The sequence below is a fragment of the Zea mays genome, chromosome 5 (assembly GCF_902167145.1).
Source record: "Zea mays cultivar B73 chromosome 5, Zm-B73-REFERENCE-NAM-5.0, whole genome shotgun sequence".
Lineage (NCBI taxonomy): Eukaryota > Viridiplantae > Streptophyta > Magnoliopsida > Poales > Poaceae > Zea > Zea mays.
Window position 1 is genome coordinate 72,760,991 of NC_050100.1, and position 70,319 is coordinate 72,831,309.

General features: G+C 44.2%; 6 protein-coding genes, 1 long non-coding RNA gene and 1 pseudogene across 10 annotated transcripts; 6 read left to right on the forward strand and 2 right to left on the reverse strand.

Moving 5' to 3' along the window:
* Positions 1-7,443: 7,443 nt before the first annotated feature.
* LOC103628268 (probable ubiquitin-conjugating enzyme E2 25) lies at positions 7,444-12,438 on the forward strand. Its single transcript, XM_020537679.2, has 2 exons — positions 7,444-11,855; positions 11,936-12,438. Exons 1-2 carry the CDS (start codon positions 11,529-11,531, stop codon positions 12,215-12,217), a joined length of 609 nt encoding a protein of 202 aa, XP_020393268.1. The 5' UTR covers positions 7,444-11,528; the 3' UTR covers positions 12,218-12,438.
* On the forward strand, positions 7,601-8,257 carry LOC109939501 (mitogen-activated protein kinase kinase 4-like; annotated as a pseudogene).
* Positions 12,439-13,442: 1,004 nt separating the features above from the next.
* Positions 13,443-15,362, forward strand: LOC111589271 (uncharacterized). Its single transcript, XR_002748269.2, has 3 exons — positions 13,443-13,939; positions 14,226-14,268; positions 14,894-15,362. It is a non-coding gene; the product is annotated as an uncharacterized lncRNA (long non-coding RNA).
* A 1,783-nt stretch (positions 15,363-17,145) lies between these two features.
* Positions 17,146-17,862, forward strand: LOC103626541 (uncharacterized). The gene has a single exon (XM_008646955.2). It carries the CDS (start codon positions 17,146-17,148, stop codon positions 17,656-17,658), a length of 513 nt encoding a protein of 170 aa, XP_008645177.1. The 3' UTR covers positions 17,659-17,862.
* A 415-nt stretch (positions 17,863-18,277) lies between these two features.
* On the forward strand, positions 18,278-24,742 carry LOC100285552 (ethanolaminephosphotransferase). The gene is made up of 18 exons (NM_001158443.2): positions 18,278-18,871; positions 19,435-19,444; positions 19,527-19,577; positions 19,731-19,808; positions 20,041-20,116; positions 20,199-20,221; positions 20,302-20,402; positions 20,983-21,077; positions 21,243-21,311; positions 21,499-21,568; positions 22,382-22,445; positions 22,526-22,566; positions 22,715-22,799; positions 23,057-23,119; positions 23,212-23,270; positions 23,358-23,410; positions 24,229-24,301; positions 24,379-24,742. The coding sequence occupies exons 1-18, from the start codon at positions 18,735-18,737 to the stop codon at positions 24,398-24,400; spliced, it is 1,170 nt and encodes a 389-aa protein (NP_001151915.1). The 5' UTR covers positions 18,278-18,734; the 3' UTR covers positions 24,401-24,742.
* Positions 24,743-24,753: 11 nt separating this feature from the next.
* LOC100194308 (pentatricopeptide repeat smr4) lies at positions 24,754-26,566 on the reverse strand. Its single transcript, NM_001139346.1, has 2 exons — positions 26,233-26,566; positions 24,754-26,112 (listed from the first exon to the last, which is right to left on the reverse strand). The coding sequence occupies exons 1-2, from the start codon at positions 26,500-26,502 to the stop codon at positions 24,928-24,930; spliced, it is 1,455 nt and encodes a 484-aa protein (NP_001132818.1). The 5' UTR covers positions 26,503-26,566; the 3' UTR covers positions 24,754-24,927.
* An 82-nt stretch (positions 26,567-26,648) lies between these two features.
* On the forward strand, positions 26,649-28,224 carry LOC103628269 (uncharacterized; the record flags this gene model as incomplete). The annotated part of the gene is made up of 2 exons (XM_035959075.1): positions 26,649-27,720; positions 28,054-28,224. Coding segments are annotated over 2 exons (1,224 nt in total), but the record flags the coding sequence as incomplete, so codon positions are not given.
* LOC103626542 (serine/threonine-protein kinase STY46) lies at positions 27,988-40,173 on the reverse strand. Of its 4 annotated transcripts, none has more exons than NM_001398826.1 (16): positions 39,785-40,173; positions 34,170-34,284; positions 33,619-33,707; positions 33,105-33,224; positions 32,426-32,480; positions 31,843-31,953; positions 31,657-31,707; positions 30,801-30,988; positions 30,614-30,721; positions 30,360-30,433; positions 30,087-30,262; positions 29,685-29,780; positions 29,518-29,598; positions 29,344-29,397; positions 28,571-28,705; positions 27,988-28,411 (listed from the first exon to the last, which is right to left on the reverse strand). In NM_001398826.1, exons 1-16 carry the CDS (start codon positions 39,871-39,873, stop codon positions 28,340-28,342), a joined length of 1,614 nt encoding a protein of 537 aa, NP_001385755.1. In that variant the 5' UTR covers positions 39,874-40,173; the 3' UTR covers positions 27,988-28,339. The 4 variants fall into 4 exon arrangements, 3 of the variants coding, with proteins under 3 accessions (NP_001385755.1, NP_001385754.1, XP_008645180.1); NM_001398825.1 differs by lacking the exon at positions 39,785-40,173 and adding an exon at positions 34,388-34,889; XM_008646958.4 differs by lacking the exon at positions 39,785-40,173 and adding an exon at positions 34,388-34,886 and having other exon boundaries at positions 30,801-30,976.
* Positions 40,174-70,319: the final 30,146 nt, after the last annotated feature.

The following is a 70,319-nucleotide window of genomic DNA, read 5'->3' on the forward strand; positions in this document are numbered from 1 at the left end:
ATATTGTTCACAGACTTTAGTTTGACATAAAAACAGACTAATGTAGTTAGCCTAAGGCTGGTCTAGTGACGACGTTAACCGGGGGTGAGAAGGGTTCTAGGGCGGTAGCGAGCGATGGAGCAGCCCTAGGCAATGACAGCATCGCACAACAAGAGTGTGCCTACCGTCTCGCTCTATCCCGCACTAGATAGCAGGTTGAGGCAGTAGAGAGGCGAGAGGCGGGCGATAGTGGGGCGATGCGTTGGAGTGGGTGAGGGCGGGCGGGAGGAGTGAGGCGAGAGCGACTTGACGACATGTGATTGGTCCATGCGAACCATAAATTTTATTCTCGGACCATTTATAAATACTCTCACTTAGTTGGGATCATTTCATACGCAATTTTCATCTCATGCAATTTTTCTAATCATCATGTAATTTTATTTTACTTATTATGTAATATATAATGTTTAATGCAGTAAAAAACTATGTTGTGTATTTTTAGGCGTCGAAATAAAATCAGTACGGATAATCGATTTTGAAATAAAAGTTGGTGTGGCTATGGACTGAAGTTATAGCATGCTATAAGCTATGTATTGGAGCAGCAGAGGCGACAGTGGAGTCTACAGTTGACGTGTTAGGGCCGAGAGTGGGATGGTACGCTAACACAATTTAAGGGGTTGTTTGATCCCTATCTTTTAAACTTATGACGTGTTTGAAAGCAAAGTTTTTTAAAACTATAATTTTAGCCATATATCATAAATATTATAGATCTAAAAGTTCATCAAATAATATTAAACATGTATCATAAATATTAATATATCATTTAGCTCACCTTTTATATATATATCCGACTTCTAAAAATGGCCTATTAAAAAAAATATTTGGCTTTAAAAAGTGGTATATTAATTAAAAAGAACAACAGAGAGAGTACGTATCAAAACTCGGTGTGCGACAACATGTTGACAGCTTTATCTCTTTCTATCATCGTCGTCATTGTCACTAGTTCAGCACCCTGCTGGTTATTTAAATTATTTTGGTAGTATATTATTCCTGTTGCAATATATAATAATGTAAACATTTAATATACAACTTTTAAAAATATAATTTATATATATATTCCTTATATATATTATTAAGAACAAAACACTTGGTGCTACTACGGTTTCAACCCGCGTGCTGACACACTGGGTCCATCCTACACGCCCCCCGTCTCGGCGTCGTGCTCTGTTGGCCCTACGCTCAGCACACTCTCAGCTACTGCCCTATGGATCCCAGCGCCCGTGCAACCACCACTAGACCACACGTAAAAAAGTGCAGAGCGAGCACTCGAACCTACGTCCCTGCTCCAAAAAATTGAGGCTAACTACCAGACCAGAATTACCTTAGTGGTTAAAAAAATAAAAAATAATTATATCTAAATAAATATCTCAATCTCTACTACTCTATATGAAGGTATTTTAGGCGTCCACAGTGTCGTGCACTACGGTTCTACCGCGACCGTCCTCCGGACCCGCCCCGCCATCAGCGCTCGGTCGACACCGCGCCGCCACAATCAACGCGGATCCGCGGGCCCTCCTCCCCACCGCTGCGCAACAGATCCGCGGGCGTTCCTCCCACCGCCGCCGCAATGGAAGGTCGTCCGCGCTGTGGATCCGCAACCTCAAATCCTCCCAGATCCGCGCCCCGTGCGCCGCTGCCTGCACCTGTCGTGCGCCCGCCTCCACCGCGCCAGCTGTGCTTTTGCCAGAACTGCACATGCAGATCTCCCCGTCTGACCACAGACCTCCCCGCCCGCACGCCCGCGTATGGATCTCGTTCGACGCCCCCACCACGCACGCCGTGACCTCCGCCGCGCCCTCACCTCCTGCGCAACCCTACCAATCCTACTAACTGTCGTTGTTGTTGGTGAGGGACGTCATCGCCACTAGATCCAGAAGAGAGCAACCATGGGGAGGACGACCCAAAGCAGCGACGTTGTATCCGTGGAGACGAGGACGACACTACCTGCAAGTCTGTTCCACCGGCTTCCATCGACGGTGCAAGGTACAGATTCGAGGACAGGCGTCCCTTGATCCCAACAGCGGCGGCCTCCTTGGGGTAGCGCTCCCTTGATCTGATGGACCACGCGTTGGCGATGGACCCCGCGGTTGGGGCGGCCTCGAACCCTAGCTTTGTCTCAGGCGTCGTGGCCGTCGGCCCCAGCTGGGAGAGGGAGAAGGAGGCCATTGCGGTGCACCCGCTATACGAGCTCTTGCTCGAGGCGCATGTCGCCTGCCACCGTATCGCCACCCCCGTGGACCAGCTCCCACGCATCGACGCGTAGATAGCGGTGAGGCCCCTGCCCATGGCGTCGGCGGCGGGCGGAGCACACACGGGAGGCGAGGAGCTCGACCTCTTCATGGTCAGTGTACCAAAACTCTCTCGTCTCTCTTCCTCTCACGATCTTGCAGTGGTGAAGCTAATAAGGTTGCCCAATGGTTCTCTATGGATCTGTTAAGTCCTGCAACAAACAAAACTCAGAGCTAAAATCTTTTACTACCACACGCTTATCAGTAAGGGCATGTCTAGATCCATTAGCACTAAAATTTAGCAGTTAAAATTTGTACGAGTGGGTCTAAACAGACCTGCTAATTATTTGTTGAAGGATCTGAAGGGCTGCTATTAGTTTCATTAGCAGATTTGGAGTTTCTAATATGTGCTAACAATTCATATGCATCTTCAAACCACTATCTAACTACCTATTAGCAGGTGAGTGCAAACAGCTTCCTGCTAAAAGTTAGCAAGGGATCGGTTGATACTTATCGATGTATTGTGTTTGTTCATTATTATTGTATCCATGTTTGGTTGGAATGTTTTTAAACAGTGTTAAATTCTGAACGATATGAGTTATTTTATATTCTATATTCTTTTGGTTTCTGAAAGGTTGCCTGAAATATCCTTTTGGTTTCTGAAAGGTTTCTTGAATCGGATCGCACAAAACTCCATCTGTTCCAGAATTGAGCTAAGCACATCCTAACATCTTAGCTCCAATACTAACTAAGAATTACTAGCATCACATCCCAAAAGATCACTCTGTCGACCAATCCAAGGAAGGCACCTGAAGCTTAGGGAGGACACCTCACAAGTCACAGCTGCCCGTGCCGCTTATGTGAGATTTTGTAATTAGTATGAGCAAATCTGTCAGGCGTCAATGCGGGGTTGGGGTAGGTGAGAAGAATATGGCAGCACTCCAATTTGCAGAAACTGATCAATTATTTATGTTACTCATTTGATTCTTCAGTTTCCCTAGAGGGTGGAACATCGTGGGATGCAGGCCCCAAGGAACATCGGATATTTTGAGGTAAATATTTCAGGGCCATTTGTATTTACTTATGAGGTTTAGATCAAATGATAGATGATGTCCTGCATGATTTTGGAATTGCATTTGTATTGTATAAACCTAAATATAAATGCCATTATTAAATTTGTGAAGTAGTCTGATAGCAACAGAAACTATAATTAATTGAATCTTATTACTCACACTAGATCTTGTCCCCCACCGCCTGATCTGACTACTATTTCCTTTAGTGTATTTTCCCATTTGCGAGGAATCTCCACAACTTGGAGTCTCTCGCCCTTACAATAAAGATCACAAAGAAGGCACAAAGTAAGGTTAGGAAGAGCAACACACACAAGACACAAATCCGCAGCACACACACGCACACAAGCCAAGACTTGAGCTCGAAACGTAGCACAGAGAGTTCACAACTCGAACGGAGCTCAAATCACTAACACAATTGATCAAATGCGTGGAGGTGGAGTGTGGGAGTCTTAGAATGCTTAGTGAATGCTTAGGTAGCTCCTCCATACGCTTAGGGGTCCCTTTTATAGCCCCAAGGCAGCTAGGAGCCGTTGGAGGCAAACTTGGAAGTCCATCCTTGCCTTCTTTCGAGTGGCGCACCGGACAGTCCGGTGCGCCACCAGACAGCTACTGTAGTCTGTCCGGTGCGCGATTGCCTTCCAAATCGGGCACAGTCGACTGTTGCAGCTCCGGGCATGTTGGCGCACCGGACACTGTCCGGTGCCCCCTGCCGTCCGTTGGAGCTGCCACGCGTCGCCCGCAGATTTCGTGGCCGGCTGTTGGCGCTGGCGACCGTTGGCTCACCGGACAGTCCGGTGCACCACTGGACAGTCCGGTGAATTTTAGCCGTACGCCGCTGATCCTTTTCCTGAGAGCGACGAGTTCGTCGCGGATGACTCATCGGACAGTCCGGTGCACCACCGGACGGTCCGGTGATTTTTAGCCGTACGCTGTCGTCGAATCCCGAGAGCGACGAGTTCACCGAGGACCAGCCTGGCGCACCTATAATATCACAAAAAAGTTGTTGCCAAAGGTTGATCTTCGGTGCGTGGATGTGGGAAAAGGGTTGTGGGCCATTGGATGCTAAATCGGAGTCATCTGTGGTGTCGCTTCTTTTCTCCCGCAAAGAAAACCCTAGTGGTGGCCTTTTCCCCCTTTTGCCCCTACTTGGCCGCCACCCCTTTCCCCCCTCTCACACTTGGCCGCCCCTCCCTCCTTTCCCCTTGGGCTGGCCGTCCTCTCCTCCCATGGCAGCCCCTCTCCACGGCTTCCTCCCTCTAGATCTCCCCCCGCGCAGCAAGGATCGAGAAGAGGAGGAGCACGTTGAATTGAAAGGGAAGAGAGGATCAAGGAGATGTTCTTCCCCATCTCTTCTTGCAGAATTTCTTGGGGAAACCCTAGGTATGGATGAGATCCTTGTTTCTCCCTGTAATTATGTGCTTTTGGAGGTTGTGGATCATGAGAATTAAAGGATTAGATGTGGGGTTAGGTTTTGATCTCGAATTTAGTTTTCTGCAGATTGACAGATTCGACAGTTTCTGTTCATGCCAGTTTTCCGTGGTCTTAGTGGCCTCAAAAAAATAAAATGTCTATATATGAGTCGTAGATAATTTGTAGATCTTTCCGTGGCCGCGAAGAACACCTCAATCGGACATCAGATCAGAGAGTTATTGCAGTTTGATTATAGCAGTTTTTCAGTCTCTTAATTCTATGCAGAATCTGTTCTCTTAAGATTTAGGCAATTTTATCAACAGAATTAAACCTTGGGTTTGTAAGAGAAGCTGTAGATAATTTTATAAGCTTTCCAGATTGTTAAAGAGTGCATTCATATGAATTATGAAACTCCAGTTATGTTTGTTTTACTGTGGCTGTTTCTGTTGGCCTGACAGAAATGAGCGGGTCTGTTCACTGGTAGGTTTTGTCAGGTAAATGGCCGAATTGGCTCTCCCAGCTATGGAGACTTTTGTAGAGGGATAAAAGTTCTTACTTTCAGAAGAATTTCATGATTTTTGGTTGAGTAGTTTGTGAGATATGAAATTTTGAAAGTTAACTATGCTGCTGTCTAAAACAGATTCAGTCAGTTATCTTGTCAGATGTTTTAGAACTTATAGATGGCAGAATTTAATTATCCATCGAATGCCGAAGTTGTAGAGTATTTTGTGTAGATACTCCTAGAGTATTTGTTTGATATCACCACTGTTATAATTTTAAAGATACAAAATTAACAAACAGCGTTGCTGCTGTATGGTATGTGGTTCAGAGTGGGAGGTTTTCCACCAGGTCTTTGTTTCAGGTGTAGGAGCGATTTGTTGATTGTTGGCAAATGTTTGTGAAATATTTGTACTAAGTTTTATGCTTGCTAGCAAGTGGCTACACTCCAGATCATGCCTAGTACATTTTTCTTCTTCGATGAAGGCAAGTGAATGTAGCGGTGGTTGCTACTGTTTTGACTTGTTATTTTTATCGCCTACACTCTAAGATTCAGAATTATTGAATTCTTTCATAATTTAACTCTATGTTGATGTTGTACTTGATTGTATTATATTGATGCTCAATCATATATTGAGGATGATTATGGTTCGAGTATGACCCATGAGATTAATTCACGTATCTAAAGGCAGATGAAGTATTATTTGAGGTTTGTATAGTATCTGAAGAAAGGTAAAATATTATTTGAGGTTTGTATTGTATCTGAAGGAAGATGAAGAATTGTTTGAGGTTTGTATTGTATGTGAAGGAAGTGAAGTATATTGATAAATGCATCATGCCATATGCATTGCATGATTCATTTGCATCTGAAGTTTTGTCGTGACTTATGGTCCGACCGTACCGGTACAACTTAGCATCGTACGTTGCCCGAGGAGGGGTACGATGCGGCTTCATACCCTTAGAGGTATGAAGGCAGAGGACATATGCATTGCATTCATATGCATTCATTGAAGTGATATTTGCAGATAATGTGGTTTTATACCCTCAGAGTTGTGAAGACAGAGTACCTACACTTTGCACTCCTATGCATACATAGAAGTGATATTTGTAGATTTTGTTGACGCAGGGAAGTGTTATAGAACCTATTGTGGTTGTTCGAGGAAATCAAATGGTATTGGTTATATTGGGACTACTGAGTTCTATATCTACAAGTATTTCTGATCTTAATTGTGATTCTTTTAAAATGTTGATTAATTCAATTTGTGGTTTAAATATCTCGTCAAAACAATTCGCTTGCTGAGATGTTTCATCTCACTCTTGCATTACTCAATGCAGGTTCTTGTTGCTCATCCAGGGAAGTGGGAAGTATCAGCACATCCACCTTCACTCTCATAATAACGCTGCTTAGGCGCAGTCATGATTTAATTAGAAGCTTCTTGTCAAAGGATGTTTGTTTCTAACTAGTTGTGCGCACTGGTTAATTTAGTTCATGCCGTTATGGTTGTTTTCTCATTGCTAGCAGATTATTAATGTCGATTACATTTTTTTATCATGATATCTATTCATACTTTGTTGCTTCCCCGTTTATGCAATTTTCAAAGGAGATGTTGTCGAAATTTTATATACGAATGTTAGAAGTGTAGTTTAGTAGCATTCTGGGGTGTTTGTGGATCCTGGGGTGTTACAGCACCGGACATTGTCCGGTGCACCACCGGACAGTCCGGTGTGCCAGGCCGAACTGGAGTTTGCTGCACATAGCCAATTCTTTTGCAATCCTTTTCTTCTTTTTTCTCAGCACTATTTCTAGCACTTAGATAACCTTATTAGTATTCAAAAATAAATGTACTAAGTCTAGAAACATACCTCATGCCTTGATTTGCGGTTGAAACCTTTGGCACATTAGGACTTAAAGAACATGTGTTGGGCATCTAATCAACAAAGTACTTATAGAAATTGCCCAAGGGCATATTTCCCTTTCAGGATTTAAAGTTTATGGTTTGCTCTCACCAGGTATAATAACATCTTTCTTCAGTATGTTCTATCTAGAAATTAACTATGAGTTGTGGTCTACCAAAAAAGGTAATCACAATGTTGTTTCCCCTTTTGTATTTAAGTGTAATTAAGTACATAAATATATAAGTGAGCTGCTACTGTTGGCTATTTGGTTTGCTAATCTCTACTACTCTATATGTTAGCAGTGTAGGCGTCCACACTTTGCGTTCTGCCATCGCGCGCTCCGCCTCCCTCCCCGCGCCCGCAGTCCCCGCCGCCGCCCCCGCAGGCAGCCGCCCCGTAGTCCCCACCGCCGAGCACAGCCGCCGCGCCCGTAGTTCCCGCGCCAGCAAGCCCACAGTCCCCGCCGCACACGCCGCGATGATCCTGGAAAGCGGCATGTACGAGCAGGCCGGGGAGCTCCAGATCCTGTTGGAGTACATGGACCAGGGGTCGCTCGAGAGCCACCGCATCGCGTGGCGCGCCAGGTGCTGTCGGGCATCGCCTACCTCCACCGCCGCCGCATCGTCTACCTCCACCGCGACATCAAGCCCTCCAACCTGCTCATCGACTCCGGGCGTCGCGTCAAGATCGCCGACTTCAGCGTCAGCCACATCCTGAACTAGACCATGGACCCCTGCAACTCCTCCGTGGGCACCATCGCGTACATGAGCCCCGAGCGCATCAACACCGACCTCAACGACGGGTACGCCGGCGACATCTGGAGCTTCGGCCTCAGCATCCTCGAGTTCTACCTGGGCCGCTTCCTGCTGTGCGAGAACCTGGGGAAGCAGGGCGACTGGCCGCGCTCATGTTCGCCATCTGCTACTCCGACTCGTCGCAGGCGCCGTGCAACGCCTCGGTGGGCTTCAAGAACTTCATCAGCCTCTGCCTACAGAAGAACCCAGTGAACCGTTCGTCCGCGATGCGGCTGCTGCAGCACCCGTTCATGGCCCAGCCGCAGCCGCAACCCCTGGCCGCCCCGCCGTCATGATGGCTCGCCGTACCCTACAAATCTACAATTCATGCCCGATTTGATTGATTGATTGCTTCCCGTCATGATACAGCTGAAGACGGCGGACAGATTGATCTTTGGGGTGGATGGATGGTTGGTTGCATGATTGATTAGCTCTGCACTTGCGCTTTTCAATATAATGTGGGAAGTACTGAATTGCATAGAACAATTGCTCCAAAAAACTATATTTTTATGGTTTATAATAAAGTATCAGGACTTACCTTTCTTTGCCATTGGGAACCTTGTGCTTCCCTGGGCAAGTGCTCGCATTGGTACTTAAGATTCTATCTATGCATCACTTTCAGCTTGAATACCTTAACAATGGTACTTCTCTGAGATCATTAAATCAGTTTATGTACTTTTACATAGTAATAAGCCATCTGCTCAAGTGAGAATAGATGTTGTGGTTGGAAAGGATCGTCTATTAGACGTTTCCATGCATAAGATAAGTGTTGCAGCTATACAAACTGGTTTTGGTTTTGAGGTCAAGCTGGACAAGGGAAACGAAGCTCAAAATGAATCAATTTATTAGTCAAAACAACATCTCTATTCATTGAAGATTGGTTCTTTTTAAAATTTTAGATGTCATTGGTTGGATTGCGATCTCCTTTGCAAAAGTATGGTTCTTTTTTAAATTTCAGCATACTGCTTCAATCTTGAACTACAATTTTTCATGGTCTGAAATTGCATATGGAGACTTGGATTTTAATGCTTAAGCTGAAATTGCATATGGGGAACTTTGGTTTTAATGCATTTCTTGCTTCAACCTTGAGATAGCAGCTGTTGTTTCCCCCACTTATTGTTCATTCTAGAATTAGTAGATGACTGCCTTGCAAGGATTTGAACATATGATAGGGTGCTAAAATGTTTGAATGATGCTTTATGGTATGCTTGCATTTAGAGAATATAGTAGAAGACCTGAAGTGGGTTTACAGGACTAAGAATGTTCATTGTATCTCAATCATGAAATAGTAAATATTTTTCTTGTTTGCAGAGATTTCAGGCTATGTCTTATTCAGCAGTTATGAAAGGTAGCGACTACAATGTGCTCTTTACTTAACTTTCTCATTAATATCTCTGCCCTTTGGATTTTTTATGCAACATTTTGATTTTTTATTTGACCAGCTAACAAGCAATTCACTATTATGTTATTATTGGTACTTATCTTTCTCATTAATATCTCTTCCCTTTGGATTTTTTATGCATCATTCTGATTTTTTATTTGACCAGCTAACAAGCAATTCACTATTATGTTATTATTGGTTAAACTGGACCCTTCAGGTGATTTCTGTGTAGCCCTAACATTAAAGCTCCCAGTTTATGCAGGCTGCAGCTTTGAATTTGTAATACCTTTGCAGTTACTATTAAGTTAGCATGGACAATAGAAGGTGGAAATCATTTCCTTAGCTCCTGTTAGTGTCCATGAACATAAGTTACCCATGGTCTGAGATGTTACATCCTCCTGAGCTATTTTCTCTTGTTGTGTACTTCTGTTAGTGTCCCTGGCACTATATCATTCATTTGGAGATTTTCAATCAGCTGTATAGCTATGTAAAATTGGTTGCATTTTAGGTGATTTGTGGGAATTAAATTGCAATGTACCAGAAATCGATCTTAATTTATGCAATAGATTATATGGGAAAAATCATACCATGGATTGGATGTAGGCTGAAACCAGTTACTTCATCTAGGCTAAAATTGTTGGTTCTGTACAAAAGGTAGTCTAATTAGGCTTTGATATCCGAATTAAATGTTTATCACCTACTTTTAGAAAAAAGTTAGTCATCTTCACGATCCAGTTGATACATATTCACAAATTTGTACATGAGTAACAGGCAACAACTTTTCTCAATTTATCCAGAAAATGACTTATTTTTAGGGGCCTGGTGTATATCTCTATCCTATTATTTTATTCTCAGCACATTCACATTCACAACTAGCTCAACACATTCACATTCTCAGATACCGATCTACTGGACATCATCAACTCAGAGATCAAGTACGCCCGAGGACTCAGGACTGCGATGACCACGACACGGTAATGGAGCAGATCCCCTATCTATTGTGTGTGTATCTATTTTCACAATATTAGAGTAACAAACCAATCCTTGTTTCTTGTGTAGATTCAGTCACGCTAGAGAGTGTATTTGGTCTGTTAGTTATTCTGTTGCATTGCTGTGAATTAGATCCTCCAGAATGTTGTTGTCATGTTTCTATTTTCCTTGGGAAGTAATGTTGTGTTTTTATTTATGGTTAATTCTATACGATCATTCTACGATTGATAGGGTAATCCTGTACTCCTGTCTCCACTCTACTCAATGCTTGTAGTTCTTTTGCCCTGAGGAAGAGTTTGGGACATGCATGACATTACGATTTCCATCTTCAAATTGTGATACTTTTGACACACATAATCTGGTGTTCTTAAGTGTCCTTTTAATTTTGATGCCTTCCTTTATCCAGTGACTATAGTCTATAACATATACCCATCCTATATCATATACCCATCCTATAAGAGTTTGGGACATGCATGACATTCACGAGTCTCGACTACAAGCTCGAGCAGATTGTCAGTGTTAAAAGACAGATTTCAATAGCGTCGCAGATTCTCCGTTTGCTTTCTCATGTCTTTTAGTTGGAAAAAACAAAAATTGTTAGTAGTCTCCGATCTTACAGTACAGGGGGCTTCATTCGCTCATCATTGGGCAATCCCCGGTTTGCCTATTAGTGCTCCATGCTCCATTTGTTGATTAGCATGTGCCAAAATGAAATGCTACAGGAGAGCCCCCCTACAATATCTTAACTAGGCGCTGTCCTCATCTTCCAAATTACTGCATGCTGCATGTATGAGCGAAAATATCCACAAATGATTTTACAACTGTCAAAAAATTTCAGCAGTGAACCGAACAAATCTGCTGGCATTCAAATGTTTTGATTCAACATATGGCAATATATTTGAGCCTCTGATTCTGCTGGCAATTGATTCACGAATGCATTTTGTTTTTATTTGATTCATGGCCAGCAATTGGGACTGGATATCGAACATTCTGCTGGACTCAAATGATATAGCTTGCACTAGGTTCCTCATGTTCATTTCATTTCCCCCGAACAGAATTTGTGATGTCACAGAGTAGGGATGATGATGATCTATATCAAAAAAGACTAGGTTCCTCATGTTCCTCATAGTCCTCTCCATAAAGCACTAGGTTCCATCATCCTGCCTCTGCCTCTCTTGTATAGTTTCTTCCATTCAAAGTGAGCAGCAATACTTGATTGATGTCGTGTGTTCAGAAAGTATACTACCATTCTGGCGGACTTCGGCTGAACCCGAACCTGTACGAGAGCGGGAAAGTGTGCCTGAGCCTTCTGAACACCTGGTGGGGCAAGGGGTGCGAGAAGTGGGGCAAGTCGAGCTCCACCATGCTGCAGGTTCTGGTCTCCATCCAGGGCCTCGTGCTGAATGACAGGCCATACTTCAATGAGCCAGGATACAAGAACTCGGCTGAAACGACAGGTGGTGAGAGGTGTTCCTTGGCTTACAATCAGACGACCTTCGTCAGATCATGCAAGACGACGCTGTATTCACTCCGGAAGCCTCCAATGGTGAGCTGAACAAATATGAATGGATACTTCATCTCTTGATTGATTGATTGATTGATATAGCTTCATCTCCTTCCCTGCAGCATTTTGAGACCCTTGTGTTGTGGCACTTCCACGAGCATGAGCGTGCCATCCTCGACGCTTGCAGGGCTTACATGTCTGGGACAGTCGTTGGGTCGTCTGCTGGGACTGGGAGCAACCGCAGATACGTCCATGACAAGTGCTTTGCAGAATTCCACAAGTCGCTGACGCTCTACACTGAACATCTCAGGGCTGAGTTTGCTACAAACAGAAGACGAGTGATGGAGCTAGAAACAGAAGACGAGATCGTGCCTAGCATAGCAGCTAGCATGAAATCGTGTTGAAGGCAAATGCCCCACAGTGTTGCTCTCATCATCAGATATTTGCTGCCTTAGCTATTTCTAGCTTCATTCATGTCAAGTGAATAATCTAATTCATGACAATTGTACCTGTCTCTATATCTAATGAATCTGTCCTCTCTTTTGAAAGTACTAAGTGTATGCCCGTGCGTTGCTACAGAATAAACATGTTATGATGAGATGCAGAAACATTAGTTATCGTTCTATGCTTTTGTTAGCATCTTCTAAAGGTTAAGAATATTTACATACCTTAAAAAATGTATACTCCGCCATAAAAGCAAACTATCACGAACGTTTTTATGGATTTTATCTTCATTGATGAAGATAGAACTATAGTTATGTAAACATTCTTAACCTGGTCTCAAAGATGCTAACAAAAGCATAGATGTGTGTACACCTGGTGTAGAAGCCCCTACATAATGAAGGAAATGCAAGCTTCGAAACAAATAGATGTACGCTTGGTGTAGAAGCTCCTACATAGTTTAAGATGGGGATGTTGATCTGAGTTCTAGGCAGTGGAACTTAATTAAGAAAGCAGAGGATGCTTACCGCTGTGAAGCAGAATGCACCAGGGCAGCATGTTTAGAGAGGAGGCAGATCGTCTTGTGGTCTATGGGGAACAAAATTTCTGAAGGATTCCAGGTCCAAACAGACGGCCAAGGAAGTTCCATCGAATAATGGTATAGGAATGAACACTGCTAGCTTGCATGATGGCTTGGATGGTAGTTGAGAGGATGATGAGCTGAACAGGGCAAATGTGTGGTGCCTGCTGAGGAATTATGAGCAGGATAGAGAGGAGCAGATTGAATCGTTGCATCTTGGCGGGACGAAGCAATCAAGCGGCTACACTTATGGTGGAGCAGCAAAATCTGGCTCACAACAAATGAAGGCGTCAAAGTAGATATGTGGTATTTTTTTATGTAATTGTTGTGCAATAACATTTTGCTGAATATTTTGTATACCGTTGCAACGCACGGGCACTCAACTAGTATATATATCTATCTACTTATTTCGCAAATAGCGTGTAACGTACTACCTGCTATAGTGCTAATACTAACAAAAAAGAATGAAAGGCATCCCACATCCTTCATGATCTGGTTCAACTATTTCTTTTACAAATAATTTGTACATGCTACTACTACCGTGTAATATCTAATTTATGGTACATTAGATTCAGAATATGAGATGATAACAGAGATATGCAGGGCTTGTTCCTTCGAGCGACAAAGTCCATGCGACGCAGCTCGTGCTTCTTCCTCTTTCCTTCCCCATTTTCTACTCCTGGCGGCGGTTGCCTTCTCACCACCCGAAACTAAAATCCCCAAAAATCGTGAACCCCTCGCCCTAGGCCCTAAATCCTACCCGAAAACTCTGAGGTCGCTTGCCAATTTGATCTGCCTCACCGTCGCTCGCCCGTCCGTCGATCGACCCGACCCACTCTTCAACTCTGCTGCCTCCCTATCCACCTCACCATCTCCGCCTTCACCCGAAGCTGTTGGTGGTAGTGGTGCCTCCGACAATGGGGATATGACATGGTAGGAGAGAGGGTGTGTCCCACCGCTCAAGGGTGCGGGGACACCGTCGGTCTCTGTCACGCCGCCGCAGTGGCGACACACCGTGCTGGCGATGTTGGTAGGACCGTAGGAGGAGGGCCTCGCCACTCGCGAGCGGGGTCGGTGGCCAACAACACAAGCACGGGGCTCTAAGGTTCGTGTCAGTTGTCAACTCTCTACTTCATGTTTCACTCATAACTTGCGTCTTAAGAAAAGTTCTCCACTTTTTTTATATAATCTTGGGCCTGCAAACTTTCCATGTTTTCCCCTTTTTATTTATGGTCAAAGCAATATCATGCGCCAACTTTAAAAAAACTAGATTGATGATTTTGAAAAAACAATGGTGCATGCGTTGTCTCAAGTAGTGTCTAGGTTCTTGGCAACTATTGTTAATGATTCCTGAATAGTATCAACTGATTGTTTTCCTTTTCTTTTTAAAGTTTTACAGGATCATGCGCCAACACAAAGATATGCCGGTTTTGGGTAGCAGTTACTCTATTACCTGATCTGTCACTTCCATTATATCGTCTATTGGCATTCATAAACTTGGAGGCAACCCCTGCTCCGTACATGCATTTCAGCGTCATGCGTTGGATGTCCAATGCCTGGGAGAGCTGCCTGGTCCAAATGTTTAAACTGCATTTTAGATTTGTTCTTGCTTTATATATTGCTTTTGTTTTCTCTTTGTAATGTTTGTTCCAGGGTCTTTCCCTTTTTCTTCTTAATACAATGATACACAACTCTTCTGCGTGTTCGACAAAAATGTATTGCTTTTGATTAGAATATAGAGGTGCAGTAAATATAGCAATTTGTGATATATATATGCACAATTTGGTTCCACAGAATCTGATTGTCCACTGGAATTGATTTAGAACTCAAAACTACACTCGTAAATGCATATCGATAAACATCTTTGCAATAGTAGGTACAAGTCAATACCATGAACATGGTTGTGCACCAAGTGATTTCAATATTGGTGTCTTTACAACATTTTGTTTTCCTAGGTGAGAATTTTGTTATGGTCCCAATTGTAGGGCATACAGGACATCTGCTATTTCCTATGCATTCTGATTTCAATATTTGATTTATTTACATGCAATCTTTACAGGGAAGGATACTCATGGAGATGAACTATATGCTTGCTTATGGTTCAACTGAAGCTTCTTTGAGGTTGTTGTGGAGGTTTGTCCACCTTGAACATTTGTTGCCCTTTTAGGTAAACCCATGTCCAGGAAAATAAACATATCTTGATATATATAAACCGTAGAGAAAATAAACTTATATATTTATTCTCTTCGTGCTCTCTATCCCACTCTGCAGAGCAGAATGTTTCGTCATTTTCACTAAAAACTATAATCAACTAAGCATTTGTTTTTCTTATGGAGTTAGTACTTTTCTCTATGTTATTCTTATGTACTTCATTTGCTATTCTGGTCCTGTAGGGTTGTGTTATTTTATTTGATATGGAAACATGGCTGAGTTGTGTGTTATTTTATCTTACTTTTGGTTATCTGAAAGTTTATGTAAAGGACAACCATCTCATTTATTAGGATTAATATATTATAGTTAAGTGATAGCAGTAATTCTTCTTAATATTTATCTGAAATTGGCTTGATAGTTGCTGCAACAAGAAACTCATTTGAAAGGTAAGAGTTATGTGTTGTCTTGTCAATCACTGATTGACACGTGGTCCAATTTGATTCAGTTTTATTGGTTTGAGCTCTTGTGACATGTGCTCGTGCAACGCTCAAAGAAGACGAAATTGTATGTCGTCGCAACGCATGAACATTATACTATATGTTGCTTAAACAAGGTCTAACTATGTGATATATAGAAATCGTAGCAACGTAACTGTGATATATAGAAACCGTAGCAACGCATCGGCAACTCACCTAGAAATAGATTACAAAATCGTTTCTTATAACACTATAACACATATTTCTACATAAATTATCGTAGTATTCTATGTTTCCGTTGCAACGCACAGGCACCCACCTAGTACATATTTATATGGTATATAGAACCCTAGCAAAGCACGACAACTGGCTAGTACTCTCTTAAGAACCTAACTGGGCACCTGATGCTACCAAAGCTTTATCTTTCGCGCTGATACTCTGGGCCCGCTCCACGCGTCTCGACCACGCGTCGCTCCTTGGCGTCGTGTCCTGTGGGCCCCACACGTAAAAATAGTGCAAAACGATCACTCGGACCTACAACTTTTACTTCAGAAATTTAGTATTAACCATCAGACCACACATAACTTAGTGTTTAGAAATATCTCAATACCTATTTATATGATATATATTATATAATATATAACAACTGTAGGAAAATGCAACCGTCTAGTATTACATTATCATGTAAATTGCTAATTTCCTTCAATAAAGACGGAGCATTATGTGCGTCGGACCCGGACGGACCTTACCACTTTTCTGATCCGTTGTCTGACATAGTAAGGCCTTGTCCGTTTGTTCTAAATTGCACCTGAAATCGTTCCAGCTAATCAAAGTTTATATAGATTAGAGAAGTAATCCGGTTAGGAATCGTTCCGACCCACCGATCCGTAACAACCGAACGGCGCCTAAACGGAGTACATTCCGTTTCTCGTGCATGCAATGCAGTGCACGGTGGCGGTGCATAGGTTCGATAACTAGCCAGCTCGTTCAAAACTGACTCGTTAAGCTAACGAGCCACAAAATCAATTTGACACGGTTCTTTTACGAGCTCGAGCTGGTTCGTTTAGCTCGCGAGACAAAACCGGGAAAAATATATACATACTAATTAATTTTTAGTTAGTTTTAAACTAATTTAACAATAGAAAAAATAGTAATTATACTCATAGATTCACAACCCACGTCAATGTAACACCAAATTAGCACAATTCATCACTCATCAATTCACAATTCACATATATGTTCATCAGTTTAACCCACAATTATATTTGCATAGACCAATTTAACACATAGACATATGTCATTAATCATTAGTTTAACTCATATGCCATAAACACCTCACATATATATAACATGTTCATCAAGTATTCAGTAAATGACATGTATATAGTTTTGTTTTGCTAAAATGTGGTAGCTCGTTTAGCTTGCGAGCTGACTCGTTAACGAAAGCTAGAAGAAATTCAAACGAGTCGATTTGATTCGAGTCAAACCGAATATGAACCGAGCTAGGCACTAATTATCATAGTTTGCAGTGTCATTTTGAGGTAATATATTTTGCTTCATCATAGTTTTTGCTAGAAGAAATTCAAACAAGTATTGCAGTGTCATTTTGAGGTAATATATTTTGCTTCATCATAGTTTTTTATTGAATGCAATGTTGATGTCTATGCACTAATTATCTTATTGCATGCAGGATGAAAGAAACAAGGGTGATGATGAATTTATAAACAAGCCTCTTCCCTATTATGGCAACCTTGCTACAATTTTTGGCAATAGTGTTGCATCAGGACGATTTGCAAAGACATCAAATGACCCTCTTGCTGTTGATGATGGTGAAGATGTGCAAAAGGAAGGGTGTATTGCAACATCTAGTGCTGTCCATGAGAATGACACTGCAGCAACATCTGCAACTAAACCATCCAAGAAGGCCAAGAGGGAAGACAATGGTACTGAATTCTTAGTTGAAGCATTTCAGCATGCCACTCAAACACTAGCCAGTGCCATCAAGGAGGCAGCAAACAAACCTTTGCCAGCTGGTTTGTTTGAAGCTGTAGACAATATTCCAGGATTTGAGATTGCGCACAAGTCCAAGTATTATTCTCATTTGGTTTCTAATCCTGACATTGCACATGCTTTCATGGATGTGCCATTGCTTTACAAGGTCTCTATGATTACCGACTTCGTTAATGAGAAGTTTTAGGCTTTATGGTAATCTAATAATACATTTCACAATTTGTATGGATCTATGTAAGGACCTATGTTTGTTTGAAACTATGTATGGACATGTGTGTGATATGTTATGAAACTTATTTTTGACATAACACTTTTGTGATGGTTGTATGGATGAGTCATGTGTAAGATTATGGAGTAATTATTATACATTTTATGATCTATAGTTATATTTGTCATCTTAAGATATGACTAATGGTTGTATGAATGTGTCATATCTTAAAATACAGATTGACTAATGGAGAAAATTATCTATTTGCACTCATCAAACAAATATAGAGCATAGCCACTCCATTATGTTTTACTCTTGAACCAAACACAAAATGAAATCGCTCCGTTCTACTTCACTCTAGAACCAAACAAAGGATGGAGCCACTGTGTTCCAGTTCACTCTGCAACCAAACAAAAAACAGAGCCGTTCCGTTCCAGCTTACCAAACACAAAACAGAGCGGCTCCATTCCTAGAATCAGGGATGGAACGGTTCCGTTCTAGTTGGCTCCTGAACCAAACACTACCTAAGCCACACATTTCGTCTAGCCCGCGGTGCACCCTTGCCATGGGTAGCAGGGGCCTCTTCTCAGACTCCGACATCGCCGAATAGAAAACCCCATCCACATCCAGTCGCACAAAAACGGCCCAAGTGGAGCAGGTTCTGCTTCTGGCTGCCCGCTGTCCCGTGGTCCCTCTCTCCCTCCCTGTCCTGTCCGCCGCCGCCGGTCCCCGACGGCGGCTCTGCAGCCACACGCACAAGGACTAGAGCGGACATAATACGGTGCAAGCGGAGGGACCAAACCGCAAAAGCGCACAGTTCCCGTTCCCCCTCCGACCCGTTCATTCCGCTTGGTTTTCTCCTCCTCCGTCCTCTTCGCTCCCCGTCAGACCATCCCTGTGAGGCTGTGACGCAACCGGGCGCCGGCGGTCTCTCCTGCACCACAGGGCACGCCGCCTCCCGCGCACGTGTTCTCCTCTTCCGGGGATTCAGATCTGGGGATTGCTATTCTGTCCGTCTGACTCCGTCCGTCCCGAGGCGCGGCGAGGGGAGCGAGATGGGTTACATTGGCCACCACGGCGTCGCCACGCTGCGGCGCTACAAGTACAGCGGCGTCGACCACTCGCTCGTCGCCAAGTACATCCTCCAGCCCTTCTGGTCCCGATTCGTCAACATCTTCCCGCTATGGTTCCCGTAAGCCGCCTCCTCTCCCGTTCCCCCCTCTCTCTTTGGTTATTGCTTCTCCGTCCGTGCTCTCCGTTGCCAAATGCGTCTTGCGAGCGATTGGTTTTCCGGTTACAGGCTAAAGATTGTTTTCAGACCCCCGATGGTGGCTACCTGCCTGCCTGCCTCCACCATCTTGCTGCCATTCCGTTCCTATTGGCCACACTGTCCTGATCTGGGCAAATTCGAGCTTTCATGGCGCTAATGTTCTGTAACCCGGGGCCCCGACCTTTAGCTTAGCCTGAGGAACCATCTTTAGCTTTGGTGAGCAATCTACAGGGACAGGGGCTGCACACAGCCACAAAATCAACGGCTTTTGCTAGGTGCCCCCGTCTTGCAAGGCCGAAAAAGCTTGGTTTGCATATGTTCTACTTCTTCCGGATTAGTTTAAGTAAACTATGCTCGCGTTCTTCCTTCAACCTAATGCTTGCACACATCAAGCTGTCGCTTCTTTTTCCTAGATATCCGCGCCGAGTGCTAACATTATCTTTTTATTCATTGTCTTGGTTGACTGATACTGGGATGATCTGCAGACCGAACATGGTAAGAGTTCAATTCACATACTGTTACAATGAACTGTGCTTCTTTTGTTGAAATCCTGAGTATTGATGCATTTGTTTTCCAGATTACACTGACAGGTTTCATGTTTCTACTGACATCAGCATTCCTTGGCTTTGTAAGTAAAGTTTTCAATACATACGAAATGGTCCTGTATTGTTCTTATATATATAATATATGTGCAAGTTTTTCCTTTCTTGATGATCATAGTACTACACTACTAATAATTCAGAAAGTTTGAGCATTATTATTGCTTCCATTCTACGTGCAGTTATATTCACCCCATCTAGATACAGCACCCCCCAGATGGGTTCACCTTGCTCATGGACTGCTTCTCTTTCTTTATCAGGTTTGAAAGTCTTTATGTGCACTTCTAGCACTTCTTTTTAATTCAAGGCATCTTCACATCCATGGTATCTAGGTTTTCGTAATCAATTTTGTGGATCTTAGGATCCCTGAATATCTTTCTGAACTTCTCATTGGGGTTTTCGGTTTTCCTGGATCTAATAGCTTCATTTTTTATTGAAATATCACGTCAATCCTTCCATTTTTTTAGTTTACATCGAATGTTGTTTATGCAGACTTTTGATGCTGTGGATGGAAAACAAGCAAGGCGTACCAACTCATCAAGTCCTCTAGGCGAGCTTTTTGACCACGGTAATCTCCAGTTGGAATTTAAGTAGGTGTACTCAGTTTTAAGAAATATCGTATGATGCTGACAAGTTTGCATCCTGTGCAGGATGTGATGCGCTTGCGTGTGCTGTAAGACCACCTGTCAATATTTTTTATTTCAAGTGCAATGATTTTCAAGTCGTTGTGAGCTCATTTTTTTTATATACTAGTTTGAATCCTTGGCTTTTGGAAGCACGGCGATGTGTGGAAAGGCTACCTTCTGGTTTTGGTTCATTTCAGCTGTCCCATTTTACTTCGCAACCTGGGAACAGTGAGTTCTTGTGTTCTTTCCTTGCCCACCATTGATGAATAGAACATCCAGCTGTCGTAGGATCAATCATTGTTCTAAACCAATTTGCACATTTAATACTTCTGTAATATACATATCTTGCCAAATGGGTCATAGTTCTTTAGATTAATGTCTCCCATGTCCCATGTGACTCTTAAAGTCCTCTGGAGGCTCTCCCTCCCTCTCTCTCTCTGTTTAAAAAAACAAACACAATATATTTTCCTTTATTATCCTGTATGGACCTCAAAAATTGATTTCTTACTTTTGTTCTAGTGGTTCATTTGGTCCTGTGCTGTTGTGCATAATATATGTTGTTGCATGGGCAATTTTCTTGAATGCTTTCTGGAACACTTGTATAATTATAAATAGGGATATAATTCAGCTACCCACTATCCTGCTGAGATTTGCACAGCTTAGCTTCTGCAAGTGCAAAGCACTACTCCTGTCAAGCTTCACAACTATATACATTTTGTTGTTTATCTTGACATTTTCTTTTCTATTTTTTGTTGAAATGATTTCTTGTTTTCTCCTGTATAACTTCATGCTTCATTGTTCTGTGCAGCTTTTTTACAAATACACTTATTCTTCCTATAGTCAACGGACCAACTGAAGGCCTTATGCTGATCTACTTGTGCCATTTTTTCACCTTTTTCACAGGTACAATTTGTTTTGAATTGTCAATTTATATGTTTATAAGGTTCCTGTTGAACTTCAAATAAAGGTGTTCCTCTGCTAATTCACTGTGCATATATGTATGAGGCCTTTACTCAAAAGTCAAAACCATGTGGTTTGTGGTATTTATAGCTCATCTTTCCTTTGTAGGAGCCGAGTGGTGGGCACAGGATTTTCAGAAGTCAATGCCCCTGCTGGGTTGGGTTCCTCTTATCTCTGGTATGGTTGGTGCTATGTATTTGTATTTATCATATGGTCACCAATTTATTTAATTTTAGCACCATCTATATCACATGTTCCTGGCATTTTTCTTCCCCTTAATACTCTGTAAAAGCTTCATTGTGAAATAGAAGACAAATTGACTTCACCTGTACTGAGGTTTTATGCTCATTGCCTTCTTCCCCAGAAATCCCGGTGTATGACATTGTGCTATGTCTTATGATTGCTTTTGCTGTAATCCCAACAATTGGATCTAAGTAAGTACAGCATGACAACATGTATTACTTTCAAGTGGTATTTTGTGCTACCTGGTGTTCCATATCATTTTTTTGTATATTATATGGTCATGTAATCTTATCTGTGAAGCCCTCTAAAATTACATTCGCTGTTATATTTTTTTATCAGTTTAAAGTCCAAAGAAACAATAAGTTCATTTTAATCTACATTTCTGTATATTATTTCCTATGTAAGATTAATTAATCTTTCTGATAAAAAACGAATAGTTTAACCCTTAATTGATGTCTAGCTACGAAGTGAAATGACTAAAGTGAAATCACAGTTGCAAAATGGACCACCTGATAGGCTGGTACATGAATGTTATACTGCCAGAGCTAGTTAATGCTGCAACGAACCAATTGAATGAATTGATACCCTTTTCGCTGATACATGTTTATGTACAATATATCTAAAACACCCCCTATCAAACTAAGTGATTTTAATGCTCTAGTTAAAGTCATTATCAGACTTGCGCAAAAGGCACCTAAGTCCAGTTTTTGTTTCAACTTTTTATTTTTTAACGCTTGATGGAAAGGCATAATAGATCAACTGCTCAATTATGTACTCTTTCGGTGCTTAAGCATAAGCATGCACATTACATCTAAGATCTAGGTCTTGGACTCTTGGTTAGATGCTCTAGTACCTTTTTGAATCGCTACGAAGCAAGTATTGCTGTCTAGTGGAACACTACCTCATTTACTTAATGCTTGAGCTTTTTATATTTTATATTTGTGAATTTTTGTATTATTTAAATATAATATAAGGTTGATAAAGTTAATTTTGCAACTGTACAGCATCCACAATGTATATAAAGTCGTTGAAGCAAGAAAAGGAAGCATGCTTCTGGCACTAGCCATGGTAATCTCTAAATTTATCTCCTTTTTTCCCTACTTTTCTGATTTTCTTTCATTCATCTGATTTTCTTTATTTTTTGGCAGCTCTTTCCTTTTGGTTTGCTCTTGGCTGGAGTTCTTGTCTGGTAAGTCTTTTGAGACCCTTGCTTGCTTCACGTGTATGCAGTTATGCATCACTCTACCAAGAAATTTGAACTGGGCAATCAGCAATCTTAGCTACAAGTTTAGTAGCCTCTAGTATGTATCACTGAATGATATTGCATTTTTATGCAGGTCCTACCTTTCTCCTTCAGATATAATGAGAACCCAACCACATTTGCTAATTATTGGAACTGGTTTTGCATTTGGATTTCTTGTGGTAACGCCAATTGTTGTAACTAGTTTTTTATTTGCATTTGTACAATCAATGCCTTGTTTATCTGTGTCCTTTTCTTGGCTTCTTTGTGTATATGATCACTTATAAATGCCACTTTCCTGTTAAGGCTATGCCAAAAATATAATTTAGACACTGATCTCATGCTTATTTTATTTTTCTCTTACAGATGCCCTCTTTCAGTTACTGTAGTGCAGTAAAAATATGAACATTACTTTACATCTGCTTATATTGCTCCACAGGGAAGAATGATTCTGGCTCACTTGTGTGATGAACCCAAGGGTTTGAAAACAGGGATGTGCATGGTACTTGCTTGGAAAGCCCAATCATTCTTTGTTCTTTTTTACACCGTCCTCATTTATGACCTTACTAAAAAATCGTATTTATCCTTCTACAGTCCCTTGCGTATTTTCCATTTGCAATTGCAAACGCGTTGACTGCCCGGCTTGATGATGGGTCTGCACCTAGATACCTTCTTCCATTATCCTTTTTGTAACAATAGTTTCACAGCCCATCTAATTTTATCTTCATTGATTGTCGCAGAAATCCACTCGTTGATGAGCAGCTAGTGCTCCTGATGTACTGCCTATTTACAGGTACTGCGTTATTTATTCTCATGGTTACCTTTTCCAGCAACGAGTGGGAAGTTGTGTGCTAAAGTACTTTTTTGGGGGTGTGTTTGTTTCTCAAAGAGCAATATTCCTTTTGGTATTCTGTTTATGGAGACTAAACCCTGCTAAGCCATCATCATGGTTACAGTGTTTCTGGCATGATTTTTAAAGCGGTAAGGCGAGACAAGGCGTTGGACTATCGCCTGGACGTCTAGGCGGCGCCTAGGCGAGGTAGGCGGGCAAGGCGCCTAGGCGAGGTAGGCGGGCAAGGCGCCTAGGCGTTGGACCTCCGCCTGGACGCCTAGGCGACGCCTTAAGAACAATGGTTTCTGGTTGATTGTTTGAAAACTTTAGATGAGTAGCTCAAAGCCTACCATTACATCAAATTGACCACATTCAAAAAACTGACTGACTGTAGGTTTGTGGCTCATCTTACCTACCTTGTAGCGAAAGGGTCTCTAGCATAATGGTTAAAGCTTCCGAGTAGCACCTCCAAGCCTCGGGTTCGATTCTCTCGAGGGACGAATTTCGGGCTTGGTTAAAAAAACCCCCTCGATGTGCCCCGTCTGCCCGCTCTTGGGTATCAATATCATGCGCGCCACCCTCCGGTTGGGCCGTTGCAGAGTGGGTAGTTGATCGGCCCGTTAATAATGGGGGCTAGGGTTTGGGGGTTTTCTCGGTGGAGACCATGTTTTGGTCTCTTCTAAATATAATACTACCGGGCCTCTCGACCGAGTTTTTTTTACCTACCTTGTAAGAGAGCATGGACTCTGATCTGCCTTGTTTTTTTCTGACCTTTGCAGTGGCTCTGTACATGCATTTTGCTACATCAGTTATTCATGAGATCACCAATGCACTCGGGATCCACTGCTTCAGGTTTTAATCCTCATCTTCTCATCTTTTGCACATGTTTGTACCATCAGTTAGTTGACGCAAAGCTTGTCCTGTGACAGGATCACTAGGAAAAAGGCATAGTTCCTCCGTCCACGGGCATCAGCGTTGCCCTGGATTGTGTAATCAATCACAACTCACAAGGTGGTGCCTGACAGACAAGCAATTTTTCATATTTAATGGATGCTGCTTCCTGAATACTCACATGGATGACGCCCCCCCCCCCCCCCCCCCCCCCCGCCCCTTAAAATTCACATCGGCATGAACGTGCGGATGAGAAAGCAGTGTTTTTTTTTGAAACAATTAGCAACATCATGCTGTATCTTACCAATTTTTTGTGGAATTCGTTGAATTTGCTGATAGTGATGTATTGCAAATTAAGAATTGTTTGGATTTTGTTAAAGGAATGCCCCCTCAATCCCTCATACAGGTTGTGTGCTATCCTGTGCCAAAGGCAGGCAAATGCGCTGCCTGCTTCATTCACCAGATTTGCATACGGCGCCAAAGCCAAGCAAACACACTAGGCCATCAGTCAGTTCGTTCGAGACAGATTCATTCACCAGGCCAGCTCTTTCGATCGATGCTGGTGTGATGGGGGCAGCAACATCTATCTACATAAGGTTGGAAAAAAACTGCCCAAGTTTTCTGAAAAGTGCAAATACAAATGGTTCTTCGTTTGCTGCATCAGGCGATGGGTCTGTGCCGTCCTCAGGCACCGGCAAGCTGGCCAGCCACTGCTCCACCCGGTCTCGCTTCGCCACGAGCCGCCCTCTGTTTCTCGCCGACAGCTTCAGGGGACTCCCCATCCGTCCCAGCACCTCCTGCGCCAGCTCCCGCACTCTGGACTCGCCTCGGACGTCACTGTGCTTCCCAACGCCGCACACCACCGACACCTCCAACGGCAACGCGCGGGCGCGGCCCCTCACCGCGTCCACCCACTGCAGCACCAGCACGTAGGCTGCAACCGTGCTGAACCCGTGCAGGTTCAGCTTCGCCTCGGCCTCCGACCACTCCATCGCCCTGTCCAGAACCGACGCCGACGACGCCAGGAGCTCCCGCACCACCTCCACTTCCGCTGCCGGTGCCGGTGTTGTCGACGCAGACCTGAGCCACCCGACCAGCCCGGCCGTCGACAGCGGAAGCTCAGGGCCCAGCTCCCGCACCACCGAAGCGAGCGACGGACACGAGTTGAGCACCAAGTTGTAGCCTTTCGCGGTCACCGCGACGCGCAGCTTCCGCATCCTCTTCAGCCACGCCAGAGTCCTGGCGTGGTCGCGGCAGGCGCTGTAGCACGACAGCACGGCATCCGCCGCGCCGGCGCCGAGGCGGATGCCGCCGGCGTCCGCCATGGACGCGATGACCCGCTCCATGTCGGCCGGTGAGCCGGCCCTGCCGTAGCACCTCGCGACGGCCCCGAACTGGGCCGCCTCGGGCCGGTGCCCTCGCGAGACCATCTCCCTGAGCGCTGCCTCGGCCTCGGCCGGCATGCCCAGCAGGCACAGGGACTTGACCATCGCCGCGTAGGCCTTGCGCCCGGAGAGCGGCGGCATGGACCGTAGCTCCATGTGGAACTCCGTCGCCCGGTCCTTGAGCCCGCGCGAGGAGAACGCCGCTATGAGGTCGCAGTAGAAGAGGGCTACCTCGTCGGTCGACTGCTGGAGGTGCTGCGAGACGGAGTCGGCGATCAGGGACCTGGATTCTCCGGCGCGTCCGTTGGCTTCGAGCAAGGCGGCGACTGCAGCTGCGTGGATCGAGCTCCATTTGAACCACCGTGCCTGTGTGACCGCCTCGTAGAACTGCAACAGGAATAGAACAGAGGTTACCGGCTGATGATAAGGAATCAGGTGATGGTTTTCTGTTTCTTGGTACGGCTACCTCCTCCTCCGGGAGAGGTGAGACTGTGAGAGGGGGCGCACCGGGATGGCGAGGGGGTCGGAGTCCATGAGTAGCCTGGAGAGCGCGGCGAGCGCGGCGCGCTCCGACTTGGTGCCGACGTAGCTGCGGATGACGCGCTCGGTCGCGCCCGCTGTCACTGTGCGCTCCAGCTCCGACATGAGCCGCCGCTCGCTCCGCCAGCTAGACCCGCCGCCCGACGCGACCCGGCGCAGCGAGGACGAGACCACGGGGGAGAACCTCCGCCGCCGGGCAGCCGCGGGCGGCGCCCAAAGGGACGCCACCGCTGGCATCGCTGCTTGGGCTGGCCTGTGATGTGCTGAGCTTTCGAGCTGATGCCTGGTAGATGTGGATGAGGTGAGACCGTGAGACCGTGAGAGATGACACGATGTGCCCTTTTTTTATCCATATCATCACGCCTATGACGAGACTTGTGTGACGAGCGGGTAGTTCCCTCTGTGCGCTGCGGAGGCTCATCACTCCCCAGTCCCCACCAGAGACCCTGCCTCGGCTGCCGACCGCCGCGGCAGGCGACGATGCTGGCCCCGACCGCTGCCGGACCCTGCCTCTCCTCCCCGGCTCCGCCGACACCCACGTCCACGACGGCGCCTCCTCACCTCATCCGCCTCCCTCCCCTCACCACCCACCACCGCGCGCGCGCCGGTGCCGGTGCCGCGCCAGGCCGGCGAGAGCGGGACCGGCGCCCACGCCTCCTCCTGCGCCGGCGCCGTCGTCTCGGCCGGCGAGGGACCGCGTGATCGAGTTCGGCAAGTACAGGGGCCAGATGCTGGGCACGCTGCCGCCGTCGTACCTCCGGTGGGTCGCGGCCGAGCTCGACTACGGGGACACCGCGCCCTGGGCAGGCCTCGCGCGCGCCGTCCTCGACGACCCCGTGTACGTCGACCGCGTCGAGTGGGAGCACGCGCACCGCTTCCTCCGCGGCGACGCCGACGGCTACGACTACGCCTACGACGCCGACGGCGACGGGCCGCTCCAGGAGATGGCCGAGCGCTTCGGGTGGGACCTCTCCGACGAGGAAGGGTGGGGCCGCCTCGACCTCCGCCTCCTCGGCACATCCTACGGCGGCCGCATTCCAAGGAAGGGCGCCCGGACGAAGCAAAGCAACAGCAATAGCAACAGCTCCCCCGGCGGCGCCAAGAAGGGCGGCTCCCTGTTCGGCGCCGCCGCCGGGGCTGACCCGGGCGGCGCCGTGGGGAAGCGCGACAAGAGGAGGGAGCGGGTGCGGACGAGGAGGGAGGAGCAGGTGAGGACGGCCAAGATGGACATGCTCGGGGTGCATGCTGGCGTGGCGGACGGCGGCGTCCTGGGATCGTCGTCGGCCAGGAAGCAGGCTCAGATCAGGATGGCCAGCAAGGAGATTCTGGGGCTGGGCCAGAGTAGCCGCGCCGGCGAGACGCTCGACGAGAAGAGGACGCCGGGGAAAGGCGGAAAGGGCGCCAATCCTTTCCCCGGCCGTCAAGCATTCCTCGACAAGGTCAGGAAGCTCAAAGGTGATGACTGATGAATGATAGCTAGATACAGTAGCTAGCTCGAATTTGTAGTTGGACATGTAATTTTTTTTGTCGAATCTTTGATTTGCTGAGGTTTGGGGTATTATTATTCAGCGAAAGGCGATTTGATGATGATGGTCAGTCGGTTTACAATCCTGTTTTACTCGAGATTGTGCCAGAAGTCAAAATGCATCATTCGTTTGATTAAAAGTTCGCTGAAATAGTCATTTCAAGAAGACGCTTCTGTACAAGTAGTCAACTGCATCAGTAAATTCATCTCATCTATGATAAATCTCCGAGTTAACTGACACGAAGCGCGCTGTTTCTCACCAGCAGGAATTTATTTCAGCACACTTCAATCTATGCCAGTCGTTAGAACATCCAACAAATATCATCTACGATTACATGAGGGCAAAGCAACAAAACAAAAGGGCAAATTGAGCCAAAAAGAGAGAGACAACTGCAATTACACGAGAAAATCGTGACTGTACAACTACAGCGCACTATTCAACTTGCATCAGAACTTCAGAATCATGCTGTGATTGTGATTACAGCGTGCATCAATCACCAACATTACATTGGAGTAAACTATCATAGGTGGCTGGGTGCCCAGTGCCCTTCAGTGGCTTCTCTTCAGCGCTGAAAGGAACCCTGACTTCGTTTTGTGGCGACCCTCAGTGTCAGTTCTCACCTGTTCCAAAGTCAATACATCACAATGCTCAGTTCTGGAGAGTAACATTAAGCAGCAAAAACATTGAAGACTTGAGATGTTGTAGAATAAATAGAATCATGATCGTTTTGTTTAGACATGTGGTAAACTAGCAGCGAGAACTGGAAATGCAGGACTGGCCTCTTTGGAGAGTTTCTGAAGGATCTCCAGTATCTCGGAGAAGTCGGGCCTCTCAGCTGGATCTCGATGCCAACATTTCTGAAGAAGCTCGATGAGCTTGGGATGTGTGTCTTTTGGAATTGTTGGCCTAATACCCTGCAGAGGACGCACACGGGTTAATCAAGTTCTTCATAATGTGAGTCTCCACATGAGCAGATAATATGGCCTTGCGCAGACCACTAGGAACTGTAAAAAATCTCTAGAAAAAGCATCTGAAAACAAAAGGTCTCAATATTTCTTTTAACAAAAAAGAGGAAGTAGCTTCTCACAGCTACCTGTTTCACTTGAAATAAACAATTAAGAGTATGTTCTAAACACATTTTTTTTTTGTGTGTGTGTGTGGCAGTAATACAAATCCTATTGATTTCAGTATGTGCTTCAGTGAGTTTTCTACTTTTCTTATTTCCATGAGAGAACTTGTAGGTTTGTAGCGCACATGATGAACCTGCTCCTCTAATCTCATGTACATATAATCTATTAATAAACAAATGCACAGCAAAGGATGATGATCCAGCCCTAACTGAAAGAGCAAAGGCTAGCATCACTTCTAAAAGACTGTTGTCCTAAAAGAATTGCGCTGCTCCCTGTTCCCAAGTGTATGCACATGCCATAACCTAAAATGAGAACTAAATAAAATACTACAGCATCTTCACGATGTATGGATAGAATGGACTCCATCAGGTCATATCCTTTGAGCTGCTAATAACGTAGCTGCAGAAGCCAAATGCACTTACCTTCTGAACAACACCTATTGCTGCTTGCAGTGGTGTAAGGTACTCGTAAGGGATCTGAGGAATCAAAAAGTTTGAAAATCAATACTCTTATGAGTAATTTTATATGTTATGTTTACAAACTAAAACAGATAACAGAAACTGCCTAATGATATAGAAGAATGCAGCTGCAGTTACCTTGCCGGTTAGCAGTTCCCAAAGAACAATAGCAAAGCTAAAAACATCCGCTTTGTGATCGTAGGGCTTATGTTCTATGACCTGAAATTTCAATAAAAACATGGTATGTAAGAAAAGGGAACAATATGCATTTTTCCCTTCTGAAATACATATTCATGACGGTGCACCTCAGGTGCCATCCAACGGTAAGTTCCAGTTTCTGCAGTCATCACTCCAGATTGGTCTTTCACTCGTGCAACACCAAAGTCTGCAACCTTTACAACCTGCAAAATATATTCCAATTTCTTTTGAGATCGATCAATCACAAACACAGATTTGCATATTTTTTAAATCAAACAAACAATATGATTCTGCTGTGTGTTGGTGAGTTAGTCGTCTAGGCTGTTGTGCTCAGGTTTTTCGTTAGTTTCCCTTTAACTAACCGCGTGGTTGTATGGTTTCGTGCCCAGTTTCGCTCATAAACTGGGTCAAGTCTTTCTTCTATAGTGAGCTGCAGGAACTCCATGCCCTTTTGTCAAGGTTCTTAGAAAAAAAAAACATGATTTATGGCTTCGGGAAAAAAAACTGACCTTGTTTTCATCCATGAGAAGATTTGCAGTCTTGAGATCGCGGTGAATTATGTTGTTCTGGTGCAGGTAGTTCATTCCTTTAGTGATGTCGGTCGCCACTTTCAGTATTTCAGGAAGCTTGAAAGCATTATTATTTTTATGGAGGTAATCATAGACACTCCCTCCTGGCATGAAATCTAAGACAAGGACATGCAAAAAAAAAGGTACGGGGATTAGACGCCACAGAAATTTATTGACATTTCTATTGCAGAGATGAATTTCATTGTAGTGTACCTGTTACAATATACAGTGTTGGTTGTCTTGTGCATGCACCGATAAACTGCACTACATTCTTGTGACGGACCTTTCTGCAAGCATGTATAAACCAAAACATTTACATAATTAACAATGTTGAGAGGCATTTATGAACTGTTAGAACCTACACTAGGATGGTAGGATTTGGCGTCTCCAATATTAGTGAAATTAATCATAACTGGGAGATGCAACTGTCTTCGGAAAGCTCATGTCAGTAAAAAATTCAAACGAACCTCATGATGTACACTTCTTGTGCAAAATCTCGGTACATATCTGCACTGATGCGCTCAGGCCTCACTACTTTGATGGCCACATCCTGATTGCAGTATGTTCCACGGTACCTAAGCAAGCATCAGAGATCAGACGAAGCTCAGAAAGTTCCCAGTTCCATGTCATTGACTAAGAAAAGTTTAAACTTACAGGTCACCATTTGATCCGGAAGCAACTTTGCTTCCAAACTTGAGCAGCTTAAGGTCAAGTTCCCAAACATCTACACCATCTGTTGGAATTTCAACACTTGCAGATGACATACTTTCTCCACCTTGCTGACCTTCTGATGACGGTGATAATGAGCTGGATAAAGGCCAAGCTTGTGTCTGTACAGAAAGCTAACTTAACAAAGTCAAACCATCACTTGTATTAGGACAACAGAATAAATGACTATAGAAGCAGTGGTGTCCATTTATGAAACGTTGAAAGTAACACTATTCACGATATGAAGAAGGTTTGCACTTTGCCGATCTAGGGGTGACAATGAGCTCTAAATTTTACATTATAAAATTTAAGAACCAAATCAGATTATGATCGAACCCTATTTTTATTCATTTTTGAACTAGAATTTATTTAGGGCCTTAAGAATTTGTGAAGAAACGTTTGGATTGCGATCCATTACCACCCCACAGGTGATCTGATTCAATAAAATAAGGAACTTCTTAAGGAAAAAGAGAGAGAACAATTTAAGCAAATACCAAGAGAGCAAAAAGTGATTGTATTTTTTTGGTGGAAATATAGGAACAGATGTGTGCTTAATGGTGTTATGCCGAAGTTAAGAGGCGCTCATTCATAAGCTAGACAGTAGATGAAGCTTTGGAGCTTGGCAGGGGCTAAGGGTTTCTCTTTAGTATCTGACCCTCTACTTGAGCCTGTTAGTTATCTCCCTGATATGAGCGTAGTTGTTTGTTTGGGTGCTCTCAGGGTTCTATTCTTCTTAATATAGCGACATGCAGCATTTTTTGCACTTCTCACCTTCATTAAATAAAGAGGTAAAAACTTATACCTCGATTTTGTGAAATTTCTGAAGCAAATCTCCTTGTAGCTGCTCAGTACTCTAGAAATTGCAGCAAAATAATATATTAACAACATAGCATGAGAACAAATTGCTGAAAATATAGAAGCCTTAAAAAGCAAATGACCAACTTGACAACTTCAGTGATATAAATGGAAGCAGTGAGCAACTATGTACCCCAAGATGCCATCCAGTGACAACAAATACATCCAATGAGTAGCCATCAATTGTTGAAAATGCATGTGCTTCTTGGATGTCAAGACCGAGCTCAGCAAGCAAACAAGTCAGCTGTAAGTAAATGTAAAAATGATAGTGTGTCAGACAGCAAGCAGTTTTTTTTTCTCGAACACACAAAGAACTGTGTCATTGCATTAAGAAGATAGTTTGTTAGAGCTAATTTGTTTTATTACATTCATGCCGTTTACAGTTTTTTTTATAAAACGTTGTTGACAGATTGAACTCCGTCACAGACAGCAAGCAGTTGGGCAGTTCTGAACAAAAGTTTACTGTGGAAATGACTTTATGCGAGTTCAAATGATTTACTGTATATTGTTAATTCCTTTCTACTGTATTTCGTTCAAAAAAATTATCAACGTTTTTATTAAAAAGAAATTTTCATTCATTACCTATATTAACTACTTTTACTGGCTTCTAAATTTACTAAATTTTAGTTAACTCTATTAACAGTATGCAGGGGCTGATACTATGAGTAGACTTGTCAGAGAATTTCAACATTCCAGGGAACAAGAAATGTGCCTACCTGACTAAGGAGCTTTGGCTTATCAATCGTTGCAAAAGTTATCTCGTGCATCGGCCTGCAAAGTTCAGAACAGAGAACAACGAATTAAGCGAAAATATATCTCCTCAAATTGTTTCCAAACCAACAAGTTCTATATCCTTAAATACTATCAGCTTCAGTTTTCTGTACTCGGAAAAGCGAAGGTCTCCAATTTAACAGTTACATGCAAAGCAATAATACCAGAATGAGACAAAAACACTAAAAGGCAAATATCGACCTTTTTGGATGTGCTTGCACCCTCGACCAAGTATTAACTCAAGAAAGCATGGATTTTTCTTGTATTCAAAAGAAACCCGTACTTATCCACATATTAGTGTCAATGTTTTTTTACACGAAAAGGCATGCCAAATCATAAGTAGGAGCTTATTTTCAGCAAAGCATTAGTGCCTACTGTCCACTATTTTCATTTTTTCAGAGAAAAAACTAATAAAATGCATTCTTCAAAAGGTAAGTGCTATCACAATGCAGACATGTTTTGCAATCTGTCAAACTACAACTCCAAAATATCATAAACAGGCCATTGGGGTCCAGAAAGGTGTGAAGTGGTTCATCTTTAAATTGCCTATAATATAAATCCTGAAATGGTAAACAAATAAATAAACAAAAACAACCGAAAAGAATGGCACCGGATATTATTTACCTGGAAATTAGATGTACACTGTGATCAGTATCACCAGTGCTCCTTACATCACTCTCACTTGTTTCAAGCGCAAGCGCCTCTAGATTGGAGGAAGAACCAAATGCTGGAGGTGGGTGAACCCTGAACATTAGAAACAACATCAATATATATGAAAGAAACCAAGAAGAGATATAGGCACAAGAAAGAAACAATCTCTTACCCACATGTAAGTTCCCGTTTGGTTGGAGAGACTAAAGATTAGTCCCCACATTTTAGTCTCATTTAGTCACTAAATAGTCAAACGGTTGACTAAACTGTTTTAATCTCTAGTCCCTCAAGGGGTGACTAAAAGAGACTAAACCATATTAATTCCACATTTTGCCTCTCATTTATTTCAGTTGGTGTGAGAATGTTAAATGATATTTTAGTCTTTTTATAAGTCATTTAATACGTTCTTAATACTTTTATAGTGCCCCCAACAAAATAGGGTAGGGACTAAAGGAACCAAACATTGCCCTAAATCAACGATACTTACGTTTCATTAGCCTCAGGACGATTCGAAGCAACTGCCTCCATGTCAGGATCATATGGATCGCCCACATCAGTATCGATAATCCTAGAAACCTGATGACAAATCATGCAACAAACAAATTCGCTTCAGGAACCATGGACGTATAATCACATATATATAACCTTATTCGTTTAATATCTATCTAATCCAAGAAATGACTTTAACGAACAGATTAAAGCAGATGGTGAAAGCAGAATGCTGTTTGTAAGCTCCAAACCTTGGCACCATAGATCAGGTCAAAAAAATGTACAGATTGCTGAACATGCAAGAAAAACAACAGCAAAAGCGCATCCTTTTAGGATCCTATAGTCTTTGCCTCTTTGGTAGTAGTAATATACTAATATTATCGGTTACTACTTGGTACTTGGTCAGGAAAGTAGGAAACGATGCATAGATTTATGAACGAAGCACAAATCAATAATAACATCGACTCGTGTGCGAGATGCATGCATGCGTGTGATTGCAGTGGATCCAATTCCAATGGGTGGAGTGGAGAGGAGGGATGGATCTGTGACCTGCACGACGCGCACGGACAAGGCGGGCCGGCGTTCCGGATCGCGCGCCTCCTGGAGCAGCCGCTGGTGGGTGACCACATCGTCCGCCCTCTCCGCGTTCACATCCAGCGCGTACCTGCGCAAGCGAATGCATGCGTGCCGTCAGGACTCAGGAGAAAAAAAACGATCCCCAGGCGGCGGCGGCGGCGGCCCCGAAGCGCAGCGATCGAGCGGCTGACCGGGCGGGGAGGCGGTGGAAGTGGGCCCAGAGCGCGTCCTCGAAGGCCGGAGAGACCGCGGCGGAGGAGCGCAGGCGGACGAGCACCTCGTTGTACACCTCGAGGCGTCGGCCGTGCCTGTCCGTCCGCCGCCCGCCCGCGCCGGCCTCGGACTGCCGTCGCTGCGGTGACGCCGGCGGGGGACTATCCACGGCCATGGATCTGCCAAAGAGAACGGCGCTGCGGGTGGGCGTATCGCGTCGATCGAAAAGCGGCGCGGCGGGCACGGGCACGGGCACGAGACGGCCGTGCTGCTACGACTGCCCTTGCATGGGAGGTGGTGGCGCGCACGTGAAGAGGCGGGCGACAAAGACGAGAGCTTTATAGCGACGGGACGGAGAGGCAGCGGTCGGAGGTCGGACTCGGAGAGTCGGAGACGGACGCTTGGCCTAATTCGCAAAGAACACTGCTCGTAAATTAGTTATAGAGGAGAAAGAGATTAGTGAGATGAATCAAGGAAAAAACAATTAGTGAGAGGAATCAATCCGTTCTATACGCTTTGCCGCTTTGTGCTATTTATTATACTAAATTTGCAGCGTTTTGTGTTTCCTAGAGGGAATATAGAATCAATAATTTGGAAAATTTAGGGAATTGAAATTTGGAGATAAGGCTGGATGAGGTGGCTCTCTCACCTTTGCCCGAAAAGTCAAATGTGATGCGGAGAACAGAAGAAGTTGCATGGATGCACGGCAAGGCATTCTTTAATTGTTTGCAAACTTGCAAGGAACAGCAGGTCAACACTCGAGGGCACATTGGCACATGAATATTTGCTAGGTCTACAACTACGACTGCATGCAAATAAAGTATAGTTACAGGTAATGTCATGCATGCACTAATCCCACGGTTAGCAATCCATGAGATTATTAGGGTTTTGTCATTGTTCGTCTCAGATAATTATTAGCATGTTTGGTTCAGCTTTTTCTGACCAGTTTTTCCGAGAATCTAGCTGTGGCTGTGTAAAAAATCTGAGTATCATTAGGATTACGTGCGGAGGAAGATAAAGTTGTCCATGGGGCTCAGGATCTATAAATTGACGGATTATTACTATTACGACGACTCAACCGATTATATGTTTATGTTGATTTTGAATGATTTTTACCCAAACGAATTTTATAGAAGCTGGCTGAAAAGCTGAGTGTTTGCAGTCCGCAGCAGTTTTTGGTGGCCAGAAGCTGCAAAAAGCCGAAACAAACAGGCACTATATAGTTTGTTTCCTTAACTTTAATCCGTACCGATTTCTATTGTTTCTATATTGTTTTTGTATCTATAGATTGCAATTGGAGCAGTCCAAACAGTCGACTTTAATCCGAAGCGATAGACACCCAACTTAGGTTAGAGCAACTCCAAAAAGATGCTTAAAGTTTTTAAAAAATGATTATTAGGGTATGCTAAAAAAATTTAGGTGTATTGTTAACGTGTATACTCAAACAGCTGCTTGAAACAAATGTTGAAAATCTAAAAACTGACGCAAATTAAAAAAAAATCCTCAAGTATGGTGCTACCGCAAAATGGGCCGTTTCACTTGTCTTGCATGTACCAGACGTCATTTTCTTTTGCCATGTAAGTGGCGGGCGCACACACCTGTGTAGGGATGAAAACGGTCGTAAAAGGTCGGTAAACACTAAAACCATTACCGTTTTCATATTTTTTTTATCGGAAACAAAATCGAAAATAGTAACTTCGGAAACGGAAACGATATCGGTATTTCGGAAATATCGGAAACGAAAGTTTGGTGCGGAAAATACACCGGTAACGGTCGGAATCTAAAATACAATCGATAAATATATCAAACTTCATAATACAACAAAGTTGACAAAAGATCACAAAGACCACAAGTTCACAATTTATGATATAACAAGTTCACAAGGATCACAAATTTATAATATAAAAAGTGTACAAAGATCACAAGTTCACAATATAACAAGTTCATAAAGATCACAAGTTCATAGACTCAAAGTTCACAATTCACAATTCACAATATCCACTCGATCTAGCTGACATGGCATGCTTACTTATGAAATATTTTTTTTCTTTAAAGAGTTTTTCACAACCTCACAGGAAAACCCTAAAACCTAACGTGTGGAAAAGACCAAATCGTTAATCTCAACTGCCTTCCAACACCATCTATCCAAAAAAATCTAAAAGTGTCCAAAAAATACAAAAATAAGTAATCCTTATCTAGAGACGTACAGGCGATGCGAAAAATCACATGCTGGAAATTTCCGAAAAATTCCGAGAAACAATTCTGAAAAATTCCGAGACACAATTCCGAAAAATTCTGAGACACAATTCCGGAAAATTCCGAGACACAAATCCGATAATTTTCGACAAAAACCGATAACCGAAGGAAACGATCGGTAAAACACCACGCCGATTCCGATAGAAAATTTCGAAAACCGATTCCGTTTTCGAAAAATACCGTTACCGATGAATCCGACCGAAAAATTTCGAAATCGGTTTCCGGAATACCGAAAAATTCTGAAACCGTTTTTATCCTTACACCTGTGCACATGCAAAGGCTCTAGGTGGATTGGGGAGAACACAGTGGACACGAAAATATACATGACATGAGTCGTATTTTTTTGAGAAGTTTTGAAGAAGCTGTTTGGGCAAAAAAAGGGATTTTTCCAATATCTGTTTTTAGGAAGGTTTACATGTTCTTTTGGAGTTGCTTTTAGTGAGTTGTAGGAGTATGTTTTAGTTAGCACCATAACACAACGTGGTAGCACGGATAAATAATAAGGATATTGTAGAATACTTGGGCAATAATGGTCTCCCATATATGCTTTTGGAACTTGAGCTGGCACCTGTACGAGTCAATGCAATGCATGACAAGTTTAATTAATTTAACAAGCTGATAACAACAAGTTTAATAATATAGCTAACCGTTTTGGAGGGCGTCTTATAGCCGATATGTATAATGGTTAGCTCTTTACAATTAATATATGATCCACTTATCTCTTTTATAAAAGGCAACGTATACTGTGTAAAACTGTTTCCTGTGCTAACGTGCTAAGACGTGTTGACATCCGTCAGATTCCAAATCAATGGATACACTTAACCACACCTCATAATCTTGTTCTTTTTCTTAAGAGCCCCTCGTTTCTCTTTTGTTTGTGTAAACCGAATAGTTTTATAGCCGCCGACCCTTCTCTCCCGTACACCGTCGTTGACGCCGTCTCCATCGAACGTGTTGGCGTTGGTCACCGCTAGCCTACCTCGATATTCTCCATCGCTTTCTACGGTCGACACAACCCCGCCCCCATCTTCTCAGGCGTCTGCCATGGTCGACGCCGGCCCGCCCCGATCTTCTCAAGCGCATGCCACGGTCGACGCCGATCTACCTCGATCTTCTACCGCGCCTGCCATGGTCGACACAGCACGACCCCAATCTTCTCCGCTGCATGCCATGGTTGACGCCAACTCGCCTCGATCTTGTACCTGTGATGCCATGGTTGACGCCGACCTACCTCGATCTTCTACCTGTGATGCCATGGTTGACGTCGATCTGCCCCAAACGAGCATAGCCCCATGGGTCCTGACCCCATCAAGCACAACCACATGGATCCCGTCAGCAGGAACCACACATCTCATTTCACCTTTTGGAACACCTGAAAAGAATACAGTCATGTCCCCCTTGATGGTGAGCAATTTTTTTACAAATTTAATTGTGGCATATCTCGATACGTTCTATGTGGCGATTAATTGATAATAACTTTTCAATGTTGTAGTATGCTACTCATGTTCCTGAAGTACATGAATCTATGAAGCCATTTGTTGGACAAATTTTTGAAAGATTGCAAGATGCAGAGGAATTTTATAGAAGATATGCAAAAGAGGCTCGTTTTGGAGTTCGTATTGGTCCACATACAGATTTGAATGGTGTTAGAAGATGGCAAAGATGGTTGTGTTCTAAACAGGGATATAGGTCTAAGAAAAAGGTAGACAGCAAACCGAAACGTATTCAAAAGATTTCTAGGTGTGGTTGTGAAGCAGTTCTAGCTGTCAAGCTGATTGAAGATAATAAGTTTCGGGTGGAGATATTTGTGGAATCACATACACATAGTCTTGTTTCACCAGACAAGGTCCACTTGATTAGGTCGAACAGAGAAGTTAATGAGAAGGCTAAGCGTGCATTAGTGGCATGCCACAAGGGAGGCATCGGTACAAGTGGGGCATACAGATCGAGTCCTTTATTGGTTGTTCAATTCCTAACCATGTTATTATACAGCCACCTAATGAAGTCAAATCTGTGGGTAGGTGCAAACGAATAAAACCTGGTCAGAAGGTAAAGAAGCCTGGTGACAGTGTGGAGAAGAAACAGAAAGTTCCTCGTATGTGCAGGTGTTGCAAGCAAGTAGACTATCATGATGCTCGAAATTGTCCTTTAAAGAATAATCCAACCCAGTGATGAATATCATGTTCATAGATCAAGAGTCATCAGCTAGCACAGTTCAGAGCAGCAGTCATTATACAGTGTTTGGTTCAGCTAGTAGTGTTCAAATCAGCAGTCATCAGCTTGCAGTCATCAACTAGTGTTGGGTTCAGCAGGTTTGTGTTTTACAATAAAAGAGACAGAGCTTGGTATGCAAAAGGCAGCAGGTTTGTGTTATCAAAAGTCTGGAACTGAAATGAGCTATTTACAGACTATGTTGCAATGACCTATGTTTCTGTCTGTCTCTCTCTCTCTTTTGTCATCTGACTTAAATGTAGAAATAAACGGAAGAAGACTAATGCAGACATGTTTCACTCCCATTCTCTCAGGTTATTTAGTTCACTCTTAAGATGGGCTCACCATCCATCCAAACAGCAAAAATGACTCATTTGGTTAGATCACTGTCTGTGGACAGGATAAGATAAATAAGATGATCAAGTGCTCAGTTTCTTAAAACTGACATACATTCACGTACAAAGCATATGCAGATATATGCTTGATTAGTCCCGATTACCTCAAGGTGCTAGTACCTACTCCGCGTTTCAGCCCACTTGGTTTCATGGCCATGAACCATGATCGTGACTTGTGAGGGATTCAAGGTCAAAAAAAAATGCAGACCAGCCAAAGACGCATATATGTCTTCTAAGTTCTAACATTCGGACCAGTCCAGCTGAAATTCACGCATTTTAAAACAAGATACATAAATGCCGATCGCATGCCTGGAGCGCGGAAATGGTTGGTCTGACATTGAAATTATGCCTTAACCCTATCGGAAACATCGAATTACTATGGTCCGGCATTGCAACAATGTCATCCCAGCCCGAAGCTACAGTTAACCGCAATGACGAACAACTGAACGCACACGCAATCTGACACGTGAATGTAGGAAGCGGGTAGAAGGGCCCAGGCATTACTGCACTTACGCGCGCTCGAGGCCGCCGGGATCCGCGAAACCTGCCACCGCGGCAGCAAGCAACCACGCCGCGGCCCACACCACCGGGGCACAGCCCATCTCTGCGACGCCGCAGCCGGAGGCTCACAGGAGAGCGCCAAAAACCAAGCGCGATAGCCCCCTTACGGCTGCAACGGCAACGGGTTCTGCTGTGGACTGTGGTCGGGGAGGAGGATTGGAGGTGGAGGAGTGGGAAGGGAGGGAGGGAGAGGTCCCGCCCAGCAGCGGGCGCGGCCTGATAAAGGGCTCCGCCGGACGCGCGGTGGCGGTGGCCTTTGCTTGGCGCGAGGTAGGAAGGAGACGTGGAGGCGAGGCGAGGTCGAGGTCGGCGGCGAGCGGAAGACGCGACGAGTGGGAAGCCGGATTCTTCATTAATTAATCCGGTTCAAATGCTGATTAGCCGTGGGTTTAGTAGATAAGTGATGTAGACAGGCTGAGTAAGAGACGAAGCAAATATTGTATAGCTTATATTATGAGAAGATTATCGAGGTAGAAAGCGATGGAGAATATCGAGGTAGGCTAGCGGTGACCAACGCCAACACGTTCGATGGAGGCGGCGTCAACGACGTGTACGGGAGAGAAGGGTCGGCGGCTATAAAACTATTCGGTTCACACAAACAAAAGAGAAACGAGGGGCTCTTAAGAAAAAGAACAAGATTATGAGGTGTGGTTAAGTGTATCCATTGATTTGGAATCTGACGGATGTCAACACGTCTTAGCACGTTAGCACAGGAAACAGTTTTACACAGTATACGTTGCCTTTATAAAATATGTTGGTTCCCGTGTATAAGTTGGTTGTTAGTTTGTAGCTCGCTTCTACGTCTACTCTCTCTCCCGTGTCAATATTTAGCTGGCTTACAGCCGATTATTATACTTGCTCTAAGGCTATTCCCATTTTATAGTATCATGTGATTTTTTAAATATGAAATATGAGGTAAAAAGGAGGTAGAGTAAGGAGTCTCCTGGAGATGATCTAGATGGAGCTACCGATTTGGCTGGATGGACAAAAAGACATTGCGAGGGTGGAAGCTATACAAGTCTAGGCATGTTCGGTTCAACTTTTTTTCTGTGAGTTTTTTTAAAACCACTTTATTTTTAAAAATGTTTTATGTCGGTGCCCTTAGTTTTGCTGGTGTTTTTATTTTTATCCTTAGTTGTATTTTTTGCTTAGTTTTGTCCTTCTAGCACTATAGAGTAGAAAGATAAAACTGAAAAAAAACATGACTAAAAATAAAAATGAGGACACCAGAAAAACTGAAGGCACAGGCTTAAAAACCCTTTTTTTAAAACCATTTTCTTAAAAATAGGAGGATTCCAATCACACCCTTAATTTAGCGCCGGCACACAGACACACAACCCGCTCAAAAAAAACCCTGCACGAGTGGAGGATATGCTTACTCCGATCCGCCGCATCACAGCACCATGCATCCAAGTTTTATGAATTAAGAATGTGATTAGTTAATAGGTCGGTCAACAAACTTTAATCTATTCGAGGATAACCATTGCTACGCGTGCCTGCCTGGGACGGGATAGAATATGCCACTCCATGATCTACTCGTGCATGTATTAGGCAGTCTTTGACAGTTTTTTTATCTTATCTTATATCTTATTATCTATTTTAAACTACACTCTGTAAATAATATATTATACAGTGTAAACAATGTTTTATATGGTTATATGCACGCTCCGCTAGTATATTTGGGTGCTCCCTAATTTTAAGCTCTCTTCAACACTCCGACTACGATTTTCAGGACATAAATTTCTACTATTGAGAAAAAGATGAGTCACAGTTCTAATCCGTAACATAAGTCATTTTTAATATGTACCATGAAATCTCTAATGGAAATTTAAAAGGTATATGTATTAAGTTTATGAAATCAGATTACTTAGTGAACATAATCTCTACTATCTATTAAGTCGATAGTGTAGACCACAATCATGCCCCCGCTCCCCCTCCCCCTCTCGCGTCGATCCCATGGCCCCGCACCCCTGTTCTGTGTTCTCTCCCACTCCCCCAGCTGGACCATCTCGACGCGGGCGCGCCGCGACGGCGGCAAGGCACGACATCCGGCTGCCACGGCAGCCTGTCCAGGCCGCTTTTCTTCGCATCACGGGGCCCTTGAGGCAGACCAGCTCCTCAGAATCCGCCACCGCCGCCCACGCGTCCGGCACCGCATTGCGTAGCAGCGACTCCGCCAGCATCGCCGCGCCGACACGCGCCTCCCGCGAGGTCGCGCTCTGCAGCACACGCACCAGGGACGCGATTGTCGACGGCATGTCAGCGGCGAGCGCATCGGCCACGCGCCTATTTCTCTCCTCCTCAAAGTCTTCTCCACATCGCTCAGCTGCCCACACCTCTCTAAGAGCACCTAGAGGGGGGGTGAATAGGTGATCCTGTAAAAACTTAACTTATAGCCACAAAAACTTGTTAAGGGTTAGCACAATAATTGCCAAGTGGCTAAAGAGGAAATCTTGCATAATACGACTATCACAGAGAATTCAACACAGAGGAGACACGGTGATTTATCCCGTGGTTCGGCCAAGTACAAAACTTGCCTACTCCACGTTGTGGCGTCCCAACGGACGAGGGTTGCAATCAACCCCTCTCAAGCGGTCCAAAGACCCACTTGAATACCACGGTGTTATGCCTTGCTTATCTTTATCCCACTCGCGAGGAATCTCCACAAATTGGAGTCTCTCGCCCTTACACTTAAGATTCACAAAGAAGCACGGAGTAAGGGAGGGAAGCAACACATACAAATCCACAGCGAAACGCGCACACACACGGCCAAGATTCGAGCTCAAAGACTATCTCACAGTTTCTCACAAGAACAGAGCTCGAATCACTTAGAATCACAAACGGATGCGCAAAGACTGAGTGTGGATGATCAAGAATGCTCAAGAGTTGCTTGGTGTTCTCCTCCATGCGCCTAGGGGTCCCTTTTATAGCCCCAAGGCAGCTAGGAGCCGTTGAGAGCAAATCCAGAAGGCCAATCTTGCCTTCTGTCGTCGGGCGCACTGGACAGTCCGGTGCACACCGGACACTGTCCGGTGCCCGATTTATTTCCATAAACAGCTCAGCCGACCGTTGCCGACCGTTGCAGATCTGGCGCACCGGACAGTCCGGTGCACACCGGACAGTCCGGTGCCCCCTTTCGACCGTTGGCTTGGCCACGTGTCCTGCGCAGATCGCGCGGCCGACCGTTGGCCCTGGCCGACCGTTGGCTCACCGGACAGTCCGGTGCACACCGGACAGTCCGGTGAATTTTAGCCGTACTCCGTCAGCCAATTCCCGAGAGCGGCCACTTCGGCCGAGGCAGCCTGGCGCACCGGACACTGTCCGGTGCACCACCGGACAGTCCGGTGCCCCAGACAGAAACAGCCCCTTGGCTGTACACAGCCACCTCTTTCCTTTTTCTTTTTCTTCCTGTTTCCAATACTTAGACAAGTATATTAGTACACAAAACCAATGTACTAAGACTTAGAAACATACCTTTGCTCTAGATTTGCACTTTGTTCATCCATGGGCATTGATTCACATTTAAGCACTTGTGTTGACACTCAATCACCAAAATACTTAGAAATGGCCCAAGGGCACATTTCCCTTTCAATCTCCCCCTTTTTGGTGATTTATGCCAACACAACATAAAGCAACTAGAACAAGTGCAAAATCACTTCAAATAAAACTCAAATTGATTTTGATTCAATTTTGGCATATATGGATCATCCTTTGCCACCACTTGGTTTGTTTTTGCAAATCAAACTCAAATCTCTATCTCTAAGTCAAACACACATGTTGAAGCATAAAGAGAGTCATTCCAAAAGAGATTGATCAAGGATTTCAAAAACTCCCCCTATTTCCCATAATCAACACTTCTCCCCACAAGAAGCCAACTTTTGACAAGAGAGACAACAAAAGAGTTTGACAAAACAAAAACTCTATTCTACTATTTTCAAAATCTCTCAAGTGTGGTAGCTGATCCATTTATCGCTTTGGCCTTTATTTTCTCCCCCTTTGGCATCAAGCACCAAAACGGGATCAATCTTGGCCCTTTTAACCTCATTGCCTCACCAAAGTCTTCAATTAAGAGCAAATGGCAATAAGATTTCATGAGATGAACTTGGAATTAGTTACCCTCTCATCGGAGTGCAGTGGAAGTCTTTCATGGTCCAAGTCCACCTTTTCCCTTTAAATCCACCTTCGAGACTAAATCAAGCAAACTCAAGCAAATGGTTAGTCTCAAAGGGTCAAGTTGTAACACATCTCCCCCTAAACATGTGCATCACTTTGCAACGGACTTGTGAGGTCCAGGGAGTGTTTGTACAACTTGAGCACCACAATAAGCAACAAAATGCAGAATGAACCTGATCAAAGGCATAAACACATGTATGCTACAATTCAATCCAAGTTTCGCGAATCTAAGACATTTAGCTCACTACGCAGCCTGCAAAAGGTCTTCTCATCTAGAGGCTTGGTAAAGATATCGGCTAGCTGGTTCTCGGTGCTAACATGAAACACTTCGATATCTCCCTTTTGCTGGTGGTCTCTCAAAAAGTGATGCCGGATGTCTATGTGCTTTGTGCGGCTGTGTTCAACAGGATTTTCCGCCATGCGGATAGCACTCTCATTATCACATAGGAGTGGGACTTTGCTCAGATTGTAGCCAAAGTCCCGGAGGGTTTGCCTCATCCAAAGTAGTTGCGCGCAACACTGTCCTGCGGCAACATACTCGGCCTCAGCGGTGGATAGGGCAACGGAGGTTTGTTTCTTAGAGTTCCATGACACCAGGGACCTTCCTAAGAATTGGCACGTCCCCGATGTACTCTTCCTATCGACCTTACATCCAGCATAGTCGGAATCTGAGTATCCAACCAAGTCAAAGGTAGACCCCTTTGGATACCAGAGTCCGAAGCAAGGCGTAGCAACTAAATATCTAAGAATTCGCTTCACCGCCACTAAGTGACACTCCTTAGGATCGGATTGAAATCTAGCACACATGCATACGCTAAGCATAATATCCGGTCTACTAGCACATAAATAAAGTAAAGACCCTATCATTGACCGGTATGCTTTTTGATCAACGGACTTACCTCCTTTGTTGAGGTCTGTGTGTCCGTCGGTTCCCATCGGCGTCTTTGCGGGCTTGGCGTCCTTCATCCCAAACCTTTTTAGCAAGTCTTGCGTGTACTTCGTTTGGGAGATGAAGGTGCCATCCTTGAGTTGCTTCACTTGGAACCCAAGGAAGTAGTTCAACTCGCCCATCATCGACATCTCGAATTTCTGCGTCATCACCCTGCTAAACTCGTCACAAGACTTTTGGTTAGTAGAACCAAATATTATGTCATCGACATAAATTTGGCACACAAACAAATCACCATTACAAGTCTTAGTAAAAAGAGTTGGATCGGCTTTCCCAACATTGAAAGCATTAGCAACTAAGAAATCTCTAAGGCATTCATACCATGCTCTTGGGGCTTGCTTAAGTCCATAGAGCGCCTTAGAGAGCTTACACACATGGTCGAGGAACCGATCATCCTCGAAGCCAGGGGGTTGCTCTACGTACACCTCCTCCTTGATCGGCCCGTTGAGGAAAGCGCTCTTCACATCCATTTGGTACAACCTGAAAGAATGGTGAGCGGCATATGCTAGCAAGATTCGAATTGACTCTAGCCTAGCCACAGGAGCAAAAGTCTCCTCGAAATCCAAACCTGCGACTTGGGCATAACCTTTTGCCACAAGTCGAGCCTTGTTCCTCGTCACCACCCCGTGCTCGTCCTGTTTGTTGCGGAATACCCACTTGGTTCCCACAACATTTTGCTTCGGACGAGGCACCAGTGTCCAAACTTCATTTCTCTTGAAGTTGTTGAGCTCCTCCTGCATGGCCAACACACAGTCCGGATCTAGCAAGGCCTCCTCTACCCTGAAAGGCTCAATAGAAGAGACAAAGGAGTAATGCTCACAAAAATTAACTAATCGAGATCGAGTAGTTACTCCCTTGCTAATGTCACCCATAATTTGATCGACGGGATGATCCCTTTGAATCATCGCTCGAACTTGGGTTGGAGGTGCCGGTTGCGCTTCTTCCTCCATCACTCGATCATCTTGTGCTCCCCCTTGATCACACGCCTCCTGTTGATGAACCTGTTCATCGTCTTGAGTTGGGGGTTGCACCATAGTTGAGGAGTGAGGTTGATCTTGCTCCAATTGTTCCTGTGGTCGCACATCACCAATCGCCATGGTGCGCATAGCGGCCGTTGGAACGTCTTCTTCATCTACATCATCAAGATCAACAACTTGCTCTCTTGGAGAGCCATTAGTCTCATCAAATACAACGTCGCTAGAGACTTCAACCAAACCCGATGATTTGTTGAAGACTCTATACGCCTTTGTATTTGAATCATAACCTAACAAAAACCCTTCTACAGCTTTGGGAGCAAATTTAGAATTTCTACCCTTCTTCACTAGAATGTAGCACTTGCTCCCAAATACACGAAAGTAAGATACATTGGGTTTGTTACCGGTTAGTAGCTCATACGATGTCTTCTTGAGGAGGCGGTGAAGGTACACCCTGTTGATGGCGTGACAAGCCGTGTTCACGGCTTCCGACCAGAAACATTCGGGGGTCTTGAATTCTCCAAGCATCATCCTCGCCATATCAATTAGCGTCCTGTTCTTCCTCTCTACCACACCATTTTGTTGTGGTGTGTAGGGAGCGGAGAACTCGTGCTTGATCCCTTCCTCCTCAAGAAATTCCTCCACTTGAAGGTTCTTGAATTCGGACCCGTTGTCGCTCCTTATCTTCTTCACCTTGAGCTCAAACTCATTTTGAGCTCTCCTGAGGAAGCGCTTGAGGGTCCCTTGGGTTTCAGACTTATCCTGCAAAAAGAACACCCAAGTGAAGCGGGAAAAGTCATCAACAATAACTAAACCATACTTACTTCCTCCTATGCTCAGATAGGCGACGGGTCCGAAGAGGTCCATATGCAGCAGCTCCAGGGGTCTTGTAGTGGTCATCACATTCTTGCTGTGATGCGCTCCTCCTACTTGTTTACCTGCTTGACAAGCTGCACAAGGTCTATCTTTTTCGAAATGCACGTTAGTCAAACCTATCACGTGTTCTCCCTTTAGAAGTTTGTGAAGGTTCTTCATCCCCACATGTGCTAAGCGGCGATGCCACAGCCAGCCCATGCTAGTCTTAGCTATTAAGCATGCATCTAGACCGGCCTCTTCTTTTGCAAAATCAACTAAATAAAGTTTGCCGTCTAATACACCCTTAAAAGCTAATGAACCATCGCTTCTTCTAAAGACAGACACATCTACATTCGTAAATAGACAGTTATATCCCATATGACATAATTGACTAACAGATAGCAAATTATATCCAAGACTCTCTACTAAAAATACATTAGAGATAGAATGCTCATTAGAAATTGCAATTTTACCTAACCCTTTTACCTTGCCTTGATTCCCATCACCGAATATAATTGAATCTTGGGAATCCTTATTCTTGACGTAGGAAGTGAACATCTTCTTCTCCCCCGTCATATGGTTTGTGCATCCGCTATCAATAATCCAGCTTGAACCCCCGGATGCATAAACCTGCAAGGCAAATTTAGGCTTGGGACTTAGGTACCCAACTCATGTTGGGTCCTACAAGGTTAGCACAAATATTCTTAGGGACCCAAATGCAAGTTTTATCTCCCTTGCATCTTGCCCCTAACTTCCTAGCAACAATTTTCTTATCCTTTCTACAAATAGCAAAGGAAGCATTTAGAGCACAATAAATTTCGGAAGGTTCATTCACTACTTTCCTAGGAGCATTATGATCTACATTTCTCCTAGGCATTTGGTGAACAACATTTCTTCTAAACACATTTCTACCATGCATAACATGAGAACTAGAAGCAGTCATAGCATAAGAGTCATAAGCATGTGAATCAAAAACATCATTACTCCTAAAAGCATTTCTAGAGTATCTCCTATCATAATACATGAAAGCATGATTCTTCTTAACACTATTAGCCATAGGAGCCTTCCCTTTCTCCTTGGTGGAGATAGGAGTCTTATGGCTTGTTAAGTTCTTGGCTTCCCTCTTGAAGCCAAGCCCATCCTTAATTGAGGGGTGTCTACCAATAGTGTAGGCATCCCTTGCAAATTTTAGTTTTTCGAATTCACTTTTGCTAGTCTTAAGTTGAGCATTAAGACTAGCCACTTCATCATTTAGTTTTGAAATTGAAACTAAGTGTTCACTACAAGCATTAACATCAAAATCCTTACACCTAGTGCAAATTGTAATATTTTCAACACAAGAGTTACTTGCTACTTCTAGTTTAGCAGTTAAAACATTAATTTCACCTTTTAAAGAAGAAATGGTTTCATTACAAGTAGAAAGTTCACAAGAAAGTATTCCATTTCTTTTAACTTCTAGAGCAAGTGAATTTTGTGCACTAACAAATTTATCATGTTCTTCATATAAAAGGTCTTCTTGTTTCTCTAAGATTCTATCCTTTTCATTTAAGGCATCAATCAACTCATTAATCTTAGCTATCTTAGTTCTATCCAATCCCTTGAATAAACTAGAGTAATCAATTTCATCCTCACTAGATTCATCATCACTAGAAGAATCATAAGTATTAGCATTACGAGTGATTACCTTCTTTTCCCTTGCCATGAGGCAAGTGTGATGCTCGTTGGGGAAGAGAGCTGATTTGTTGAAGGCAGTGGCGGCGAGTCCTTCGTCGTCGGAGTCGGACGAAGAGCAATCCGAATCCCACTCCTTTCCAAGGTGTGCTTCGCCTTTGGCCTTCTTGTAAACCTTCTTGTTCTCTCTCTTCCCATTTTTCCCTTGCTCCTGGTCACTATCATTTTCGGGACAGTTAGCAATAAAATGACCAAGCTTACCGCATTTGAAGCATGATCGCTTTCCCTTGGTCTTGGCCTTGCTTGGCTGTCCCTTTTGACCTTTTAGCGCCGTCTTGAATCTTTTAATGATGAGAGCCATCTCTTCATCATTGAGCCCGGCCGCCTCAACTTGCGCCACCTTGCTAGGTAGCGACTCCTTGCTCCTCGTTGCCTTTAGAGCAATGGGTTGGGGTTCGTGGAGTGGACCGTTCAATGCGTCGTCGACGTATCTTGCCTCCTTGATCATCATCCGCCCGCTCACGAATTTTCCAAGAACTTCCTCGGGCGTCATCATCGTGTACCTGGGATTCTCACGAATATTGTTCACGAGATGAGGATCAAGAACAGTAAAGGACCTGAGCATTAGGCGGACGACGTCGTGATCCGTCCAACGCGTGCTTCCGTAGCTCCTTATTTTGTTGATAAGAGTCTTGAGCCGGTTGTAAGTTTGAGTTGGCTCCTCTCCCCTTATCATGGCGAATCGTCCAAGCTCACCCTCCACCAACTCCATCTTGGTGAGCATGGTGATGTCGTTCCCCTCGTGAGAGATCTTGAGGGTGTCCCATATCTGCTTGGCATTGTCCAAGCCGCTCACCTTATTGTACTCTTCCCTGCACAAAGATGCTAAGAGAACAGTAGTAGCTTGTGCATTTCTATGAATTTGTTCATTTATAAGCATAGGGCTATCCGAGCTATCAAACTTCATTCCATTCTCCACAATCTCCCATATGCTTGGATGGAGAGAGAATAAGTGACTACGCATTTTGTGACTCCAAAATCCGTAGTCCTCCCCATCGAAGTGTGGAGGTTTGCCAAGAGGAATGGAAAGCAAATGCGAATTCGAACTATGTTGAATACGAGAATAATCAAATGAAAAGTTCGAATTGACCGTCTTTTTGTAGTCGTTGTCATCATCCTTTTGGGAAGAAGTAGACTCATCACTATCGTCGTAGTAGATGATCTCCTTGATGCGCCTTGTCTTCTTCTTCTTTCCTTCCTTCCGTCTATGCCCCGAGCCAGAGTCGGTAGGCTTGTCGTCCTTCGGCTCGTTGGCGAAGGATTCCTTTTCTTTGTCGTTGATCACGATTCCCTTCCCCTTAGGATCCATCTCTTCGGGCGATAAGTCCCTTTGTGAAGAGAACGGCTCTGATACCAATTGAGAGCACCTAGAGGGGGGGGGGTGAATAGGTGATCCTGTAAAAACTTAACTTATAGCCACAAAAACTTGTTAAGGGTTAGCACAATAATTGCCAAGTGGCTAAAGAGGAAATCTTGCATAATACGACTATCACAGAGAATTCAATACAGAGGAGACACGGTGATTTATCCTGTGGTTCGGCCAAGTACAAAACTTGCCTACTCCACGTTGTGGCGTCCCAACGGACGAGGGTTGCAATCAACCCCTCTCAAGCGGTCCAAAGACCCACTTGAATACCACGGTGTTATGCCTTGCTTATCTTTATCCCACTCGCGAGGAATCTCCACAAATTGGAGTCTCTCGCCCTTACACTTAAGATTCACAAAGAAGCACGGAGTAAGGGAGGGAAGCAACACATACAAATCCACAGCGAAACGCGCACACACACGGCCAAGATTCGAGCTCAAAGACTATCTCACAGTTTCTCACAAGAACAGAGCTCGAATCACTTAGAATCACAAACGGATGCGCAAAGACTGAGTGTGGATGATCAAGAATGCTCAAGAGTTGCTTGGTGTTCTCCTCCATGCGCCTAGGGGTCCCTTTTATAGCCCCAAGGCAGCTAGGAGCCGTTGAGAGCAAATCCAGAAGGCCAATCTTGCCTTCGGTCGTCGGGCGCACCGGACAGTCCGGTGCACACCGGACACTGTCCGGTGCCCGATTTATTTCCATAAACAGCTCAGCCGACCGTTGCCGACCGTTGCAGATCTGGCGCACCGGACAGTCCGGTGCACACCGGACAGTCCGGTGCCCCCTTTCGACCGTTGGCTTGGCCACGTGTCCTGCGCAGATCGCGCGGCCGACCGTTGGCCCTGGCCGACCGTTGGCTCACCGGACAGTCCGGTGCACACCGGACAGTCCGGTGAATTTTAGCCGTACGCCGTCAGCCAATTCCCGAGAGCGGCCACTTCGGCCGAGGCAGCCTGGCGCACCGGACACTGTCCGGTGCACCACCGGACAGTCCGGTGCCCCAGACAAAAACAGCCCCTTGGCTGTACACAGCCACCTCTTTCCTTTTTCTTTTTCTTCCTGTTTCCAATACTTAGACAAGTATATTAGTACACAAAACCAATGTACTAAGACTTAGAAACATACCTTTGCTCTAGATTTGCACTTTGTTCATCCATGGGCATTGATTCACATTTAAGCACTTGTGTTGACACTCAATCACCAAAATACTTAGAAATGGCCCAAGGGCACATTTCCCTTTCACTCTCGCTTAACCGTACCCCGCACCCTATTCAAACAAACCCTTGTTGTGCTTCCTCCTCTAGATCCCGATGCCTCGGCTCCATGGCTGCCCTCGTCCCTAGCTCCAGTCTCTCCGCCCTCTAGCTCAAGATCGTAAGAGCACATAAAGCCATGGAGCCCGCAGCCGAGGACACCGCATCTGCCGTGCCAGACTCGTGGGAGACGACCGACATCGATGTTCATATGAGCCAGCTCATCCTCTCCGCGTGTCGTGTGTCCTCCCCACTGGACCTCACCCTCTCCATGAAGAAGACAGTCACCTTCGTTACTCGAGGATAGATCGCGGGATGACCCTGACCCCTCCATCACCAATCGGCGCTGGCGGCATCTATTCCCCACTGGATATGCGGGCGAGAACATCATCCCGGTGGACGGTGGTCAAGCGACGGTGTCCTCGAGAAGCAGAGCCTCTGGCACGGCTCCAACCTCTTCCTTCAACTTCGACCAAATCCATGAACTACAGTTTTCCCTACCATCCGCCTCTCCCTGCCAGGGTCTTCAATCATCTGGGCTGGTTGTCCATTAGAGAGCTTGTGCTATTGTCCCGCAAGGAGAACTTGAAGTATGTTTCTTGAGCTTGATTCTGCTTCTCTTATTTTTAATCTAATAATAAGCACAATCAAATGCTCAACACTTAATAGATTTCTCACCTAGGTTAGAAACTTAGAATGTAAGTTATTGATGTTCTGAACCTATATCCAATGCCTATCTAAACTCTGTACATTTTTATGTGTTGTTGTTCTATTACTCAGAAAATGAAAATGTTGGTGTCATAACAGGAAGTAAAGTTCTAGCTTACAAATATCTAAAAGTGTCATTTTTCATGTGGTGTTGTCCAACACCTACTGTTCTATCTTTTACCTCGTAGAATGATGTTATCTGGATGCTATATAAACTTATATTTCGTGGGACAATCTTATCTGAATGTTACCTTACATGGAAAACAAGCTAGATGTTGCTTTTTTGTGATCAGTGAAACACCTATGAATGCCTCCTCTATCATTTCTTTCCTCCACACATTATCACAGTCGCCTAATTCAGTTTCTAAAGAAACTATGATGAGTTAAAAAGGATCAACAACATTGATATTCATTGTCAATTGATCCATCAGAACATAGAGGCAAGTCCTCATTGTTGAGGTTGGAGGTAAGACCCAATTTCCGTTATTTGGCGCGACACAGGACATGGCACCAGACAATCAGGTAGCATTTTTTTCTTGGAAGAACGGCTAAATATATGCATGCTAAAAACTCCGAGAGAGTATGTTATCCCATCTCACTAGCTATATTAGTACGAATTTGGAGCTGGTGCTCTCATTTATGATGGTACAATTTCTCTATGAAAACGATGTTTAGATAATCGATGGGGATATCGTGGGTTTTGTTTGTTTTTTGTTGTTCTAGTGTGAGGTCGGTACATTTCTGTATGAAGCGGTATTATTCTAATCATTCGGTGTAACAGTGGATTATGGTTAATGGGACCTTCATTTTTATGCATAACATGGCATTTGACTTACTATTTAGCTTTACATTTGAATGCTCGTCTTATTCTAGGATACTTTTCAGTGTTGCATCATCAATACTTGAATATTTTTTGTTGTTAAATTACCGTAGGATTATTTGAATGAAAAATTCAAGGAAACAGGACACAACAACATACAACAACATGTACTTCCCTCAGGTTCGCATAGCAGGATCCGTCTTATCTGCTATTCTTTTTCTAGGTTAGTGCTCGATGATAACTTGTGATTCTTGCTCGACCTTTCAAAATTGTCTGAATTCTTCATTATCAAGAAATAGACAATTGATCTAATATGTGTAGCCATAGGTAATGTTTCTTATAGTTTAACCATTGTACAACAATGAATGGTCAAACTATTAGACTATCATAAAGTTAAGATATAGTTTTGTTCAATCCCTAATATATGTTATTTGAAGCCAAGATCATTCCTATCATGTTCATTTCCACTTTTAAATGATAATATGCACTGAAACAGAGCATGGATGGTAGAAGTTGTTTTCCTTCATGATAATTGATTTAGTGTATTGTTCAAGGTGCTGACATGGGAATCTTTAGCCAGGTAAATTAGCATCCTTTAAATTTCTCATTCTCAATACCTTGCACAATAGAATTGCCACCTCACCTGCTAACCGTTCAATTTGATGCAAGCAGCCCTTAGTAGCTGATTTTTATATTTGCATTGGATAGATGATGATGATAAACACTGCAATAAGTATCATGATTGTAAACACTGCAATAAGTCTTACCTACTAACTATTCATATTTTGCCTATGTATTTATGCAAAGGAAAGAAAGTCTATGAACCACCAAGAATCATGATTGTAAATACTGCAATAAGGCAACTTTTTATGACGAGAAAGCATGTGCGGTTTGGTATTAAGATTTCTTTTGAGGAGCTACCTTTGTTTGGAATTTTTTTGCGTCAAACTATATAACTATAGGAAAGCTCTTAAAGGATAATGTGGTAATAAATTTCATCCAATGTATCAGAATACATTTCCATGTATAATCTTGAAAGGGAAATAGGGTCAAACCTTTTCCTAAATGATTTTGGTGGTTGAATTGCCCAACACAAATAATTGGACTAACTAGTTTGCTCTAGATTATAAGTTCTACAGGTGCCAAAGGTTCAACACAAACAAATAAAAAGGTCCAAGATAGGGTTCAAAAAGAAAGGAGCAAAACCAACCGAAGGCAGCCCTGGTCTGGCACACTGGACTGTCCGGTGTGTCATCGGACAGTGTCCGGTGCACCACCGGACAATGTCAGGTGCACCAGGGTGAATCAACTCGAACTCGCCACCTTCGGGTTTCTGGAAAAGCCACTCCGCTATAATTCACCGGACTGTCCGGTGTGGCATCGGACTGTCCGCTGTGCCAAGCGGAGCAATGGTCGCTAGCGCAACGGTCGAGTTCAACGGTCGGCTGACACAGCCACAATGCGCAGACAGTTCGCGTAGAGTCAGAGCAGGCGCCAGAAGGCGCACCGAACAGTGAACAGTGACTGTCCGGTGCACCACCGGACTATCCTGTGGCCCCATCTGTCAGAGCTCCAACTGTCGAACCCTAACGGTTGGGTGACGTGGCTGGCGCACCGGACTGTCCAGTGCGCCCATCGACAAACAACCTCCCCAACGGCCATTTTGGTGGTTGGGGCTATAAATACCCCCCAACCACCACACTTCAAGGCATCCAAGTTTTTCAGACTTCACATTCAATACAAGAGCTAGTGCAATCAATACAAGACACAAATCCAATAGAATCAAAGCCTCTCAAAGTCCCATTTCCACTCCAAGCAAATAGTGACTAGAGAGAGAGTTTTGCTCGTGTTCTTTGAGCTCTTGTTCTTGGATCGCTTTTCTTCTTCCTTCACTCTTGTTCTCAAGCAACTTGTAATCAAGCAAGAGACACCAAGTTGTGGTGGTCCTTGTAAGGGGTCTGAGTGACCCGTTGGTTAAGGAGAAAAGCTCACTCGGTCTAGGTGACCGTTTGAGAGAGGGAAAGGGTTGATAGAGACCCGGTCTTTGTGACCACCTCAACGGGGAGTAGGTTTGCAAGAACCGAACCTCGGTAAAACAAATCACCGTGTCATCCGCCTTATTTGTTTGTGATTTGTTTTCGCCCTCTCTTTCAGGCTCACTTTTATTTCTAACGCTAACCCAGCTTGTAGATTGTGCTTAAAGTTTATAAATTTAAGATTTGCCTATTCATCCCCCTCTAGGCGACTTTCAATTGGTATCAGAGTCCGGTACTTCATTAGAGTCTAACCACTCGAAGTGATGTCGGGAGCACCCGCCAAGAGGGAGATCGGGACCGGCGGCGACAAGTCCGCAAGCTCGGGGAGAACTCACTCGAGGGAGTCCGGCCACAAGCACAAGGAGGAATCCTCTTCCTGCATCAAGACACAACGGAGATGTGATAAGAAGAAGAAGATGAAGAAGGTGGTCTACTACGAGACCGACTCTTTGTCACCCTCCACCTCCGGCTCCGAATCGGCATCCGCCACTTCTAAGCATCATGAGCGCAAGAAGTATAGTAAGATGCCCCTCTGCTATCCTCGCATTTCCAAACGCACTCCATTACTTTCTGTCCCATTAGGCAAACCACCGGTTTTTGACGGTGAAGATTATTCTATGTGGAGTGATAAAATGGGGCATCACCTAACCTCACTCCACAAAAGCATATGAGATATTGTTGAGTATGGAGCGCAGGTACCGAAGGAAGGGGACAAAGACTATGATTCAGAGGAGGTTGAACAAATCCGGCACTTCAACTCCCAAGCCACTACTATACTCCTCGCCTCTCTAAGTCGAGAGGAGTATAATAAGGTGCAAGGGTTGAAAAGTGCCAAAGAGATTTGGGACGTGCTCAAGACCGCGCACGGAGGAGATGAGGTGACCAAGATCACCAAGCGGGAAACGATCAAGGGGGAGCTTGGTCGATTCATGCTCAACCAAGGAGAGGAGCCACAAGCCATGTATAACCGGCTCAAGACCTTGGTGAATCAAGTGCGCAACCTCGAGAGCACAAAATGGGATGACCATGAAATGGTCAAGGTTATTCTAGGATCACTCGTTTTTCTTAACCCTACTCAAGTTCAATTGATTCGTGGTGATCCTAGATATAAGCTAATGTCTCCCGAGGAGGTTATAGGAAAGTTTGTGAGCTTTGAATTGATGATCAAAGGTCCAAAGAAATCATCGAGCGAGGCGCCACCTCCACATTCGAGGTGCAACCCATCGCCTTCAAAGCGACGGAGGAGAAGAAAGAAGAGTCTACGTCAAGTAGGCTCCCCATCGACACCTCCAAGCTCGACAACGAGGAGATGGCGCTCATCATCAAGAGCTTTCGCCAAATCCTCAAGCAAAGGAAGGGGAGAGACTACAAACCCCGTTCCAAGAAGGTTTGCTACAAGTGTGGTAAGCTCGGTCACTTTATAGCAAAATGTCCTATTTCTAGTGACAGTGATAGGGGCGATGACAAGAGGGGAAAGAAGAAGGAGAAGAAGAGATACTACAAGAAGAAGGGCGGCGATGCCCATGTGTGTCGGGAATGGGACTCCGATGAGAGCTCCACCGACTCATCCTCCGACGAGGACGCCACAAACATCGCCGTCAACAAGGGTCTCCTCTTCCCCAACGTCGGCCACAAGTGCCTCATGGCAAAGGACGGCAAGAAGAAGGTAAAATCTAGAGCTTCCACTAAATATGCAACATCTAGTGATGAGGCTAGCTCTAGTGATGATGAGGATGATTTGCTCACACTTTTTGCCAACCTCAACATGCAACAAAAAGAAAAATTGAATGAATTAATTAGTGCTATTCATGAGAAGGATGAACTCTTGGATAGCCAAGAGGACTTATTAAGGAAAACAAGAAGCATGTTAAGGTTAAAGATGCTTATGCTCAGGAAGTAGAAAAATGTGAAAAATTAACTAGTGAGCTTAGCACTTGCCATGACACTATCTCCAACCTTAGGAATGAGAATGCTAAATTAATTGCTAAGGTTGAGAAATTAAATGTTTGTGATGATTCTCTTGTCAAACTTAAAAATGATAATGCTAGTTTGATTGCTAAGATTGATAAGTTGAATGAATCTCTTTCTAGCCTTAAGATTGAGAATGATAAATTAATTTCTAAGGCTAAGGATTTAAATGTTTGCAATGTTTCTATTTCCAATCTTAGAAATGAGAATGACATGTTACATGCTAAGATTGATGAATTAAATGCTTGCAAACCCACTACATCCACCGTTGAGCATGTTTCTATTTGTATGAGATGTAGAGATATTAATGTTGATGCTATCCATGATCACCTAGCTTTAATTAAACAAGAAAATGATCACATAGCTCAACTTAGTGCTAAAATTAATGAGCATGACTTAGAAAATGAAAAATTTAAATTTGCTAGAAGTATGCTCTATAGTGGGAGACGCCCTGACATTAAGGATGTCATTGGCTTCCAACAGGGAGACAATGTCAAGCTTAATTCCCTTAAGAAATTGTCTAACTTTGTTAAGGGAAAAGCTCCCATGGTTCAGGATAACGAGGGCTATATTTTATATCCTATTGGTTATCCCGAACATAAGATTAGGAGAATTCATTCTAGGAAGTCTCACTCTGGCTCTCATCATGCTTTTATGTATAAGAGTGAGGCATCTAGTTCTAGGCAATCCACTCATGTTAAATTGCCTAAAAAGAAATCTCCTATTGCATCAATGTAATACCCACTTTGTAAAAAAACTAGAAGGAGGAAAATCATATTCCTTTGATTACTTGTGTGCCATCTCCATCTATCATATCATGTGGGCACATCACTTAAACCAATAAATGACTAACAAAGGACATCACTAAATCTTGCATCATGCTGAGTTTTATTTGATCATGCATTTGTGATTGATAAAATAAATGTGTCATTAACAATATATCAGTGGACCCATGGGATTTAACCTCTAACTTGAAAACAAACCATGAAAATAGAGGATAGAAAGAGATATTACCCGATATAAAATAATAATATAATTAGATAACTTCATCACATGATGGTGTGACCAAATTACTTAGTTAACACGAATTCGAATTTGCACTCAAGTTGGATTCAGAATTTAAAGTTCAAAGGGATTAGAAATAAAAGAAGAAGAAAATAGAAAGAAAAAAAAAGAAAAAAAAGGAAAACCTCACCTGGGCCGCAGAACAGCATTTCAGCCCAATACACAAACTCACACACGGCAGCCCATTTCCTCGTTCCCTCTTTTTTCTTTCCTGTGAAGTCACTGACGTCGCGGGCCCGCGAACAGAGTGACCTTGCGCCTGACTGTGGTGCCAATGCGCCGACATGCGGGGTCGGTTGGTCAGACCTCCGGCTCACGCGTACCGTGGGTGAGGCTGTGCGGTGGGACAAGGTGGTCAGCTCGACCTTCGTTCCCTCCCAACAGAATCGCTGGGTCATTGACGGGCGGGCCCCACCCACGCCGGCTCCTCCGCCATTGACGCGCCCATGGGCGGACCGGCAACCACTGGCGCGAGGATTCCGGGCGCCATGCCGATTCCTGCGGACCTAGCTCCTCTTGAACCTCCCCATAAGAATCACAGGCGCGACATTCTTCTCTGCTCTTATCTCCTTCTCCCATCGCGAGCTATCCGAACGCCGCCGCGCTAGCTTTCTTCCTCTCGCTCCTTCCGGTGTCGGCAGAGAAGAACTTGGGGCTCGCCAACGGGTGGTGTCTGTGCGCGCTAGTACTTGGGCACTCGGTGCCTCGGTGTGACGGCGATTTCTTCCCCGCGCTCCTCCTCTGCCGTGGAATTGCCCTCGCGTCGTGGTGCGGCTCCTTCACCTCATCGTTGCCGGTAATAAGCACTCTCCTGGGTCCGCCACACTCTCAATTTCTCGTAGCCTTGGGTAATCGTGGTGTGGGCGCTCCGAATCACTCGTTGGGGGGGTCACCGGCGTGCTCGGTCGCCGGGTGGCTGGACGCGCCGCCGTGGCTTGAGGTCAGGGGATGGGGTCGAGTTCATGGCCATTGATTCCCGAATGAACGGTCGGATTAGGTCTAAACCTTCATCCGCTGTGCAACTCGATCGGAGCCGTTGTTCTGATCGGACGGTTCGGGATGGGCTCAAGCGCATAAAATCCAGACCTTTGAACTCCGATCCGAGGGTGGTGATTGCATACAGATTCGTATACATCTGAATTTAATCTGAACCGCAGGATTTAGATCGGGCGGCTCCTAATGCTCAATACCCCTTCGCCATGCCACTTCGCAGAAAACCCCTTATAATTTTAGAGAAACAACCCGCAGTCCGCGCAAGTGGTGCCCTGTGTCTCGGTTTCTTTTACGCCAGAGCCCCTGAGTTTCCCAGAAATTGAGGCCCAATCCAGAGAGTTATAAAATCAAGAAAATGAATTAGAAAATGAGTTTTTAGTATGAAAACAATTCATAGAATTTGTATAATTCATAGAAAATGCATATGAACTCCAAATTGATCCCTTCCAGTTCCAAAATTTTTATAATATTATTGTCTAACCATTAGTGCCTCTGTTTTAACATGAAAGATGATTTAAAATTTATCTAGCACTTAATCTTGTATTAAGCACATAAAACATTAGAAAATCCATAACTTAAAATATATAACTCCAAATTTAATGATTCCAGTTCCTGTGATCATATTTTAATGTCTAGTTTATTACTGTATATTCTGTTTGCATGTTTGATGTGATGTTAATTTTTGCTATACCATGTATGTAATGTGTTGATGCGAGTAGACGAGCAAGCCACTGTGGAATCTGAGGTTCAACAAGTAGAGATAGCTGAGCAGGAGCTCATTGAAGGCAAGTTGTGCCCTTGATCACTTCTTTTACCTATTCATGTTCTTATTATTCATAATGATCTGCATAGGATAATTTTGCTGGGACCCAATAGGATGCCCTAGATTTTGACTATCTTTATACCTTGCTTCACCACTGGTTTTACTACTAAAGTTTTGGGTAGTACATGCTATTGCTTTATGTGGATTTGGGTATAGAGATATTCATCACTCATTGTTATACTATTTATTGTTATCTGTTTTATTCTTCCTTGTTCATGTTAAGATCATTATGTTAATGGGAACATGGAGAACCACCCGGGAAAACAGTGCTACCACAAGGGTTTAATGGGACGCCCTTGGCTGATTAACTAGGAAAGCTAGTGGAGGGCTACCTTACCCGAAAGGGGCAAGGGCAGTAGGGGAGTGGTCAGTGTAGGGAGGTCCCTGGTTGATTTTGCTGCGATGGCAGTCAGTCAGGAACCCTGCATTGGAACTTCCTATAAACTGTAGCGGGTAGTCTGAAGCTAGTGGAACTTTGTAAAGGCCTCGTAGTGGTACCCTGCCTCGCTTCCTAGGTAGAGGTGTATGGAGTCTGATCAACTCTGTGGCATATGGGTAACACGACTTGTGGGTAAAGATGCGCAACCTCTGCAGAGTGTAAAACTGGTATACTAGCCGTGCTCACGGTCATGAGCGGCTCGGACACTCACATGATTAAATTATGGAACTTAAACTTAACCTGTCATTTCATTGCATTTGGGATTATTTTATTATTACTTTTATTTATTATTACTAAGGTTTGGTATTTACTTACACTTAGTAACTGCTAATAAAATTTTGACCAACTTATAAAAGCAATGCTCAGCTTCAGCCTTTATTTCATTGATCAGCCTTACACTACATGAACTCCCACCTTTGGTGAGTTCATGCCACATTATTCCCCACGACTTGTTGAGCTATGAACGTATGTGAGCTCACTCTTGCTGTCTCACACCCCCCCCCCACAGGAGAAGAGCAGGTGGTTCAGGAGGAGCCACAAGGCGAGGAGTATGATCTGATCTAGGTGGCGTTTCTCAGTTGACATTGGCGCCGACGATCCTTAGTTCGTTTTATACTCATTATTTTTATTCTGTAATAAGTCTTCCGCTATGTAATAAATACTCTGATGTTTTGTGACATTTATCTCTATACACTCTGTTATTATATATGTTGTCTTCTTGGCGCATGTATGAGATGCACCCGGCTTTGTCCTTTAAAACCGGGTGTGACAGAAGTGGTATCAGAGGAAATGTTGACTGTAGGACGAAACCTAGATAGAAATGGATAAACCCTTACCTACTTATCTTATTCTGATTCATTCTATACTTACCTTACTCTGATTTTTTCTATACTTATCTTGATCCTGTCTCACCTTCTACTGTTCCACTCTGACCATTCTTATCTTTTCTACTCTAAGACAAGATGGATTTCCTACATTTATGAACTTTTTAAGAGATAGGAGACCTAAGACAAAATTAAAATTATTTTCTCTATTTTTAAAAAAATGTTGGTTGATTGTTCTGATGACAAATGCCTGATTTGCTTCTTTGATTGATTGAAACATTATAGTTGGGCATCTTAGCATGTACCACCATAAGGTAATGTATTAGCTTTAGTGGATAACACACTACTCTACTTAGCCAATAAATCCCCCGCAGTAACATTTATCGTAAATAATCGCCTTGTCTACAATTCTTCCTTTCTTACCCTGTGTTTCTAACCCAGATGGCTACCCCTATAATGTTAGAAGAGAGCAGTATAGACGTGATCCTTGGTATGTCATGGTTAAGAAAGGCAAAGGCAGTATATACACCGTGCTAAAGGAACCATAGAACTCACCAGTTCCAAAGGAGAAAGATTTGAAGTTGGAATTGCAGTAACTACCTCCACCAGACTAGCGGCATTCTTAGTAGATGGGAAGTTTGTTGGTGTCAACATCCGTGTGGTTAGAGATTTTTCAGATGTCTTCCCAGAAGAGTTAAAGGGACTAAAGAAGCAATTAATGGAATTACAAGAGGCTGGGTACATTCGTTTGAATTCCTCACCTTGGGGAGCGTCGGTTCTGTTTGTACAGAAAAAGGATGGATCGCAGCGGATGTGCGTGGATTATAGGTCCCTTAACAATGTCACTATGAAGAACAAGTATCCATTACCCCGCATTGAAGATTTATTTGATTAGATGAGATGTGCAAGGGTATTTTTGAAGATTGAACTCCGACCGGGTTATCACCAAATGAAGATTAGGCCATCGGATATTCCCAAGACGATTTTATCGACCCGATATGGTTTATATGAGTTCACCATTATGTCATTTGGACTAACCAATACACCAGCCTATTTTATGGAACTGAAGAATAAGGTGTTCATGATTTGGACAGATTCGTCGTGGTTTTCATCGATGATACTCTTATTTATTCCAAGAGTGATAGCGATCATGAGGAACATCTAAGGTTGGTGCTACAGAAGCTACGAGATAACCAGCTATATGCCAAGTTCAGCAAGTGCGAGTTTTGGATTGGCGAGGTGCCATTTCTTGGTCATATTATTTCTAATGGAGGAATTTCAGTGGATCCTGCTAAGGTTAAGAAGATAATGGAGTGGAGAGTACCCACTACAGTTATTGAGATTCGAAGTTTCTTGGGACTAGCAGGATATTATCGGAGATTTATTTAAGGATTTTCTAAGATTGCTAAACCTATGACTTAACTTTTGGAGAAAGGAAGAGAATTTAAGTGGGACGAGAAGTGCCAAGACAGCTTTGATCAATTGAAGAAGAGATTGATGTCGCCACCAATGTTGGTTATGCCAGACTTACAGAAAGGATTTGATATATATTGTGATGCATGTGGCCAAGGCTTAGGATGTGTGCTCATGCAGGAAGGACATGTGATCGCCTATGCGTCTCGTCAATTGCGGAAACACGAGTTGAACTACCCCACTCATGACTTGGAACTGACAGTCGTTGTGCACGCACTTAAGATATGGAGACATTACATTATGGGAACTAAGTGCCAAGTATACACGGATCATAAGAGTTTGAAGTATATATTCACTCAGAAGGATCTCAACCTTAGGCAACGCCGTTGGTTGGAGCTCATTAAGGATTATGATTTGGAGATTCACTATCAGCCAGGCAAGGCAAATTTGGTTGCAGATGCCTTGAGTCGGAAGGAACATGTTCACTCCGCTTTTGTTGTCCAGCTACCTGATGAATTAGCAAAAGACTTTGAGAGACTCAATTTGGGAGTTGTTACTCATACTAAAGGAGTCACCATCGAGTTGGAACCTACCTTGGAGCAAGAGATTCGTAAAGGTCAGGTTGGTGATGCTAAGATTCAAGAGATTAAGGATCTGATTACGGAAGGTCGAGTTCCAGGATTCACGGAGGATGAGCAAGGTACTATATGGTTCAAAGATCGGATATGTGTTCCGGAGATCGATAGCCTCCGTGAGGCTATATTGAAAGAAGCTCATGATTCTGATTACTCCATCCACCCTGGAAGCACTAAGATGTATCAAAATTTGAAGCAAAAGTATTGGTGGTATGGACTGAAAAGAGATGTTGCTGCCCATGTGGCTAAGTGTGATGTGTGTCAAAGAGTTAAGGCTGAACATCAAAGACCCGTTGGACTATTGCACCCATTGAAGATACCCGAGTGGAAGTGGGAAGAGATTGGTATGGATTTTATTACTGGATTGCCTCACACCCAGAAAGGATATGATGCTATATGGGTGATTGTGGATAGATTGACTAAAGTGGCTCATTTCATTCCTGTCAAGACTACTTATAAGTGATCTGAATTGGCTGAGTTATATATGGCTTGGATTATGTCTCTACACGGTGTACCGAAAAAGACCATTTTGGATAGAGGATCACAGTTTACCTCTAGATTTTGGAAAAGTTTTCATGAGAATATGGATACGAAGTTGAATTTTAGTTCGGCCTACCATCATCAGACTGATGGACTGATCGAAAGGACTAACCAAGTATTGGAAGATATGTTGAGAGCTTGAGCCCTTCAGCATGGTAGTAGTTGAGACAAGAGTCTACCTTATGCTGAGTTCTCATATAATAATAGTTACCAGGCCAATCTGAAGATGTCACTGTTCGAGACTCTATATGGCAGGAAATGCAGGATTCCTCTACATTGGATCAGACTGGGGGAAGACAGTTCTTTGGATCTAAACTTATTCAAGGGGCGAAAGAACAAGTCCGTATAATTCGGGAGAATTTGAGAATTGCACAATCAAGGCAGAAGAGCTATGCTGATAATAGGAGAAGACTACTGGAGTTTAAGGAGGGTGATCACGTGTATCTGAAGGTGTCACCAATCCGGGGTAAGAGGAGATTTGAAGTTAAAGGAAAGTTGTTCCCTTGCTTTATTGGACCATTCTGAGTTTTTAGGCGAGTTGGGGAGATGGCATACCAACTCGAGTTACCTGATAGTCTATCGGATGCGCATAACGTGTTCCACGTATCTCAGCTAAGGAAGTGTCTCCGTGTCCCTGAGGAACGGTTACCGATGGAAGAGCTCAGTGTTCAGGGTGATTTGACTTACACGGAGTATCCGATCAAGATTCTTGATACTTTGACTCGAGTTATAAGAAATAAAGCGATAAAGATGTGCAAAGTACAATGGAGTCACCATGATGAAGATGAAGCAACTTGGGAAAGAGAAGAAAAGCTTCGCATAGATTTTCCCCATCTTTTCCCTCGTTCTCCTTAAATCTCGAGGACGAGATTATTTTTAAGGGGGGTAGGATTTGTATTACCCACTTTGTAAAAAAACTAGAAGGAGGAAAATCATATTCCTTTGATTACTTGTGTGCCATCTCCATCTATCATATCATGTGGGCACATCACTTAAACCAATAAATGACTAACAAAGGACATCACTAAATCTTGCATCATGCTGAGTTTTATTTGATCATGCATTTGTGATTGATAAAATAAATGTGTCATTAACAATATATCAGTGGACCCATGGGATTTAACCTCTAACTTGAAAACAAACCATGAAAATAGAGGATAGAAAGAGATATTACCCGATATAAAATAATAATATAATTAGATAACTTCATCACATGATGGTGTGACCAAATTACTTAGTTAACACGAATTCGAATTTGCACTCAAGTTGGATTCAGAATTTAAAGTTCAAAGGGATTAGAAATAAAAGAAGAAGAAAATAGAAAGAAAAAAAAAGAAAAAAAAAGGAAAACCTCACCTGGGCCGCAGAACAGCATTTCAGCCCAATACACAAACTCACACACGGCATCCCATTTCCTCGTTCCCTCTTTTTTCTTTCCTGTGAAGTCACTGACGTCGCGGGCCCGCGAACAGAGTGACCTTGCGCCTGACTGTGGTGCCAATGCGCCGACATGCGGGGTTGGTTGGTCAGACCTCCGGCTCACGCGTACCGTGGGTGAGGCTGTGCGGTGGGACAAGGTGGTCAGCTCGACCTTCGTTCCCTCCCAACAGAATCGCTGGGTCATTGACGGGCGGGCCCCACCCACGCCGGCTCCTCCGCCATTGACGCGCCCATGGGCGGACCGGCAACCACTAGCGCGAGGATTCCGGGCGCCATGCCGATTCCTGCGGACCTAGCTCCTCTTGAACCTCCCCATAAGAATCACAGGCGCGGCATTCTTCTCTGCTCTTATCTCCTTCTCCCATCGCGAGCTATCCGAACGCCGCCGCGCTAGCTTTCTTCCTCTCGCTCCTTCCGGTGTCGGCAGAGAAGAACTTGGGGCTCGCCAACGGGTGGTGTCTGTGCGCGCTAGTACTTGGGCACTCGGTGCCTCGGTGTGACGGCGATTTCTTCCCCGCGCTCCTCCTCTGCCGTGGAATTGCCCTCGCGTCGTGGTGCGGCTCCTTCACCTCATCGTTGCCGGTAATAAGCACTCTCCTGGGTCCACCACACTCTCAATTTCTCGTAGCCTTGGGTAATCGTGGTGTGGGCGCTCCGAATCACTCGTTGGGGGGGTCACCGGCGTGCTCGGTCGCCGGGTGGCTGGACGCGCCGCCGTGGCTTGAGGTCAGGGGATGGGGTCGAGTTCATGGCCATTGATTCCCGAATGAACGGTCGGATTAGGTCTAAACCTTCATCCGCTGTGCAACTCGATCGGAGCCGTTGTTCTGATCGGACGGTTCGGGATGGGCTCAAGCGCATAAAATCCAGACCTTTGAACTCCGATCCGAGGGTGGTGATTGCATACAGATTCGTATACATCTGAATTTAATCTGAACCGCAGGATTTAGATCGGGCGGCTCCTAATGCTCAATACCCCTTCGCCATGCCACTTCGCAGAAAACCCCTTATAATTTTAGAGAAACAACCCGCAGTCCGCGCAAGTGGTGCCCTGTGTCTCGGTTTCTTTTACGCCAGAGCCCCTGAGTTTCCCAGAAATTGAGGCCCAATCCAGAGAGTTATAAAATCAAGAAAATGAATTAGAAAATGAGTTTTTAGTATGAAAACAATTCATAGAATTTGTATAATTCATAGAAAATGCATATGAACTCCAAATTGATCCCTTCCAGTTCCAAAATTTTTATAATATTATTGTCTAACCATTAGTGCCTCTGTTTTAACATGAAAGATGATTTAAAATTTATCTAGCACTTAATCTTGTATTAAGCACATAAAACATTAGAAAATCCATAACTTAAAATATATAACTCCAAATTTAATGATTCCAGTTCCTGTGATCATATTTTAATGTCTAGTTTATTACTGTATATTCTGTTTGCATGTTTGATGTGATGTTAATTTTTGCTATACCATGTATGTAATGTGTTGATGCGAGTAGACGAGCAAGCCACTGTGGAATCTGAGGTTCAACAAGTAGAGATAGCTGAGCAGGAGCTCATTGAAGGCAAGTTGTGCCCTTGATCACTTCTTTTACCTATTCATGTTCTTATTATTCATAATGATCTGCATAGGATAATTTTGCTGGGACCCAATAGGATGCCCTAGATTTTGACTATCTTTATACCTTGCTTCACCACTGGTTTTACTACTAAAGTTTTGGGTAGTACATGCTATTGCTTTATGTGGATTTGGGTATAGAGATATTCATCACTCATTGTTATACTATTTATTGTTATCTGTTTTATTCTTCCTTGTTCATGTTAAGATCATTATGTTAATGGGAACATGGAGAACCACCCGGGAAAACAGTGCTACCACAAGGGTTTAATGGGACGCCCTTGGCTGATTAACTAGGAAAGCTAGTGGAGGGCTACCTTACCCGAAAGGGGCAAGGGCAGTAGGGGAGTGGTCAGTGTAGGGAGGTCCCTGGTTGATTTTGCTGCGATGGCAGTCAGTCAGGAACCCTGCATTGGAACTTCCTATAAACTGTAGCGGGTAGTCTGAAGCTAGTGGAACTTTGTAAAGGCCTCGTAGTGGTACCCTGCCTCGCTTCCTAGGTAGAGGTGTATGGAGTCTGATCAACTCTGTGGCATATGGGTAACACGACTTGTGGGTAAAGATGCGCAACCTCTGCAGAGTGTAAAACTGGTATACTAGCCGTGCTCACGGTCATGAGCGGCTCGGACACTCACATGATTAAATTATGGAACTTAAACTTAACCTGTCATTTCATTGCATTTGGGATTATTTTATTATTACTTTTATTTATTATTACTAAGGTTTGGTATTTACTTACACTTAGTAACTGCTAATAAAATTTTGACCAACTTATAAAAGCAATGCTCAGCTTCAGCCTTTATTTCATTGATCAGCCTTACACTACATGAACTCCCACCTTTGGTGAGTTCATGCCACATTATTCCCCACGACTTGTTGAGCTATGAACGTATGTGAGCTCACTCTTGCTGTCTCACACCCCCCCACAGGAGAAGAGCAGGTGGTTCAGGAGGAGCCACAAGGCGAGGAGTATGATCTGATCTAGGTGGCGTTTCTCAGTTGACATTGGCGCCGACGATCCTTAGTTCGTTTTACATTTATTCCTTTATTTTGTAATAAGTCTTCCGCTATGTAATAAATACTCTGATGTTTTGTGACATTTATCTCTATACACTCTGTTATTATATATGTTGTCTTCTTGGCGCATGTATGAGATGCACCCGGCTTTGTCCTTTAAAACCGGGTGTGACAATCAAATGAACCTAATGTTTCATTTAAGACTTTTGATGCTTCATATGTTTTAACTAACAAATCAGGCAAAGTAGTTGCCAAATATGTTGGGGGCAAACACAAGGGATCAAAGACTTGTGTTTGGGTACCCAAGGTGCTTGTTTCTAATGTCAAAGGACCCAAGACCGTTTGGGTACCTAAGAACAAGGCCTAAACTTGTTTTGTAGGTTTATGCATCCGGGGGCTCAAGTTGGATAATTGATAGCGGGTGCACAAACCACATGACAGGGGAGAAAAGGATGTTCTCCTCCTACGAGAAAAACGATGATCCCCAAAGAGCTATCACATTCTGAAAGGGAAATGTGCCCTTGGGCCATTTCTAAGTATTTTGGTGATTTAGTGTCCAACACAAGTGCTTAAGTGATAAACTATGTCAAATGATGGATAAGGTGCAAATCAATACAAAGGTATGATTCTAGACTTAGTAAATTGGTTTTTGTGTACTAACATGTTTGTCTAAGTGTTAGAATCAGAGAAAATGCAATTGAAAAAGAGTGGCTCGAAGCAGCCAAGAGTCTGCTCAGTCGGGGTGCACCGGACTGTCCAGTGGTGCACCGGACTGTCCGGTGGTGCACCGGACAGTGTCCGGTGCGCCAGGCTGGCATCCGTCAACTAGCTGCTCTCGGGACTTCGTCGGCGCCGTACGACTAAAATTCATCGGACTGTCCGGTGGTGCACCGGACTATCCGGTGAGCCAACAGTCGGCCGGGCCAACGGTCGGCCGCGGAATCCGCGCGCGACGCGTGGCAAGTGCCAACGATCGGATGGGGCACCGGACTGTCCGCTGTGCATCGGACAGTGTCCGGTGCGCCAACGGCTCCAAGACTGCAACGGTCGGCTTCGCCAAATAAGTAAAGAGATCCGGTGCGCCAGGCGACAGAAGGCAAGAAGTGCCTTCTTGAAATGCTCTCAACGGCTCCTAGCTGCCTTGGGGCTATAAAAGGGACCCCTAGGCGCATAGAGGAGCACACCAAGCATTCTCTAAGCATTCCTAAGCACCAAGACTTCGATTCCGCGTATTTGATTCTTTGTGATAGCAACTAGAGCTCCATTTGAGTTGTGAACTCGCCGGGTTGTGTTGTGAGCTCTTGTTGTGACTTGTGTGCGTGTTGGTGTTCTGATTTTGTGTCTTGTGTGCGTTGCTCATCCCTTCCTTACTCCGTGCTTCTTTGTGAATATCAAAGTGTAAGGGCGAGAGGCTCCAAGTTGTGGAGATTCCTCGCAAGCGGGATATAGTAAAGTGAAAGCAAAACACCGTGGTATTCAAGTGGGTCTTTGGACCGCTTGAAAGGGGTTGATTGCAACCCTCGTCCGTTGGGACGCCACAACGTGGAGTAGGCAAGTGTTGGACTTGGCCGAACCACGGGATAAACCACTGTGCCATCTCTGTATTGATCTCTTTGTAGTTATCGTGTTGTGCAAGTTCTCCTCTCTAGCCACTTGGCTTATTCGTGCTAACTCCTAATCAAGTTTTGTGGATTAAGTTTCAAGTGTTTTATAGGATCACCTATTCACCCCCCTCTAGGTGCTCTCAATTGGTATCAGAGCCGTTCTCTTCAAGAAAGGGACTAATCGCCTGAAGAGATGGATCCTAAGGGCAAGGGGATGGTGGTCAATGATAAGGAGAAGGAGTCCTTCGTCAATGACCCAAAGGAGAACAAGCCTACTGACTCGGGCTCGAGCCGCAAAAGAAAAGATGGAAGGAAGAAGAAAACAAGGCGCATCAAAGAGATAGTCTACTACGACAGCGACGGATCCTCTTCTTCCCAAAAGGACGACGACAACGACTACGAGAAAAAGAAGACGGTTAATTCAAACTTCTCTTTTGATTATTCTCGTATTCCTCAAAGTACCAATGCTCATTTACTCTCCATTCCACTTGGTAAACCTCCTCATTTTGATGGAGAGGACTACGGATTTTGGAGTCACAAAATGCGTAGTCACTTGTTCTCTCTCCATCCTAGTATATGGGAGATAGTAGAGAGTGGAATGAAATTTGATAGCTCGGATAGTCCTCTGTTTATCAATGAACAGATTCATAAAAATGCACAAGCTACTAATGTGTTGTTAGCCTCATTGTGCAGGGACGAGTACCATAAGGTGAGCGGCTTGGACAATGCCAAGCAGATCTGGGACACCCTCAAGATCTCACATGAGGGGAACGACGTCACCATGCTCACCAAGATGGAGTTGGTGGAAGGCGAACTCGGGAGATTCGCGATGATAAGAGGGGAGGAGCCAACCCAGACATACAACAGGCTCAAGACCCTCGTCAACAAGATAAGGAGCTATGGAAGCACGCGATGGACGGACCACGACGTCGTCCGCCTAATGCTAAGGTCCTTTATTGTACTTGATCCACATCTGGTAAACAATATTCGTGAAAATCCTAGGTACACCAAGATGTCGCCCGAAGAAATCCTTGGGAAATTTGTAAGCGGACGGATGATGATCAAGGAGGCGAGATACGTGGATGATGCATTGAATGGCCCAATCCACGAGCCTCAAACCGTTGCTCTCAAAGCGACAAGGAGCAAGGAGGCACTACCTAGCAAGGTGGCGCAAATTGAGGCGGTCGGGCTTAATGAGGAAGAAATGACCCTTATCATCAAGCGGTTCAAGACGGCGCTAA

Excerpts from the sequence above, each read along its gene's own strand:
- LOC103628268 (XM_020537679.2), top strand. The coding sequence starts at position 11,529 with ATGTCGTGTGTTCAGAAAGTATACTACCATTCTGGCGGACTTCGGCTG. Across the intron at positions 11,856-11,935 it reads CACTCCGGAAGCCTCCAATG|CATTTTGAGACCCTTGTGTT; the intron begins GTGAGCTGAACA and ends CCTTCCCTGCAG.
- LOC103626541 (XM_008646955.2), top strand. The coding sequence starts at position 17,146 with ATGCAGGATGAAAGAAACAAGGGTGATGATGAATTTATAAACAAGCCT.
- LOC100285552 (NM_001158443.2), top strand. The coding sequence starts at position 18,735 with ATGGGTTACATTGGCCACCACGGCGTCGCCACGCTGCGGCGCTACAAG. Across the intron at positions 19,578-19,730 it reads CATCAGCATTCCTTGGCTTT|TTATATTCACCCCATCTAGA; the intron begins GTAAGTAAAGTT and ends TTCTACGTGCAG. Across the intron at positions 23,120-23,211 it reads TGAAAACAGGGATGTGCATG|TCCCTTGCGTATTTTCCATT; the intron begins GTACTTGCTTGG and ends ATCCTTCTACAG.
- LOC100194308 (NM_001139346.1), bottom strand. The coding sequence starts at position 26,502 with ATGCCAGCGGTGGCGTCCCTTTGGGCGCCGCCCGCGGCTGCCCGGCGG. Across the intron at positions 26,113-26,232 it reads CCGACCCCCTCGCCATCCCG|TTCTACGAGGCGGTCACACA; the intron begins GTGCGCCCCCTC and ends TTCCTGTTGCAG.
- LOC103626542 (NM_001398825.1), bottom strand. The coding sequence starts at position 34,584 with ATGGCCGTGGATAGTCCCCCGCCGGCGTCACCGCAGCGACGGCAGTCC. Across the intron at positions 33,225-33,618 it reads CGTCCTGAGGCTAATGAAAC|GGTTCACCCACCTCCAGCAT; the intron begins GTAAGTATCGTT and ends TCTAATGTTCAG. Across the intron at positions 30,434-30,613 it reads CAAGAAGTGTACATCATGAG|AAAGGTCCGTCACAAGAATG; the intron begins GTTCGTTTGAAT and ends ACATGCTTGCAG.